The sequence below is a fragment of the Quercus robur genome, chromosome 6 (genome assembly GCF_932294415.1).
Source record: "Quercus robur chromosome 6, dhQueRobu3.1, whole genome shotgun sequence".
Taxonomy (NCBI): domain Eukaryota; kingdom Viridiplantae; phylum Streptophyta; class Magnoliopsida; order Fagales; family Fagaceae; genus Quercus; species Quercus robur.
Window position 1 is genome coordinate 30,808,827 of NC_065539.1, and position 72,089 is coordinate 30,880,915.

At 36.8% G+C, this 72,089-nt stretch overlaps 1 protein-coding gene across 1 annotated transcript; it reads right to left on the reverse strand.

The window, feature by feature from the left end:
- Positions 1-37,564: 37,564 nt before the first annotated feature.
- Positions 37,565-48,097, reverse strand: LOC126688423 (high mobility group B protein 15). Its single transcript, XM_050383107.1, has 7 exons — positions 47,807-48,097; positions 47,245-47,526; positions 43,860-43,938; positions 40,064-40,223; positions 39,848-39,970; positions 38,532-38,911; positions 37,565-38,429 (listed from the first exon to the last, which is right to left on the reverse strand). Exons 2-7 carry the CDS (start codon positions 47,457-47,459, stop codon positions 37,968-37,970), a joined length of 1,419 nt encoding a protein of 472 aa, XP_050239064.1. The 5' UTR covers positions 47,460-47,526; positions 47,807-48,097; the 3' UTR covers positions 37,565-37,967.
- Positions 48,098-72,089: the final 23,992 nt, after the last annotated feature.

A 72,089-nucleotide genomic window follows, 5' to 3' on the forward strand; every position in this document is an offset into this window, starting at 1 on the left:
TCGGGATAGTACACTTCCCTGATGAAGCTTGCTTCCCGTAGCTTTCTGACTTCCTCTGCTATGGCTCGGTCTCACTCCGGGGCAAACACCCTCTTCTTTTGTCTGACGGGTGAAAAGGCGGGCGACACATTCAGCTTATGCACCATGATTGAAGGATCTATTCCTGGCATATCTTCATGACCCCATGCGAATACGTCTTGATTGCGTCTAAGGAATGTTATGAGCTCTTGACGGGTCGTGGGGTTAGCGAGCGTTCCAATTTTGGTCGTTCGGCCAGGATCGGAACTGTCTAGGGGTATTTCTTCTAGCTTCTCAACCGGCTCCGTTACCGTCCGGTGCTCTTCTATACTTAAAGTCTGAACCTGATCCTCCATTTCCACCATGGCTATGTAACATTCGCGCACGGCCATCTGACTCCCGCGCAACTCCCCTACTCCGTAGTCAGTTGGGAACTTAATCATCAGGTGGTAGGTGGAGGTTACTGCCTTCCATGAGTTGAGCGTGGGTCGCCCGAGGATAGCGTTGTAGGCTGATGAGCAATCAACAACCAAGAATGTCACGTCCCTGGCTATCTGTTGGGGGTAATCACCCACAATTACGGATAAGGTGACCGCGCCCAGTGGGAATACTCGGCTCCTGCCGAAGCCGACAAGCGGGGCATTTGTTGGGATCAGTCGCCCCCTGTCGATCCTCATCTGCTGGAACGCGGTGTAGTATAAGATATCTGTTGAACTGCCATTGTCGACGAGCACCCGGTGCATATTGTAATCTCCTACACGCAAGCTGACGACGAGTGCGTCGTCATGTGGATGGTGAAGGCGTCGTGCGTCTTCTTCTGAGAATCCGATTACGGGACCTTCTCTTCTTGTTATCTTCGGCACGGCTCCCGTCAGTTGAACATTCTGTATCATCCGAAGATAGGTCTTACGGGCCTTCTTGGATGACCCGGCGGCGGTCATCCCTCCTACGATCATCCTTATATCCCCAATTGGGGGCCTTGGTCGCTCATTGTCCCGTCGGGGGTGCTGGTCTTGTGCGGGGGGATCCGCTCTCTCCTTACTAACCAATCTCTGCAGCTTTCCTTGTCTAATAAGGGCTTCAATCTGCTGCTTGAGGTCATAGCAATCAGCTGTGTCGTGGCCGTGGTCGCGGTGGAATCGGCAGTACTTATCTCGGGAACGTTTGTTGGGGTCACTCTTCAGCTTTCCTGGGAATGTCAGCGATTCCTCGTCCTTGATCTGCATAAGGACTTGATCTATCGGGGCTGTTAGCGGAGTGAAGCTCGTGAACCTTCCCCCCAGGGGCTTAGGGTGTCTTTCGTCCCTTCGGTCCGCGGTTCTTGCCTTCTTTCGGCTTTGGTCCTGCCGACTGTCTTCCTGCCGTTCTATTTTTCTAGGCCTCTCTTCCCGAGCTAAGAGTGCATCTTCAGCGTTCATATACTTTGTGGCACGATAAAGCACTTCTGACATGGTTTTTGGGTCGTTTTTGTATATGGAAAACAAAAACTTGCCCTTCTTCAAACCATTTGTAAATGCCGCGACAAGTATCTTGTCGTCAGCTTCGTCGATCGAGAGCGCCTCTTTGTTGAAGCGGGAGATGTAGGCTCTTAGAGTTTCGTCTTCTCGCTGCTTCATACTCATCAAGCAAGTCGTAGACTTCTTGTACCGATGGCCTCCAATAAAGTGTGCGATAAACTGAGCGCTGAGTTCTTTGAAGGTGCTGATGGAGTTTGGGGCCAGTCGACTGAACCAAATTCTTGTTGCGCCCTTTAGCGCTGTAGGGAAGGCCCTACACATGATGGCGTCCGCTACTCCTTGAAGGTGCATTAGGGTTTTGAAGGTCTCCAGGTGGTCCAGTGGGTCCTTGACCCCGTCATAACTGTCTATCTGCGGCATGCGGAACTTACTTGGCAAGGGGTAGGAGTTGACGGCAGTGGTGAACGGTGAGTCCGTTCGGTTGACAAGGTCGTCAAGGTCGCTCGATACTCGTCCCTTAAGAGCATTCATCATAACCTCCATTTGTTCCTTCATGGCTTGCATCTCCGCGAGAACGAGGGGCGGAGTGGTTTCCGCGAGGGAGGGGATGCTCGTATTCTGTCGTTCAGGTTTGCTCGGGGCGTTGCTGGCCTGGGGTCCTTCCTGGTTTCTCCTGTCAGCGCTGGTTCCTTCTTGCTCTGCTCCTTAGTTGTTGGGAGTTGCATTCTTCTGTCTCAGTTGCTCTTCTAGGTCGTGATTTTGCTTTGTGAGGCGCTCCACGGCGGCGGCGAGCGTCCTCACCTGTCTTTCAAGTGCAGTTGTAGGAGTTTCTTCTTCTTGAATGTCGTTGTTGGTCGCCATTGAGCGAGTGAGTACCATGTAACTCTCTTGTCTTGAAAGCGAGAACGTGCTAAAGCGTTCCCACAGACGGCGCCAACTGATGATGCCGGAAATTTGCCCACCAGTGAGTCACACGTTCCTCGTACGATCGCGAATGGCACCTGTACAACGAAAAGGAATAACCTAGCGGGGGGTACCGGTGTGGTACCGGCCAAACACCCTCCGAAGGTCAAGTTAGAATTATTCTCACTGCTCTAGAGTACTAGAGAGGGTAAATTATGCGAACCTTGGTTTGTGAGGGTGCTTGGGTTTTTATAGTAGAGAGGGCTGACCCTCTTTTCCTTGGAGTAGAAGTCTTTTCCTTATAGGAGTCTTCTTGGGCGTATTTTACGGGATTCTTTCCATATAGGAGTCCCTAAGTTCCATGAAACGTGGGGAGCAAGTTATTTACTTGTACATGAAAACGTGCAGAATGGACATTTCATAGACTGACGCCGTCAGTTTGTGTTATCCCGTCAGTCTACGCTTATCCCGTAAGCTTCAGGACGTTCGGCCCTATGTGGAGTTCTTTTGCCTTAGGTCACCGTCAGCCTAGAAGGTATGCTGACGGCAAGACCATCTCGTCACCCTTGTTAAGTTTGCATCTTCACCCTTGCCAGGTCTGCACCGTCGCCCTTGTCAGGTATGTGCCGTCACCCTTGCCAGCACAATTTTATCCTCATCAATTGGGACTCTGGGTTCGCCTGCGTGAGGATCTCCTTGGCCCACCTCTAGAGGAGCCGCCTTCAGTATTTCCTTCTTGACTTGTGAAAAATCGAGGATCATACTAACGAATTTCAAGTTCAAGGCTCCTAATGCTATCCTCCAAAGTCATTCTGGTGGAATCACCAACTTTCATTCGATGTGCTTGAAAAGTCAGTAAAATCAAGTGTTGATTTCATCATCAAGAAAATTCTAAGCCAAAGACACTGAGAAAGCATCATTGCATACCCAGCTCGCCTTATTAAGCACATACTGGGAGGACTGAGTACGAGCCAACGATTGCAAACCTCCAATCATCCACATGCTTTCCTCCACAAGATCCACATCAACCTGAAGCACAAATTTACCAGATTAAGAGCCATTCAATAAGCCAAGAAGAAATAAGGACAAAGAAATAAAAATGCAGGAACATACCGGATCGGGCCAAGGAACGGTTAATGTGTGATCTAGCCTATTCAAAGGCATGGAACTATACGTACCATCAGGATTCATCACATCATATTGCCATGCCAGAAAAATGGGGATAAGTCTCCATGAAGGAACTAGAAGAGCTACCAGCATGGTGAGGAGAGGGAATCTCTTCCTCTTCCTCTTCCTCTCCCTCTTCCTCTCCTTCAGAAGGTTGAGGCTGAAAATCCAACATGCAAATTTTGTTACTAAGCAGAAATATGGAAAAAGAATTTACGAGATGAAAATTTGAGTTCAAAAGGGAAGAGAAGTATCGTTATGCCAGCCAAGCAACCTTGCAGATGAACTCGTATGAATTCAAAATAATCCCCTTCTACTCCTGCAACGATATAGCCATCATAGGCCCAAGCAATCTCTTCATCAATCAGAAAGTCAGGCAACCGAACAGAGGGATAAGGAGGAATTGGAATTGTTGTAGAAGGATACACATGTTGAACTTGGGGCAACACCCGATCACTAAGATACCAATACCTTCCATGCCCACATTCAAACAATACCTGACAGCCATTTAGCTCTAAAGCCCGCCCAGACTCTGCATACACCTCACATCTAACCCAAGGATTTAAAGACATCTAAAAAATCATAAAGGAACCCATAATGAGAAAAGACCAAGCCATAACCAAGTACCAAAGATTAAAAACAAAAAATAAATAAATAAATAAAAAAAGAGAGAGGGGGGGGGGGGGGAAGGACTCACATCATCAGCAATCAAATTGTAAATCACCAAGTGCCAAATTTCCAAAGAACACCTGGAGGGCATCGACAAACGGTGCTTGGGCAACCAAAGGAGAAATCTAGGAAAAATACAAGCAACCTCCTCCTGGATTTCATGACCAATTCCAAACTATTCATACATCCAAACTTGAAAATTTTACAACACCATTACCACACATAGCCAAGATAACCTTCCATTACAATCTAGCCAAAATTTTTTTTCCTAAAACCTACACATAGCCAAAAATTTCAAACCTCACCTACCATACAAATGGAGCCCCACCCAAGCTTGAAAGGCTCCGCCTAGAAAGTTGAGTCATGAAATGCAACAAAGTAGCATAAGCCATACCGCCCCAATCATAATTTCGGATTTGCTCAATTTTTCTCAAACTCCACAAGTAACGCAAATTCACTATACTGCCTAAATCTGGACACAAGAAAGTCCCAATAAAGAGAAGCATGAACATGCAAGCACCCTTTGCCACAGTATCACATTGGGAAATATTCTCACATAGCCAAGAAAAAGGAATATTTTTACTCTTCATTCTGGAAGGCACTACACCTAGAAGTTTCTTGACTTTAGTTGAAGTAAGGGAGTCATTAACATGAATGCTTTCACTACCCAATCGTAGACCGGTAATAACAGAAAAGTCGTAAGGTGTCAACATTACCTAACCAATGCCTGGAAAATGGAAGGTACGTGTAGTGTCCCAGAAGCGTCTGCTAAGGCAAGGAGTAATTGAAGATCCTTGTATTCATGTGTCTCTTGATTTAACAGAGTTTCAAAGAAAGTACCAAAGCCCGCTTCATTGATGATGTTTTTGATGTTAGGAGACAATGCTTCCCACGTGTTCTTCAACATTTGGAGACTACCTCGACTCTTGAGGCTTTGCAACACAAAAGTTTAGCTCATCATTCCATGACAAATCACATGCCAAAAAAAAAATAATAATAATCATGCCTAAACTCTCATATAAAAAAAAATTCCCGAGCAGCCACAAAAAAAAAAAACTCACATGTCCAAAAATTTCCCATGCCAACAAAAAACTCACATGTTAAAGAAAAATTCCCAAGTCGCAACCCACGTGTCCAAAAATTCCATACCAGAACAAAAAACCCATATCAAAAAAAATTTCCCACAACCAAAACCCACATGACCAAAAATTGTTCACAACCAAAAATCATGCGCCTAAAAAGGTCAATGCCCCACCAAAAAAAAAAATGCCCCACCAAAAATTTCACCACAATCAAAATTTTTCATACGTCCATACACAACTACCAAATCATTTTTCCATAACCATGCACGAAAATTTCTACATGACCAAAATAGCCAACAAATAATTTCCTACATGTCCATGCACAACAAGTAAATTCTCACATAGCCAAAGTCATAACCACAAAAAGTTTCCCTGAACCAACATCACATACCCAGCAAAATTTTTCCCTAAGTCAAAGTTTCATGCCCACAAAATTTGTCCATACTCACAAATTTATCCATGCACATACCCACAAAATTTTGCCATGTTCATAAAACAAAGTTTACACATGCCAACAAAATTTTCCACATACATCATGAGCATATTCATACAAGCCCACAACACAAATTTTTCACAATGCCAATACTCCCAAAATCCAAGCCAAAATTCATCCAACAACATCACAAACTACCAACATTTTCAAAATTCCATAAGCCACCAAAATTGTCCAAGTTACACCATGATAAAAAATAAACACTTCAAAAATGCTCCAAAGCCAACATTACAACATGATCAATCATACAATACCCCAAATTCCAACAAGAACACACAACAAAATGACAATGTCTCACCATCAAATTTTCAATGAAGCATGAAACAACATTTTTCCAAGCAAAGAAACCCAAAGAAAAACTCACGTTGATGTCCATGTGAGAATATGGAGCATGGGTCTTGGGGTCTTGAAGAAGCCCCTCCTCATCATGCCAATCAAATGTTGGATCATATTTCTTACCATGAAAAGTAAGAAAAGAGGATCCATTGGAAGAAGAAGACATTTTGATGCAAAGAAAAATGGGTTTGAAAATAGCTTCTATTTGTTTTTAGACCCCTTAAAACACAACCAGATTAACTTAATTAATTAGCAAAGTGATTACTTAATCAAATTAAACAGATCTAGGTTAACACAAATATATCATATCATTGTAAAGTGCGGAAAATAAAGAACACAACGATATAATAACCTAGGAAAACCAAACTAGTAAAAAACCTGGGGAGGATTTAACCTAGTTGTCCTCAAGGTAAACCGAATCCACTATGAAAGAATTGAAGTTTACACAATAGCGACTTAGACCACTAACATCCTATTGCTACCTCAAGTAGGAAACTTACTACCACGACCACGTGATAGCTCTGAGTCCACGGATTACTTCTTTCTTGGATTCACAACAAGTACAAGCACTCCCGCTTGTGTATCTTTAAGCTCTTGAACCAGCAACTGAATTGATCACCAAACTCTTGACATCAATCTTGAGATTGGAAACCCTAAGTATATGTGAAGGAAAACACCTCTAGATCTCACAAGAGATTCACACACACAGCATAAAAAGCAACTTTAGAGAGCTTTTGGGTACAAAACCCTAGAACTACAAAGGAGGCAAAAGATGCACTCTAATCTCTCTAAAAAACTCATAAAAATGTTTTAGGGTTTCCTTTATATACAGGAGTGTTTTACTTGAAACCCAATACGTTTAAGTAGATTTTGGGTTGAATTGGAACTCTGCAGAAAAATAAATCTGCACATGGTTCGATTGATCGAGTCTAATTTTTGATCGATTGAGCCTTGTAGATTTAGTCCAATAAATTCTGCAATCAATCGAATCCAATTTTATAAATAAACATACTTTGAGCAAGCCTAAACCTAGACTCTATGTTTTTATCATGGTTTGCCAACATAATACAAATTGAAGTTCTAATACATTAGTTCCTAAAGTCTTAGAACCTAACAGGTTCCACCAAAAATGGGTGTGTGGCAAAAGTGCTCAAAAATACAAGGATCAAAAGAAATATTGATGGAAATGGATGAGGGAAGGTTGAGAAGCTTAGAAAAGTGTTTTTTTTTTTTTTGTTTATTTATTTATTTATTTTCTTTTTATAGAAGAAATGGTGACATGAAGAAGAAAAATCAAGTGGAAGAAGATGGTGAATAGTGTTAATGGAGGAAGAGAAGGTGATGAAGGAAGAAGCAAAAAATGAAAAAAGAGAGATAAGATGAATGGGGGGCCAAAATTCGGCCCCCACATTAAAGTTACAGCTGAGTTGCTGAGTCAACTCCCAAAAAAAAAAAAATTATTTTCCTTTCATTTCCTTTTCGTTTCCATTCCTAGAAAAAAAAATCAAAATCACATCATAGAAAGAGAAAAAAATAAAAATAAAAATCAAATTTTCAAAAAAAGAAAGGGTGAAATTTTTTTGGAATGAATTAAGGATAAAACTTCAAGTTCAAATTTTCAAGTTTTTTTAAAACTCCAAATCCCAAATTTTCAATTCAAAATTTTCATTCCCAAGTTTAAAATTTTCACATTCTAAATGCCCAATTTTTAAATTCAAAATCCCCAAAATTTCAAGTTGCAAAAATTTCAAACCGTAGATTTCATGTTCAAAATTTCAAATCACAGATTTCCAAATTTCCAAGTTTCAAAGCCCAAGCCTTAAGTCTCAAAATTTTAAATCTTAAAATTTTCAAAATCTCAAGTTTAAAATTTCAAATTCTCAAGGTCTCAAATTCCAAATCTTAAGTCTCCATAATTTCAAAATTTCCAGTGTCCAATTCCAAGCTTCAAAAATAAAATCTTTTTCAAAGCAAGAAAAAATATTTTTCAAAGAACCATGAAGAAACAATCAAAGTTTTCTTGATGAAAATGAAAAAAGTTCAAATCAAGAAGAGACAAATGAAAATCACACATTTCAAAAAAGCAAGGGAACAACAAAACACTCATCAGTTAAAGACTAATTCCAAATTTTGACTTTTGCAGGCAACAACTAGGTTTCAAGGATGAGAAGCCCTTGATTTCCTTAGTCAAGATCAAGATCCTTTGGTCGCAGACATTTCCTTAGTGAAGATCAAGATCATGGTCGCAGACATTTCCTTAATCAAGATCAAGATCCTCTTGTATGATCACAAAGGGATAAGTGACCGGGATGCCACACAGTGACTCCCAACCCTTACTGTAGATGACAGTGGGAAGGTCAGTATCGAAAAAGTCTGATATAATGACTTGGCGTTTCAAGTGAATGCCTCGTCATGAGAAGTTCTCTGAAAAGTCCTTACAGGCTTTATCATCACGGAACCGGATGTGAGATGGAGTAGAATTAGAGGGGGAAGAAGAAGAAGATACCCCGGAACGAAAAGGGTTCGGGACGTAGTGGATTTTTGTTTAGGTGCCACAGAGAACCTAAAGAAAGAAAGAGAGAAAGGGACAAATAAAAAAGCACCAAACAGTTCAATATAAGAATATAAAGAAATAAATGTATGTATGCATGAAAAATGCATGAGCATGTCATATGCAACAGTAAAGACATCATGGGCTCAACCCAATCCAAACCTACCAGCACACATCATTTCAACATAATAATCACACATCTAAAATGCATGAATCAAAGTTAAAATGCAAATGTGATGCAATGCATGATGATTTAAAATCATTTAAACAAAAACCCGCCCCAAAAATTTCACAAAAACCTCATTAAACTTGAAAACCCCCAAAAACTTTTCAAAAACCCAAAACTTAGGTTAGAAAATATGAAATGCATGATAGAATGGAGAAAAAGGATCGTACCAGAATAAGAAAACTTGATTTAGGCCGAAGATCAAGTGGGGTAAGTGAAGAGGTTTAGTTTAAGGTGTTTGGGAGAGAGAGGAGAGAGTTTCTATCGAGAGAAATTGGAGAAAATGAGAAAAGAATCGCGCTGACCCTCTTTATAAAAATATTAGTTTCTCGATGGATTGAGAGGTGTCGAGAGCTATCGAGAATTAAAATGGCCAAAACGAGCTATCGAGAGGTGTCCACAGTAAATTGACTTCGATGAATCGAGAAGTTATCGAGTATCTATTGAGCATACCAAAACTTCCTCAATGGATTGTGTAGCTGTCGAGAAGCTATCGAGATTGAATCTCAAGAATATCGATGGATTGAGATTGCGATAACAGCTATCAAGAGGGGAAGCTCAAGAGGCTCGATAGATAGCCTAGCTGTCGAAAGGTATCGAGAAGCTGTCGAGATTGCTTAAAAACAGTTTTTTAAAGAAGAGAAAAACATAGACATAAATGCAATCAATTATGCTACTGAACCAAAGATCCAAACAACATTTTAAGCTCTCAAAAACATCTCTCATCAAGAAAAATGTCAAGCATTTAGATCCAAGACACACACACACACTAAACAAGTATAACCAATTTTATATTTCAAAAACAAATTAAGACAGTTTAGTAAGCATATATTAACACATGTATTCCTTGTGATGGCCAAATCATATTGTACCTGCACATGTATTAAGAGTAGCAAAGAATATTGCATGTTCTGTGTGAAAAACATCGCAAGATTGCATAAGTGTCTACATGTTATAACAATTTAAGATATGAGAAAATCACTTTAACTCACACACAATTGTAACTATTTGATGAGGACTATCACCTTCAAAATACATCCTACAACTCCCACATTTCCTAGAAGACACGCTTGCAATCATATATAAAGCATTTTGATTCTTTTTGCTTTTATTTTTCTTTCCATATTTTCTTTTGTTAAGCATATCATGCATGACATATAAGAGAGAGAAAAGAAATACCCAGTGATGTTAAGTTTTTGACATTGCACTTTTGCTATGCTGAACCATATAGATGTCATTTCATGATTGGTGGACAACAGTGGTGAGATGGTTATTTATGCCTTTCTCTTAGGATTTTCTAGTCCTTCCCATCAAAAAGAGTGTTATGAGTGTTAGGTACAAGAGATTACTTAATCTTACTCATCACAAACACGAGACACAAAGCTCACTTACTTAGTTATGCATAGAGATGCTAATCTAAGTTACAAAAAATACAAAGTTTAGAAAATTTTGTTTCAGTGGTCATCCAAGGTACACAAGTACCAATGTATACAAAACACACACTGTTTTTGTATTTTTCTGATTTTTCAATTTTTTTTCCAAATTTTTTTTTTGAAAGACAAAATAAAGCAAAATTGAAAATAAACAAACAAAAACATGTTAAACAAAGTGATAGGTCACAAACTAAATGACCCCTTGTGATAGAAATTAATTAATTAATTAGCCTAGTTATTAATTAATCAATTTATCATACAAACGCGTGGTAGTACAAACAAATCACCAATAAACTAATTATGTAGCGGAAAATAAATAACACGGTGATTTGTTTACGAATGGGGAAAATCTAACAGCAAAAACCCCATTGGGTGATTTTCAGGTCACCACTCCCGAAATTCCACTATTATCACAACAAACAGTTACAAGTAAAGGAATCCCAAGTACCTTACCAACCTATAGTTGAACCCTTACCCCAATACCCAATTGGACTTGTTCTGTAGTGACAGTTTCCCTTTCTGATGCACGACTCCCAAGTACGTGACTAACCAATTGCACAGATCCCAGTACGTGACTTCAATCACCAACTAAGAAGGTTATTGGCTGCAAAGTTCTTTAGTTCATCCACATGATGAAGATTAAGAAGATGCTTGGTTACAAAACCCTACAGTGCACATACACAGCAACTTTTTCAAGAGAAAGAGATGAACTAGGGCAAGAACTTCGTCTTCAGTCACAATTTGCTTGAACAGAGTTTGCTCAATGCTTGTGCAACTTGTGAACTATTTGACGACCCTTAAAACAATCCTTTTATATGTCTAGGGTTAGGAGAAAAGAAAACCCAAAGACATATTCACAAATCCCAAGAAAATCCTATCAGAATTCTAAAATTCTTAAACCTCGACAGATAGAAGGTGTTGAGCACATGGGGCTTGAACAGCTTTCTTAAGCTCGATAGATGCAGCTGTCGAGCTTTAATGAATTTGCACTATCAACTTGTTTTCTTGGACAGACTTGAAGGTTTCAACACTTGATTTTGAAACATCTTGAAGTATTTAAACACATACTAAATCTACCCAAATAAAAGTAAAATGCGTTTTGTCAAAGGATAAGCCAATTACATAAAATAGTGACATATATTTCTAACAAGTGAAACACAAATGTCCTAACACAAAACAAAGCATAAACTAGACTGACTCAAAACAAGAAAGCCAAGTAACGCAAAATCAAAAACAAGAAAGGGAGAGAGAGAAAAAGTGCCTAAATCACTTGGAGCCTTTTTTCCTTCCACACCTTGGAAGAACATTTCCGTTTTGCAGACCCTTAATCCAGCGGTGAGGGGGAAGCATTGAATCCATTCAAGTTTGAAAGGAACGTGAGGGCTTTGGGTAGATCTCCAAGAGGAGCAAAGAAGGATGGAAACTGATTCTGGTTTCCGGATGAGATCATAATGTTGCTCGGTTGAGTGGCTAACCACTTATAGCAATTAGGTCGAGTATGTCTAACCGCTCCACAATGATGACAGAGATGCTGCTGCTTCTGTTTAGGCTTTTAAGTGTTTCCCTTCTGAGCCATAGGGTTTTTAATCTCTTTCTTATCAAGCTTAGGGGGTGCTCCTAAGATAGATGTACCCTTGTCTATGTTCTCACTAGCTAAAACAATTTTGACATCATTGTTTCTAGATTCAACATTAGTAGCAGGTGAAACAAAAATAGTAGTACTAGTAGAAGCAATATTAGAAGAAGAGAAGTCATACCCTAAATTGGTTCAATTGGAAGCAGATTTTTGAAGGCTGAGCATCTTGTCAAGCTTTACACTTGAAGTCCTCTCCAACTGAGCTCTGACTTGGAACAGCTCTACCTTAAGCTTGTTGGTCTTCTCAGCCAAGAAATTATTTTCAAATCGCAGTGCTCCAATGGTCTGATTAGTTTCATCAAACTTTGTGGAGATTTCTTCTCATTCTAGCTCCACATCATTGAGCTTCCTGGTGGCCAACCTATACAACTTCTTATGCTTATCTAGTTAGAAAATCTAGTTTTGCATCTCATACAAAACACACAGCGGAAGCAACTGTTAGGTTTTGAGTTTGTAATGTTGGCAAACCATAACAAAACATGACAAAAACTAAGTCTCATTGATTTAGAATGGTCTACATTGAAGTCCAAGACAAGAAAACTCAAGTTCGGGATGAAAAAAATGAGTTACAAGCTATTTGGTTCGATTGGTACTCAATCAATCAAAAATCGCGTATCAGCAAAATCAACAAACATAAAAAGGCCATAACTTATCCGTTTGAAGCCCAAATCGTAAGTCGTTTTCTCTAGTATTTAAAGGACATTATAAGCTAACCCTAGGTGGGGTTTTCAGTGTTTTTTAGAGAGATTAGAGTGCATCTTGTGCCTCTTTTATAGATCTAGGGTTTTGTACCCAAAAGCTCTCTCATGTCTTCTACCGGTGTTATTCATTGAAGAATCTCAAGATCCGGTGTTGTAGAAATTACTGCATACAAGATCAACATTTAAGGAGATCCAAAACCTTTGAGTGGAGTCTCAAACTCACAAGTAGGTGAGCTTGTGTTGTTGCAAAGGCCAAGGAAAGAAGTAGTACGTGGACTCGAAGCTATCATGGGGTCGTAGTAGTAAGTTTTCTACTCGAGATAGCAATAAAATGTTAGTGGTCTAAGTTCTATTGTACAAACTTCAATTCTTTCATAGTGGATTTGCTTTTTACCTTAAGGATAGCTAGGTTAAATCTTCCCCAGGTTTAATCTTCCCCAGGTTTTTTACTGGTTTGGTTTTCCTAAGTTATCATATCGTTGTGTTCTTTATTTTCCACACTTTACAATGATATGATATATTTGTGTTAACCTAGATCTGATTAATTTGACTAAGTAATCACTTAGCTAATTAACTAGGTTAATCTGGTTGTGTTTAAAAGGGGTCTAAAAACGTACAACAACAATCATGGATCTACTTCATTGAGGAGAGATAACATGTAACCTTGAATTCTAGAACAAAAATAGAAAGTGAACCTTGATGTAGTGAAATTCAATACCAAGACTTGAGAATATCTTTAATCTTCATCTCAATTCCACATGGTGCCCAAGAAGTATGGTCTCTCAATCAGTTTTATTGTACGTTGATTCTTAAAGAAAGTTCTTCTTCTTCTCCTTGTAGAGAAAAACTGTTTTTTTTTTTTTCATCATACGTACATTCTAACTACCTTGGTAGTTACTTTATTTAATAACTCTTATTAAATAAAAACTGATTATCTAATTGGGTTAGCCTTTTGGGCCTACCCAATTGGGTTTTAGTTTGTAGCTTGAGATGGGACCAAAGGGAACAAATAAGACTCTAGCTCTAATGGGCCTTGGGCTTTTCTGTCAGTTCTTGACAAGTCCAAAGTTACCATTAATTATATTTAATACAACTATATAAATATAATTGCACTCTAGGCCTTATTAATAAATTATATCCCAAGACTCTAATGATATCATTTGACCCCACCATGAAATATTCATGGTGAACAAAGTCATAATAAACTGTCACTTTGTAAACAACTGTTTTATCTTTGAGTACCCAGTTTAATCTTTTAGTTATTCACATTTATTGAAATCCGATTTCAATAAATATAATCTTTAGTAACTCCTTACTAAAGTGGGTGCCCTGAATAACTAGTTCCCATTAAACTTATCTCAAGGAGATATTTCGTGTCTCTATAAAAAGAGATTTTGGATTCCAACTTAAGAATATGTGTTCCCTCAACACTAAATGTGGTTACCTAACATACTAAGGTTTTGATTGTGAATATTAGATCTCACTCCTGATATATCAAAGTAACCTACATTTCATGATCAGGTCTACTACCCTCTCAGAATTAAGAGTCTATGAAATTAGAAGTCATGAGATTAATTATTCAGGTGACAGTTGTTGATTGAATAATTAATCTCACAGCGGTCCAGTTCAATATGTCTTAACTCTTAAGACACTTCAACACATCAAGTAGAAGTCTCCACTTCCACGATCAAAACAAATCCTCTTAGTTGATGTGTTATAGTTTTCGCATAGGAAATGCCCAATTTCATCACCGACTACGAACAATGTTTTGAGTTTACAAGGAACTTGTGATTTATTTCTTCTATGACTTATTCACATAAATCACATACAATGCATCTCAAGGACTAAGATAATGTCCCATTAGTTCGTTAATAAATAGTCTCATATAATTAAACAATTTAATTATTTATGCCATGCCAATAAATTGGATTTTAGGGCATAAGCCCCAACAATCTCCTACTTGCCATAAAAAACAATTTACCATATATCCAACACTTATGTCCTTTTTGGAGTAATTCATAGTCACCCTAAGGCAAGGTTAGGAAACAAGTTTCAGCCAGACTTATTGCATAACTTATCTTTTCTACTACTACATCTCACGTACTCATATCTCTCTAATGAGATAATATGTATGCTTAATGTGTATCTTCACCACCGAGGATGAACACATATCTTGAAGTTCAACTTCATGAATCACAATCAAACTACAAGTCAGTATTTGTACAACCAGTAACCATCAAATCCTCACTTTGGTGGACAAGCATATAATCCCTCATTCTCCTAAGATATTTGAGTATATGCTTTACTCCCACTAAATTAAGTGATCTTAGATTCAATTGTTACCATGCCCACCGCAAAATAGATATTTAGCCTAGTATATAATATAGCATAAAGACTTCCTATTGATATGATATAAGGAACTATCTTAATGTGCTCTTTCTTTTATATATTTAGGAGTATAGTCCTTTATAAAGGAACTTCAAACTTAAAAGGAAAAAATCCTTTCTTGAAGTATTACATGCTATACTTGGCTAGAATCTAATCTATTTAAGCAGTTTGAGATAGACCCAACATCCAAATTTTTGAATTTTAACAAAGTTTAATTTTTAGGATGTGACTAGTCTGTTCCAAGAACTTTATATCAAACTGGACTAGACAACAAAAAACTCCATTGATGACAATAACTCTATACCATTCTAAATGATTAGAATGTCATCAACATACATTAAGAAATTTATTATTCTATATAGCTTTTACACACATAAGGCCTTTTTATACTTGTCAAAATCAAACAACTTGATTGCTTGATCAAAGATGATATTTTATGATTCATATGCTTGCTTTAGTCCATAAATGAACTTTAAGCAACTTGCATACTAAACACTATTGGTTCTTTGTTATGAACAAGTCTAGTTACATCATATAGATGTCTTCCTCAAGATTGCTACTAAAAGAAGCTTTCTTGATACCCATTACCATATTTCATCCAAATGAAATATAATGAATAAGAGAATCTAGATAAAGTCAAACTTGACTATTGGTGAAAAAATATTTTCACAGTCGAACCATTTCTTTCTGAATATATCTTTTCGCCACTAGTCTTGACTTTGAAGGTTTGCACCTTCAAATCTATCAATCTCATTTACTTGTAGACCTATTTGAAAACAATAGGCTTAATTCCATTAGGTACCTCTACAAGTTTTAGACTTTAAATAGAATTTAATTCTATTCACATAACCTTGATCCAGTAATCCATATTCATATCATCTATCGCCTTTACGTAGGATTGAGGATCAAACTCATATCCTTGTGGAATGACTTTAAAAGTTTATTCCAAAAGTATGAATTTATTTGGTAATTGATAATCCTCCCACTACGATATTGTACCGGTGTAATAGTTATCTACAGAATAATGTCTTATGGTGTATCTAATACAACCATCTCATTTTTAAATGTATTTTATAGTTATCCTACAACAAATTCTGACATTTTTCTTCTAAAACAATCTACCTTTAAAATAGCCCTATTCCTCCTTTATGTATGCACTGACTTAAAGAAGTCATTGGAACTTCATTCCTTTATGAAAAGGAGCCCTAGATCTTATTTTCCTCTAAATAGAATTCATAGACTGGGAATATAATAAAATAAAGGTTCTAAAAGCCCATCTTTCACCAATCTTGAACATTATTTAGATTAATAAGATCTAGACATAAGTGCCAAAACATACAATACCAAAGGATAAAAACTTTCTCTTTAAAAAGTAAAACATGTAAATTTCTATCTAGAAAAAAAAATCATGGACAATGCTTAGCTTTACCAAAACAAAAACACTTTCCTTTTGGTCATACTTTTGAGTTTAATTTCCTTTTGGCAACTACTAGGGCAACTAGCTTGTCCAACAGTTTGGTATTATAATTCGTCTTCTTACCACCCTTACCTTTCGATTCAAGCTAAGAATTCGAATTAAATCATATTGATCCTAGCCTTAGCTTTTAGGATGTCTTCCATTGCATAGAACTCACTTATCAACTCAGATAATATAAAAAGAGTTTATTTATTTTCAAAACAATCTGAATTGATCAAATGATTCTAACACGGACTTGTGGATCATATCCATTTGAGATTAACATTTAATCTCTACATCCAAGAACTCCAATTCATTTTAAAATAAAATATTTTCATAAAATGATATAGAATTGGAACTCCTTAAGCCTTTCTTAGCACTCAATATGATTCATACCAAACATCTCATTTAGACTTAATATAAAGTTTAAGTCTATTACTAACACTCTTGCATCTCATGCTGTAGCATAATTGAGATAGAAGCCAATGTAAAAATTTAGCATTTTAATGGAGACTATGATCACATCATAAGCTATCTTCCATAAATGCATCATGTATAGGAAATTGTGACAATGCTGAATTGAAACATATTTATGTACTTCAGCTTCTTTAAGCACCATGTCCAAAATTGTTTCATAGTTAATGTGATTCAATTAAAATAGTAGTTAGAGAACAAAAATTTATGACAACTTTATTTTGAGACTATGATATGGAACCCGAAAACCATACTATACTAGGTGCAACGACAACCTAATCCTACAATTAATATTCCTCAAAATAGAGTGAATACCAACCACTATGATCAGGTGAGAATTATTCTCATTATTAATGCTATGATGATAACTCTTACCAAACAAAAATAATTTGCCACTTTTCCTTTAGCCTCTAAGTAATAATAGCAAGAACTCAGCATAGAGGATACTATCAAACTTAGTCTAGTGTACACCATTGCCTAGAACCATGTGTAGCCACACAAATCTACCCTTGTAAGGTTTAATCTTGTAGTACCATGATGCAAAACACCCTCCGCATGGAACGCAAGGCTCGAGGCCAAGACAAGGTTCTTGCCCACACCACTATAAACAGGGAAGTTCGATCTTGTAGTACCATGAAGTAAACATCCTATGCATGGAATGCAAGGCTCGAGGCCAAGATGAGATGTTTACCCCACACTACTATGAACCGACAATGGAGGCCGTGAGATCCAAACCTTGTATCTCTCTCCCACTAGAAATTTTAAAACAAGTGGATTGTCTTGAAATCATTTTGATCTTATCACAATTTTAACCTTACACATCAAATGTGTTTAATTGTTTAAATTCAATGTGATCTTACTAAGTCACGTCACAATAGTGTAACGAACATTCGTGTAAACCCAAAGAAGTTTAATCATGTAATCATGAATTAAATACCCTTCGTATGAAGTGCAAGACTCGAAGTCAAGACAAGGTATCTATTCACATTACAATAAACTTAACAAAAGAGTTAATTCAACACTCTCACTCATTATTTGGGTTTTAATTAAATAATTGTGATCTCATCACAACTAATAACCTTGCACTTGTTGAAGACTCTAATCTCTTAGAATCACTAACTAAAATGGAAGTCCTAAACTATTTAGGATTCCTTAAACTCTACTGGATCAAAAATTAGTTATAAAGAACTCTATCATTAATTTACTAGGTAAAGTATTCTAATCTCATTAGAAACTATATAACTTTAATTAGAATTTTAATCTCATTAAAAACCTCTAATTAAAATAAATTAAGGACTTTTAATCATAAAATAATTTAGGACTAAGAGTTCTATTTAACTAACATTGATAATGCTTTGAAAATCAGTAGACTGGATGCTTCAGACTTGAATGATTTGAAGGGCCTGAAAAAGGAAAACAAGGAATCAAAGAAGACCAGGGTTAACCGGCCAAAACTCCTCCTCCAATGAAGTTAGTTTCTCTCTTACAAAATCTGGAATTCCAAACTTCTGGGAATTGTGTAAAAGGATCCACTTACTTTAATTTTACATAGAGGAGTTGTTATATAGTATACAAGGCAGTTACTTGTCTGATAACTTCCCCTATCATCAAGGAGGTTGGGAGATTCAGAATTAACTTCCATAACTATCTTGGAAGTTACACTGTTTGATCTTATTTTCTATAACTATCATTGGTAGCAGTTCATAGTAGTGAACTTCAATCATAGCAGTTCATAAGAATGTGGAGGTCATCTAAGACTTGTGTAGAGTTGGGACGTATAAAGGTCGTCCAAACATTTTTATGGACAGACGACCTTGTCATGGACGAGTTCTCCATTCAAAGTCCGTTTTTTATATTCGTGCCCTGGACGACCTTTATGGACGAACTTGGAGTTGGTCTATTTTCTAATACACCATCAAACATCTTTGATCTCATTAGGTCTTTTAGTTAGATAATGATTAATAAATGTCCTTAACTTTTAAGGACTATAAAATTAATCACATAGCTTTGCTTTTTTTTTTATCAAAGTTTTAACACTTAGTCAAAAACAAGTGAAAATTAAATTCAGTGCCTTCAATCGGTCGAACCTTTTCTCGATCGATCGAAAAAATGAAGAAATTCATCACAAAGCTTCTGCCTCATTCGATTGATTCTCGATTCCTATTCAATCGATCAAAATTAACATTCAATCAATCAAAAGGAATTCTCGATTGATCGAGACAATGAAGAATTTTATCATAGAGTTTCTACCTGACTCGATCGGTTCTCGATTCCTCTTCGATCAATCGAAAAGTACATTCGATCGATCGAAAGGAATTCCCGATCAATCGAAACTCGCATAACTAAATTTTTTTCTGAATTTTCCAACAATCGTTTTTGACATCTTCATTGTTATTCCATCAAAAACACATTTTTGATTTTATGAATGAAGATTCACAGATCAAACATTAAGGTTTTCAAGATAATTATCAAGAACCCTAATAATGCTAGAAACCCTTGAAAACATAATCCAAATCTCATTAGGAATAAATTTCATTAAAGGATTTTTAACAGGTAACCAAAATACTTTAATTCTAGCATGTTTATACGGTTTGATCATAAAAATATATATAAAGCAAGATTACCAACAGTACACGTTTACCATTGAAGAATGAAAAACATACAATCATACATGTACGTTCAGCCAAAAAACAAACGCTACTTGCAATATAATAACCAAGCTTTAATTAAAACATATGAACAAAAGCATGTTAACGGCAAAGTTGAATATGCCTATGGGTCCACGATATACATATATGAATTCCAAGAATTCAAACATTCAAAGAAACTTAAACAAAACGGGCCAAAACATTCTATCGTAAAATTGCTCATATGATATCAAAGGGAGGTATTACTACAATCAACAACCATGGCCTTTACGAATCATGTCAGACCCATAATTAAAAACAAATATCAAGCCAATGGTTTCCGAATCAACAACCAATATATCACATATATTAATCACAGCAGTTCCAAAACAAAATTATGCAGAAACTTTACTGCAGAAAATTAAATCACCAAGAAAACTATTTTCTTTGATTCTAAAAACTCAAACACATGTTATACATACATGATATTGAAGACCGCCCTGATACCAATTGTTGAAAAATCAGGTTTTGCATTTCATACAAAATACATAGTGGAAGCAACAATCATGGATCTACTTCATTCATGTGAGATAACATGTAACCTTATTACTTTATTTAATAACTCTTATTAAATAAAAACTGATTATCTAATTAGGTTAGCCTTTTGGGCCTACCCAATTGGGCTTTAGTTTGGGCTTGAGATGAGACCAAAGGGAACAAATAAGACTCTAGCTCCAATGGGCTTCGGGCTTTTCTGTCAACTCTTGACAAGTCTAAAGTTACCATTAATTATATTTAATACCACTATATAAATATAATTGCACTCTAGGCCTTATTAATAAATTATATCCCAAGACTCTAATGATATCATTTGACCCCTCCATGAAATATCCATAGTGAACAAAGTCATAATAAACTGTCACTTTGTAAAAAACTATTTTATCCTTGAGTACCCGATTTAATCTTTTAGTTATTCACATTTATTGAAATCAGATTTCAATAAATATAATTTAGTAACTCCTTACTAAAGTGGGCACCCTGAATAACCAATTCTCATTAAACTTATCTCAAGGGGATATTTCGTGTCTCTATAAAAAGAGATTACGGATTCCATCTTGAGAATATGTGTTCCCTTAACATTACGTTTGGTTACCCTACATACTGAGGTTTTGACCGTATATATTAGATCTCACTCCTAATATATCAATGTAACCTATATTTCATGATCAGGTCCACTACCTTCTCAGGATTAAGAGTCTATGAAATTAGAAGTTGTGAGATTAATTATTCAGATGACAGTTGTTGATTGAATAATTAATCTCACAGTGGTTCAGTTCAATATGGCTTAACTCTTAAGACACATCAACACATCAACTAGAAGTCTCTACTTCCATGATTAAGACAAATCATCTTAGTTGATATGTTAGTCTTTGCAGATGAAATGCCCAATTTCATCATCGACTAAGAACTACGTTTTGAGTTTACAAGGAACTTGTGATTTATATCTTCTATGACTTATTCACATAAATTACATACAATGCATCTCAAGGACTAAGATAATGTCATATTAGTTCATTAATAAATAGTCTCATATAATTAAACAATTTAACTATTTATGCCGTGCCAATAAATTGGATTTTAGGGCATAAACCCCAACATATCTGAGACCTTGTATAATTTCACATAGGCTGTGTGGATGTCATCTTGTTCATTCATCTACTCAAATTCAGACTCCATCAAGTCCTCTTCTTCATCCACATCTTCAACAATCCCCTCAATAGGATTTACAGTGGTAGTGAAGGCATTTAGGATTCCATCATCCTTATTATTAGAATCATCCTCAAGCTCGATGTCACTCAAAGTAGCAGCAAGTGCATTGCTCTTCCCAATGGTCTTGAGATATGTAAGACACTTTTGTTTCATGTGATCGAATTCTTGACACCCAAAACACTTTGGTCCTGAGGGAATAGTGTACTGACCGCCATCCTTAGCATTCTTCTTTCTATTGTCTTGGTTCTTGAACTAAGACGAACTGGACTGCTTGCGGTCTTTATCAAATCCTCTTGTATTGGCATTCTTCATGAACTTTTTGAACTGTCTTGTGGTATAGGATTTCATTTTAGAATCTTCATCATCAGAAGACTCATTAGTATCACTGTTTTTAACCTTCAGTGCCATGCTCTTGCTCTTGCTTGATTTCTCAATCCTTGTCAAACCCAACTCATAGGTCTACAAATTGCCAACCAGTTCTGTCAAAGGAATTTTTTCAATATCTTTTGATTCCTCAATCGTGGTGATCTTGGCATGAAATCTCTCGGGTAGAGATCTGAGCACCTTTCTAACAATCTTGGGTTTGAGAATGGTTTCCCTAAAATTAAAGGCTGAGTTCACTATGTCCTTGAGCTTGGCATAGAACTCATCAAATGACTCATCCTTCTCCATCTTGATCTCTTCAAAGCTCGTAGTAAGCCTCTGAAGCTTCGAATCCTTGATAGCCTTAGTTCCTTCATAGGTTGCTTGGAGGATGGTTCATGCTTCCTTTGCAGTTTCAATAGAGGATATCTTCTTGAACTCCTCATTCGTGACTACACTGAATAATACATTCAATGCCCTGCTGTTGAAATTTGCCGCCTTGATCTTAACATCATCCCAATCAGCCAACGCTTCCTTAGGCTTGGTCCAGCCTATCTCTATAGCTTGCCACACTTTCTTATCTAATGATTGCAAAAAAGCTCTCATGAATATTTTCCAGTATGCATAGTTAGTGCCATCAAATAAAGGAGGTATAATAAGAGATTGTCCTCTATCCACAACAAACAGAGGTCAATGGATTAGACAGCAAAGATTAAAACCTAATCAGAGTGTGCCTGCTCTGATACCACTTGATAGGCCACGAATGTATTAACCTCTTGTGATGAATTAACCAATTAATTAGTCAAGTTAATTAATTAATTCAATTAGCATGCAATAAGCGTGGTAGCACAAACAAATCACCAACTAAGTTAATATGCAGTAGAAAATAAATTGACATGGTGATTGTTTACGAATGGGGAAAATCTACACGGCAAAAGCCCCACCGAGTGATTTTAAGGTCACTACTCCCGATAATCCACTATTATCACAACAAGCAGTTACAAGTGAAGGAATCCCAGTACCTTATACCAACCTACAGTTGAACCCTTACCCCAATACCCAATTGGACTTGTTCTGTAGTGACAATCTCTCCTTTCAATGCACAGCTTCTAGTACGTGACTAACCAATTCGATGCACGGATCCCAGTATGCGGCTTACACACCAACTTGAGAAGGATGTTGGCTGCAAAGTTCTTTAGTTCATCAACACGATGAAGATTACAAAGCTCCTTGGTTACAAAACCCTACGACATACATACGCAACAGCTTCTTCAAGAGAAAGATGAACTAGGGCATATGTCTTTGGTTCACATATGCTTGTGAAAAACTTTTGCATTGAGGTGCATTAGCTCTGACGGCCCTTAAAACAATCCTTATATATGTTTAGGGTTGTGAGAAAAGAAAGCCCAAACATATATACACGGATTGGAGTGAAATCAGATCTGAAAAACTGATTTTCTTAAATCTCGGTAGATACCCTATCTATCGAGCAGCTATCAAGCATCAGGCTTAAACAGCCTTTTAAACCTCGATAGATACTAGCTGTCGAGCTTTAAAATCCAGCACTTCTTCACTTGATTCTTGAACAGACTTGCATGGCTTTAACACTTGAACTTGAAACCTTATTCCTTGAAGCATTAACATATCCTAGATCTACCCAATTACAAGTAAAGTGCATTTTGTCAAAGGATTAGCCAATTCTATATTGACATATGTTCCTAACATGATTCACATATGTCCTAACAGTATTAATTAATTTGAGACCACTTCGGTGGTAGAAGATCATGAATATCCTTTGACCGTTATCTCCTCATCTTACTATTTCTAAACTCACTCCAATTGCTTGTAGATATATGTGTTTGTTTCTCTTACTAACGACTCTTGTTATTTGTATTATTTTCTTTGTTTGAAAATAGGCTTTCTTGCCTATTTCAATTCCGTGTTTTGGAAGATAGGGTTCCTATTAGCAAGGAGAACCCTTTCTTTTTTTGTTGCCATGACGTCGGTAGGCCGAAATTTTAGTCTTTGGGCTTTCATCGGTAGCGAGGCCATGTCCCCTTTTGGGAATATGATGTTGCCTGCAAGGGCTTCTAGCTCCTTGAGCTCAAACCCCTTATGGAATCTTTATCTCAATCTGCATCCATGGGAAGAAGTAGAAGATCCCGCTGAAGAGGCGCCCCAACTCGATATGGATGTGTAAGGGGAAAAGGAACAAGACCAAATTAAGGAAATTTTAGATTTCCAACTTTGAGACAAGATCTCGAAGAAGGAGAATGAAATAGGAGGGCAAGATTATCAAAACGAAATTATCTAGCTCGGATTTTGATTTCCGCAACCTGGACCAGTTTGTGGGGGAGGTCATTGGCAAGCATGCACCAAACTTTGCTTCGAATGATCAACTTCGAAAGAAACATAAATCTATTTCTTGGCTATTAACGTAGCTTAGGAAAGATGATAGCTCTATAAACTTTCAGGTGAAACGTGATATTGAATGCAATCTTCTTGATTTTATTGTCCAAGAATGAAAAAGAAGCTTCTATCAATATTGTGTCGCCTTCGACCCCCTCTCTTTCTAGTTAATTGTGCCTATTTATCAATTTGCCTTTGCTATGATTCTACTTCGGACCCTCATTCTCATTTTTGTTTTCGTATTATGGATCTTGGTTCACGATGGTACTTGTGGATTCAAAGGTACAAGAAAGCCCGGCGGTGTGGGTGGTGCTTAAACAGATAGAACAAACCCAACGAAGGTAAGTTGGTGCTCAAACTTATCAACTTATGAAGCATCTATCCTTACTTTAATGGATGGATCTGTCTATGCCTATGTACTAGAAGTTGGAAGAGCAGCCCTTGATGAGGGGTATGCTTCGAAGTCTCGATCACGAAGGTCCTAATCGTTGGTAACGATCTATAAAGGCGACCACGATCACGAGAAGCATAAGATCGATCAAGATCTATATATGATACTTAGTCAACAGCTTCAACTTATGCTCGACCGCTCCCCATGCTACTTACTTTGCATTGAGGTGCTGTGCCTTCACTAGCTCTGCTACTTGCTCAAATGTTGCTTTGAAGGGAATAATGAAGAATTCATATGTTCCCAGTGCGAAGAATGCATTGTAACATAACAGATATGCATATTTGCCTCCTGGGGAAAAAGAGAATCTCAGTGATCCAACAATGGAGCCCACTAAGTGCTACGACAAGTTGGTGCGGACAACAGGTCAATAGGTTGATGAAGCTTTCAAAAGTATATACCAAAAAAAAAAACCAGCAAGAGGAGTAGCATTAGAGGTTAAGATGGGAATGGAGACGGAGCAAGCAGAGGTAATAAACGCAGGAGCAAGGCTAGGGCCATATCCAATTGACCATGTGTAGGCACTACTGATAGAGGTAGCAAAGGCAGTGCCGGTCCACCACCATAAACAATAGCACCACCTACTTCATAAGCATCAGTAGCAAGGACGGTTGGCTGAGGTCACTCAGCAGCTTATGATCTTGATCTTTCTGACCTTGATTTTGTCAATTCATAAGTAATGAAAGGTGCACGAGTAGTTCCAGGTGCAGGAGCATTAATAGTAGCACCATTAGCAATGGTACCGGTGGTAGAGACAGTGGTATAGGTAGCAACACTTATTTAACTAACTGATCTAGTTGTTTACAACAACCTCGACGATGAACTAGTTCATTCGGTCACCACCTTGAATAGCATTGTTGCTAGCATCGTACAGTAATAGATATGTGTATTTGCCCAGGACTCACCCGTTAGAACCTGGCCTTCGACTCCACTCCTTATTATCTTAAGCCACATTGAACCTCCAAGTAATGGACAAGAAAGCCACATCTAAACACGCCCATCCAAAGTAGCATCCTTAGGCACGTCCTTATCGCGGGAAGGGAAAAGATGAAAGATTCATAGTCTCAAAGACCCCCTCTCCCAACTCAGTCACATGTAATCAAGCTTTCAACCCAGCCAACTCTCCCTTTTGTGCCACCTGACAAAAAAGGTAGTCACATGTAATCAAGCTTTCAACCTAGCCAACTCTCCCTTTTGTGCCACCTGACAAAAAAAGGTATGGTCTTTCTAAGAATAAGACCATATCCACCTTGAAGACCTTCTAGAAAGTCACCTATGAAAAGAGTATACTCGACCAATATGAGCCTGTCCGAGACGTGCCATTCCCATGGAAGAAAGTTTTCCTACGTATTGATTCATTACCAACTGATAAATGGAAAATTCTTGTTTCTATTCCCTCCTTCCAAGTGATGAACCGTGATTGTCTAGCTGTACAAAATCCCTGGGGAATGAAGGGATAAGTGAAACAAGAGGGGGTGGAAATTTCCTCCAATCGGAATACTTGCTTTTCCGTAGAGATTGCATGCCCATTTTAGGGATTAATCACTTTACGAGAGAGAACACGAGGGATGAATGACGATCAACCTACCTAAGTTTTTACTAGTAATCCTCGGTTTACTCACTTTCTGAAACCTCCCTCCATAGCCGATTGAATGGTTGGATGGCCACTCAACTGTTCACTGTAATTCCTGTACCCCACCCCCTTCCCTATCTCTCTCAACCCATTCACTAGAGTAAGTTGGGCTGGAATGCCTCCCTTCCCATCCCATCCTTTATGATCTCTAGGCCTTCCCACTATGAGATATTCCTAGTGTGAAAGCATATTCATGCAGAATACTACTTCTTTCTCCTCTCTTATAGGGGTCGAAATTCCTAAAAGAGGATATAAGGTCATTTTTTGACATCAGTGGAGAAGCATGCGTGATACAGATACTCCTTCATGCGAATGTTCTAGCTTTCAAAGGACGAGTAAGAGACGGGAAGGGGGAGGGGAGTTTCGGGAACAAAGCCCCCGGATTTGAAAGTTCAGCCCTACCCTATAGTATAGTATCTTTTCCCTATCTAAGCTATATCAACATAGCCAACTAGAAAACTCATCTACTTGTCAATAAATTCTTGGTGGAATACTCACTCATAAATGATTGGTGTTAGAATTTTTCACTAATTAGGTGTGTGAGAGACCACCAAACTTAGTGCCTCTCACAAAAGAGATTTGGGTGCTTTTTTAGGGCACCTCTCTTTTTGGGTAAGTGGTGTCGAGTCGTCACTTATTTTTTATACAAAAAATAAGAAAAAAATTAAGTACAACTTTACATGACTAAATTTTTCCTCTCTCATTGATTGAATAAAAAAGAATACATATTTGATAAATTGAGTATTACATTTCTTTGGGTCCTACTTACAAACTACCAAAGATACATGGCTTTTTTTCTTGGTTACAACCTACCCAAAATAAAAGCAAAGATAAAGCCTAGTCTACCTATCCAAAGACACTAAATTCGGAGGCTAGGTTACGAAATGGGAAGGTGTTAGGCACCTATTCCGCCCAGACAGAGTCTGGTCTTCTAGACTCTCATGACCAATGTACCCCTTTATGCATGATATGAATGATATGTTGCACATGAAAAACTAAATCACATAAGTCTATTTATGAATGCATCATTTTCTTTGTTAAAAAAATTCAGATCTGTGTTGTTATAAAAAAAAAATTGATTTGGTTTAGAAAAATCAAATCTGTTTTTGTATGTGTAAAAAAAAAAAGTTTTTGGCATAGAAAAGTCAGATTTGTGTTTATTAAATAAATAAAAAGTCTTTTGGTTTAAAAAAGAATATCAGATCTGTTTTTGAATACTAGAAAAATTGGTTTTTGGTGTGTATTAAAAAAATCAAATCTGTTTTATAAATTTAGATTTGTAGAGAGCTAGAAAAAATCAAATCTGTTCTTTATGTAAAAAAAAAAAAGAAAAAGATTTTTTTTAGAAGAGAACTATATTCATGAAATAAACCTATGCTACATGCATCAGACAAAACAAACAAAACTATTCATGACCTTTTCTTATTTCAAAATCTTTTATGTTAAAAAAAAAAAAAAAACAAATCTATATCTAAAGATGTAGATTATTTTTTTTTTTTTTTTTTTTGGATTTAAAAATTCAGATTTGTATCCAAGGAAGGTGCAAATCAGTTTTTTTATTGAGAAAAATTCAGATCTGCATCTAATGACGATGCAAATAAGTTTTTACTTTGACAAAAATTCAGATCTGCATTTAATGAAGATGCAAATAAGTTTTTTGATTGAAAAAAAAATTCAAATCTACATCTAATGAAGATGCAAATCAGTTTTTTATTTATTTTTTCTTTTTTAATATACAAGCAAATTTTTGGAGGAAAAAAAAAAGATCTTGACAATAAAAACATCAAAAACATATTCAAATAGAGAAAATATCGACAACGCATGATATGAGTATTTAAAAATCAAAACTAAACAAACATTTATTTATGCATTATCAAATTGAAAGAGTTAGAAAGAGAAGAAGTAAAGAAAAACTACGTCTTGCATGGACGTACTTTTTTTCTTGAGAGAATATTTTAGGGTTCAAAGAAATTTATGCAATTATCCTTGAAACCTAAAAATCATTGCTTACAAAAAAAAAAAAAATTCTTAAGGCTAAAGCTTTCAGAACTTCTTTAACGTAAGAGAGAAAATACCAGAAAGGGGAGTCAGAAAGAGGGGAAATCTAAGAGCGTGAAAAAGTGTGCTAAATTTTGAGATCTAGTCTCTATTTATAGGGGCTGGAAGGCTTGAAAAAATAGATTAGTCGATCAAAATATGAACTGGGATGCGTTCTTATCGCTAAAAAATAAAAAAGGATGTGTTTTAACGTCACCCCAATGCCCTCGGGCCAAGGCCCAAATGTGTGTCGTTCAGCACTTTGAAAGTGCCGAACTTGCACTTACACGCGTTTTTAATCTGTGTTCTAAAAATTAAACTCTTTTCTGGATAATTCAGGTATTTTCAGCAACAATTTTCTTGTAGATAAATACTCTAAAAAAATCTTGATAAAGTCTAGGTTATCCACAATTTTATTGTTATCCAATTATCCCCTTTATTCACATGCAAGCAATCCTATTTTTGACACTAACTAACAACCAATCACAAAATTATTTAATTAATTTTAATTGTTTAACAATCAGAATTAATTTAAATTAATTATGCGTGGTTGACTCTACCTAGACACAATGCATGCTAACCATGCAAACTTGATCATGCAATATCTATTGATCCAACAGTCCAATTTGGAAACCAGGCATACTGTCGTGACCGTTAAAACCTCATGATCATTTTTATGATATGCAATGAATAAATTAATGCATGTAATGCAATCATGAATTTTGGGTGCATGAATGGTCATTCTAGTCATCTTCCTTGATTAAATCATGGGTGCAAAATCGAATGTCTACAAGGTGTGATCAGTCTCATCCGTGTAAGAATTAGGAATTCCTCTTCCAACTCATCCCAAAATGGGTGTTATGGAAAAAAACAAGAAGAAAACAAAAGGAGAAATTTGTCCAATAGTAACAAATGGTGCCTCCATAGGTTGACATTCGATCCAACCTAGTAGTAAGCAATCGACCAAAAGCAACCAAAAAATTCCTTGGTGATTAGGGAAAAAATTTGAACTATGCACATACATACTTTTAAAAAAAGGTCAAGCCAACAAACATATAAAAACTGGTGCTATTGCAGCTACACCTCCCAATTTGTTAGGTATACTACGAAGAATGGCATGGGTCAATAGGAAATACCATTCCAGCACAATATGAGGCAGGGTGGATATCGGATTAGCATGCATATAATTGTCGAGATACCCCAAAACATTAGGAGCATAAAAAATCCAAATGGAAAAAAAGATAGCAAAAGCTACCCAACCTCCTAGATCCTTTACATAAAAATAAGGGTAAAAAGAATTTTATCCATCTCTGAATGTACACCCAATGGATTATGTGATCCATATTGATGCAATGCAGCCAGATGAAGAAGATTGGCACCTACTAAAATAAAGGGGAGTAAATGATGACGACCAAAAAAATGATTTAAGGTGGCATTGTCCACAATGAAACCACCCCAAAGCCAAGTCACTATGTTATCTCCTACTATAGGTATGGCGCTAGCTAAGCTTGTAATTACTGTAGCTTCCTAAAAGCTCATCTAACCCCAAGGTAGTACTTATCCTGTAAAAGCTGTCACAATCATTAATAGGAAGATTACAACTCCAAGACACTGAACAAATTCCCTAAGACTGCTATAACTTGCATGATATAGACCACAAAAAATATAAAGCTGAATCACAATGAGAAACATACTTGCCCCATTAGCATGCATATAACGGAGCAACCAGCCCCCTTCAACATCTCTCATAATGTTTTCTACGCTGTTGAAAGCTAGATCCATATGAGGTGTGTGATGTAAAGCTAGAAAAATGCCAGTCACTATCTGAGTGACTAAACAAATACCAGCTAACGGACCAATCCCCCACCAATAACTAAGATTGCATGGGGCTGGATAATCTATCAAATGCTGATTAAGTGTGGAGGATATAGGTTGTTTAAGAGCAAAGAATTGTTGGTTTCTTATAGTCATTTTTCTTTCCTATCGTGACAACTCTTGTTCCCCTACCTTTTTAGCATTCTGGGGCCCTACTTACTTAATATGTATTATTAAGTACCCTTTCTTCCACCTTTGAAGGATGGAGGGGGTATACAGCGAAAGAAGCGTCAAAGGGGTCATCCTATGTTACTAAAGAGTCATCCAACTGCTCAGTGACTGAATCAGAGAGGTTTTTACTGCTTTCTGTTCTCCCCAGCACTCTCGGATCGATCATCTTACTACAACAAAGCAAGCTTAGGAATGAATCTTATGGAAATTTAGGTCTCTGTCCGCTTGTAAGATTCTTCTTTCCTCTTTGGTGAAAAAGGGCAAAGATGTGTGGGAGAAAGAATTCTAAAGGGAGAGAAGATTTCATCCACTAAGTGGTGAGACAGAGTGCTACTCCTAAGCAATTGGAGGTTCTCGCTCATCTCTTAGGGGTCTATATCATCTAAAAACTTTCACTTGTTCCATTAGTATAGCTAAATTTGAATAGGATGACTAAGTGTCAGGAAAAGTAGGCTGCCCCTTGCCTTGATTGAATCTTCATGGACACTTTCTCAGGGTACAATCAGATTAAGATGGACGAAGCAGACCAGGAGAAGACATCCTATGTAATGAGCCAAGGTTTCTTTTGTTACAAAGTAATGCCATTTGGGTTGAAGAATGCAGGGGCTACCTACCAGAAGTTGGTTAACCATATGTTTTGTCCATAGATTAGGTGAAACATAGAAGTATATGTGGATGATATGTTGGTGAAAAGTGTGAGAGAGATGCAGCATTTAGACGATCTTCAAGAAACCTTTTATACACTTAGGCGATATAAGATGAAGTTGAACCTAAGCAAATGTGCTTTTGGAGTTGCATGAGGGAAATTCCTTGGTTTTATGGTTTCACAAAGGGGGGTTGAAGCTAACCCTGATAAGATCCAAGCAATCTTGAACATGAAACCTTCAAAGAATATCAAGGACGTCCAAAGCCTTACTAGACGAGTGGTGGCCCTAAACAGGTTTGTTTCAAAAGCCACTGATAAAAGTTTACCATTTTTCAGAGTATTAAGGAAAGCATTTGAAGACTTGAAGACTTCTCTTGCTTCAACCCCACTACTAAGTCTGTCGAAACCAGGAGAAGAGTTATATCTCTATCTAGGGGTGTCTCCCCATGCAGTGAGTTCAGCCTTGATCAAAGAAGAAGGAAAGATACTAAAGCTCGTCTATTACACTAGCAAAACCTTGAAAGGAGCTGAAGGACAGTATCCACCAATGGAAAAGTTAGCATTTTCATTGGTGACAACAGCGAGGAAGCTTAGACCTTATTTCCAAGCTTATGTAATCAATGTCCTAACAGACCACCCGTTGAAGAAAGCAATGAATAAGCTAGAGGCCATTGGACGGTTGATCTAGTGGGTAGTGGAACTTAGTGAATTTGATGTGCGATATAAGCCAAGGGAATCAATAAAAGCCTAAGTCCTTGCAGATTTCATTGTTGAACTTACTCCTGCTAAAGAAGATGAAGACTAGAAGGCAAAGCAGTAGGTCGTCCATGTAGACGAATCGTCCACACAGCATGCAGGAGGAATTGGGATAGTCTTGCAATCACCAGAAGGGGATCATTTGGAATACGCCGTCCGTCTATAGTTCTAGACAACTAACAATGAAGCTGAGTATGAAGCCTTACTTAAGGGTTTGGAGTTAGTCAAATTACTCGGAGCAGACTCAATCCTCATCTAGGGGGATTCAAAATTGGTGATAGGCCAAGTAAGTGGGACATGTGATGCCAAAGGAGAACGAATGAAGAGATACTTAGAAAAAGTTAAGTAGTGCATCAAAGGCTTTACAACAACCCAATTTCAACAAATACCAAGGGAAGAGAACACAGAAGCTGACGTCTTGGCTAAGACAACGTCTTCAAACGAGATGATAGGAGATGAAGTTAAAGTCCAATATGTTCCAAGTATAGGTATTTTGGAAGTAAAGCAGATAGACGAAGTTACAAACTAGACCACCCCAATTATATCTTATCTCAAAGATGGAATACTCCCTCAAGATACAGAAGAAGCAAGGAGACTAAGGGTAAGAGCTATGAAGTTTTTCCTCATGGACGAGGTGTTGTATAAAAGGGGTTTTTCTCAGCCCTACCTAAGATGTTTGAATCCAGACGAGTCTCTTTATTTCCTAAGAGATGTCCATGAAGGAGCTTGCAAAAATCATTCTGGGGCTAGATCCCTCGTCAACAAGATGATCTATGCAAGGTATTATTGGCCGTCTATGCAAGCAGATGCTAAAACCTATGTTAAAGCATGCGATAAGTGTCAAAGATATAGCAACATACCTAGGCAACCATCAGAGCATCTTACTCCAATGGTGGCCCTTTGGCCCTTTGCCCAGTGGGGACTTGACATTCTTGGTCCCTTTCCCATGAGGACAAGACAGATGAAGTTCTTAATAGTAGGAATTGATTACTTTACAAAATGGGTAGAGCGGAGCCCATGGCAAGGATCACTAAGCAAAATGTCAAAAAATTTGTCTGGAAGAATATAATATGCCACTTTGGGATTCCTAGGGTACTCACCTCGGATAACGGACGCCAATTTGATAATGCGTCCTTCAAAAATCATTATTCCTCCCCCTCACATCCACAAGCCAATGGACAAGTTGAAGTTGCAAACTGTTCTTTTTTGAAAATCATCAAAGCTTGAAGGGACGAAGGGAATATGGCCAGACGAACTACCCAGCGTCCTTTGGGCATATAGGACAACGGTAAGGATCCCAACTGAAGAGACACCTTTTAAGTTGGCATATGGAAGTGACGCGGTCATACTCACGGAAGTCGGCTTAACTAGCCACTGGGTGGCTCACTACAACAACGAAGAGAACGAGAAGCAGCTTTGTCTAAGCCTTGATCTTATGGACGAGGTAAGAATGGATGCAAAACGAAGGGTGGCTCGTTACAAAAATTTGATGTCCAAACATCATAATTCACTGGTGAAGCCAAGACAGTTCAGCATCAGAGATCTCGTCTTAAAGAAGGTATCTCTAGCTACAAAGAATCCCGCTCATGGAAAGTTAAGGCCTAACTGAGAAGGGCTATATAGAGTCATCAACTCTAAAAGGCAAGGTTCATACTACTTGGAGGCCCTAGATGGACAGAAGCTGGAACACCCATGGAACGTGGAGCATTTGAGGAATATTACCAGTGAAGGTGACTTGTCAAGAAGCTTAGCATGGATGAGATTAAGAATTTTTTTTTTTTTTTTAAATATTTTCAATGTTTATGTTTTAAAACAGTGTGTTATGTTTTTAAGTATTTGAATTTGCTAAAAAGCACTAGCTACTGGCATGTGCTATGGACGGTGTCATGAACTAAGTCTCTTTGTACATAAAGTAATTTAAATTCCCTAAAAAGGACTAAGTATTAGCATGGACAAGCTATTTGGACGATGTTATATAATGTCCTTATGTTTATGGATAATGTTGTGTACAAATGTTGTATGTCCACGGACAATGTTGTGTACAGATGTTATATATAAAGCAGTTTGAATTTCCTAATGTAAGTGTTTATAATTCTGTAAAATCAACATCCAAATGAAATGACAGGCATATAAAATCTCTGGATGCAAATGATGTCTCGTCATAAGCTATCCTTGATAAAAAGGAAGCAAATTGTCATAAAAGACAATGAACAAGGGAAAGAACAAATTTTCCAATGAAACTCGTCCAAAAAGGATCAGAAACCCAAAAAAAAAAATGCATGCGACATTTCTCATGGACAACACGTCCTACCAGTCCAAAACATGGATAACATAACCAAGTTAATTTCCAAAGATGAGTCCAAAGACTAGAAGTATAGACGGAAAATACTTGGAAAAAACAACATAGATAAAAACATTCATAAATAAAAATGGTAGATGACTATTGTCCAAAAACCCTTAAGCCTAAAAGGCAATAGTATCAAGACTTTTCTAAAAAGTAAGGACAAGCCAAATGTACTTAAATAAATTCAAATGATCCAAAACAACGGATCACATAAAAATTACAAGAAAACAGAAAAGTTTGAAAATTTTTCACAAACTACTGAGGGGGATTTTCTACGGAGGTAGGGTCATCATGAGCAGGTTGGGTTGTAGCATCGTCTTCAATATTAACATCTTCAGAACTCGTCTAGAGGAGAGAACTTGCAGCACCAATATTAAGCTTAATAGGGGAAAAGTCCACCTCAAGAAAATGCTCCATCGCGTCCACACGGAAATCTTTGAAGCCCGCAGCATAGTTCATGTCCAGAAGATCAATATATGCTTTGGACAACTTGAATTCCTTGATCACTTCGTCTTTGGCTCGCTCATATGACGATCTGAGCTCTTCATTTTGCTTCTGCAGATGATCCAGATGAGTGCCCTTTTCCACTATGTCTACCCTTAACTCCTCTGCCAACTTCTTTAGTTCCACCACCTCAACCTCAAGCTTCATCCTCTCCCCCGTCTTGCGGCTTGACTCCTCCATATCACAGATTTTGGCCCTCAACCTAATCCTTTCCTGGTCCACCTCAGTAGCCTGCCTGGACACTGCTATGAACATTAACATGGCCTATATATGCAATTGGTTAAAAAAGATGATTAGACAAGAAATGTCAAGTATGAAGATGCAAGACAAAAAAAAAAGGAGGGGGGGGGGGGCACAAAAGCAGTATTGATAGACAACACAAGAACAAGGGGGCAATTGATGGGGATCAACACAAGTATTACTCGTCCTTATGTCGTCGTCCAGAGTTTAGCTATGCCTATACCAAGTCATCTGGGAACGAGAAAATACACATCCGTTGAAAACCAAAAAGGGAGCTCTTCATGGACAAGTTGATTTAGACGACCATATGCATGGATGATGAAATTGTACTCAGTGAATTCTACAAGAAATTCTCCAAAGGTTCTACATAAGTAAAACACAACATGTTGCCTTACATGTGGAAGGAATTTCATACACTTCGTTCCACATATTCCATTTTTTTCATTAACCACCAATATCACCCACAATGGTGATATGTCCCAAACAAGTAGACCCACGTCAAAGTCTATAAAAAGGAACAGCCCCCATCTACCAAAGGTAAGTTCTGACCGCTTACTATCTCCCATCCTTGTGTCCTAGAGAGAAAACTGACTTAACCATCGGAGGGTCTTTGGCCAAGTCACACTGGTCACCTTTGATAGTTCTTTCTTTCTTTTCAGGATTAAATGCCATCATCATAATTCGAAGCATTCCAGCCTACTGATTTTTGTGCATCATCAAGGACCATGACCAAACTATGACAACCTCATAGCAACGTATACACACTCAAAACTACCGAATATGATTTTTAATTTGGGGATTTAAGGTTGCAAAGGATTTTGGTTTGGGGAGAGGAGTTGATACACATGAGAGAGAGAACAAAAAAAAAATTGTTTTTAATTGATTGGGAAGAGGGGGGTTTTGGTCTTTTAAGTTTGTGTCACTTAAGCAATATACATGTGCAGATCACGTGCTTTATATTTTCGTCTAACTTAAGAATAAAATTAACGTCAGGGTGCAAAGTGTAACAATAGTCATAGTTTAGGGCGCAAATTGTGCATTTGAATAATTTAGAGTGCAAAGTGTAATCTGGGGCATAGTTCAGGGTGGTAAAATGTAATTTCCCCAAAATATAATTGGGAGCTTTCTGGGCATTTCCACTAGAAAGGAGAAAAAGAAGAGAGCTGCAAAATGCAAGGGAGATGGTTTGATTGAGGAAGCAGTTCCAAGATGTTTCAAGCCATGTAGTCTAGGAGACATTGAGCGGTGACAAAAGGGATGGGTCTTACTCCTCCATGCCTTAGACAAGGAAAGAGAGAATGACCCGTTGTTGTTGAAGCATGGGAGGTGTGGTTTGGCAGAGGAGATGAATACCTTAGTTTTAGTATTCAGTTGTGACCTACCCTTTCAGATATGCCTTTCACTAGGGAAAACATCTCTGTAAAAAGGGTGAAAAACGATGGAAGCCACGAGTTGAATGGCTCTTCTGTTCAGAAATTAAATGTACCAAATGTTCTTAGAAATTCTTGCTCTCATTGGACCATTTGTATCTATATGCATAGATATGCATTAGGATCCCAATTTATGGATCTCTCGGTTCGAAAAATAAAACTACGAAGATCAAACCCTTTCTTCTAGCTCTTTTTCAAATTTGATAAATGTTGGTTGAATGTATATTTCATTATAGTTCTATGATTTAGAGTATCATTTCCTATCTGATCCCTTTGAATTCCAAATTCGAAGTTGTGATGCATGCCTAGGAGAGACCAAATTGAGCTCAAACAAAATGGGATTCATACTTTTCATCAATTATTAGTACTTAGGAAACCCATTAGGCATAGATTACTGTGACTTTAAAAGCCCACCCCAAAATAAAGTGCATCTCCTATTTAGAGGAAAAAGGCCGAAGTTTCTTTCGCCATGATAGATAGTTAGCCAAAAGGAGAAAGAAATAGTCGGTGGAAAAAGGGCAGATCAAGGCTTGCTACTCCAAAAGAAGCTTAGGAAGTCATACAAGGGTAAAGAGCGTGGGAATACCAACCAAGGGAGTCAGTCAATTTCCTACTGTACAGCCAGCATTTACCATATCGGTACAGAAATACTGACATTTCATACTAATTCAAATACCGGCCATATAAAGTCTGTTCACCTCAACGTTGGAATTAAACTTTTGTCTCTCTTTGCCTCTTTCTAGTCGAGATAGCGATTGGTGGTGATTAGAGGCATTGGTGATTCACTTCTGTCCAAGACGATGAATAACACAAATCTTCTGTATTATTTTTTGTGTTCAATCTTATGTTTTACTAATTATAATTTGTCATGTATTGTATTGAGAATTTGTATTCGCATCAGGCCTGCAACAGAAAAATAAAATGAAAATAATAAAATAAATGTTGGGAGTGGAGAGAAAAACGGTGGTGGGATCCTAGAGAAAACTTGAATAGAAAAGTGTTGATCATTTTCCTTTTTTTTTTAAGGCAAAGAATTGGGCTTGGGCTACTACCATGCATGGTATCGAAGAAAAAAAATACACACCAAATTATATTAATTAGTCCTATAACAATTAAAAAGACATTAGAGTTGCAATAGTTTATTTTGTAAAGATGTGTGGTATGTGCGGTTAACATTATTATGACCTATTTTTTATTTATGTTACGTGCTTTATTTCAACATTTGTTTTGAAAAATAATAATAATACTACAAGGAATTTATGCCAACAAGTTTTCCAAGGCTTTTGAGTTACTTCCTATCAACACAGTAAGAACAATCTAATTGGGTTTACCCAAAAATAAAGAGAGAACAATCTAATTGGGACCTATTACACAGAATGTAAGCTCATGATATGAGTCAGAAATTTTCATTTACTACAAAACTGCCTGATGTTGGCCAAAACCTCTTTCTTATCCCAATGAAACATGTAACAATTTGCAACAGCTTGCAGAATTTACAAATCAAAGGAGCGAATACTAACAGATGAAAATAAAAAGTGAGCAATTGTATCTAATTGCCTCTACAAATAAGTAAAAGCGAGAATGGAAAAAAGTTAAACCTACTTATAGAAAACTTCAATTTGCTTCACTAGGTACTAGTATTTAGTCCCAGATAATGATCACCTAAGATTTCTTCTTCGCTCTAATGGATACCAAAAGTGACCCCTACTTCGTGTTGAAAAGTTTTAATGTTCGTCACCAGATACTGGTTCTTTTATAGTCTCAGATTCAGTGTTGCCTAATATTTCTTCACTCTCATCTCCTACCTCAGCCTTGTCATCTCCAGCATCATCTTCCCTCTTCTGCAGCTCAAAACCCTTCTCGGCTGAAGTCTCCATACCCACATTACTAGACTCAGCACCTACTCCCACTTCTAAAGATGCTTCAATATCTGAATCCTTCTCTGCAGTTTTATCATCTTCAAAATCACTTTTACCAGAACTCTCATGATCAGGTGTCAAATGAGAGTCTTCTCCTTCATTTTCTTCAATCTTTGCATCTGCTTCCATATTTACATCTTGTCCGGGAAGCCGCTGTTGAAGTGGTACTGCATCACTGATGACTTGACCTGACCTCAATCTCTCCCTATAATCCTCCATCTCTATTCTGTATCTTTCTTTATCTTTAACAGCTTTCTCCTGATAAACCTGAGTTCACAGATTTCGATGCATGCTTGGTTAAGTACTTAAAAAATGGAATTAAAAAAGAAAATAAGACTCATAAAAGATGAAGTTATAAATTGTCCTTACTGCTTTTTCCGACTCTTTCAACTTGTTCCACAGTTCACCAATCATTCTACTGATCTCTCTGTCCTTCCCTGGATGGAGCGGTTTCAGTCTTGCATGCTGCTCAGCAAAAAAGAAATTATATCCACTTCTGTTAGGTTTTGGATGAGCTGGATCTCTCCGTTTTATCTCATGTTTCTTCCTGCGGCGGCGACGATGGATGCCTGGTACAGTAGGGTTGTTATTTTTGCTGGCAAAGACACTATAGTTGCGTGGTATTTGCTGTAAGTCATTCTGTGGAGCCTGATAAAGTACACCTTTTAGCTTCTCCGAACCTATCATGACAGTAACTAGGTATCCACTTTCAAATTTCCCATCAATGACCCCAGTCACTGGAGACCCTACTGATCATGCACAAGAGATGGAAAAAAAGGCTCATCAACAATAATTTATTTGGCTAATCAAAAAATGTTGAGACTAAGAAATGTTATCAAGAAAAAGATACAAATTTTCTCACAGAATAAATATTTATTGATAGTCAATTCCAACTACCACATACAGATAAATAAATTACAAAGACCATGTATCATTGACCTATTTATTAAGAATGATCACAAAACAAGTGAAAGATACAAAATTATTCTTATAAGACGCTAGAGAGGAACTGCCATAACAATATGAAAATTGTTTCTATCTTACAATATCTAACTGCTAACAGATTATAATATTATCAAAGCAATCATAGACTCCATTGGACAATACCACAGAGGCTTGTCCTGCAGACAAGTTAAAGAGGGGGGGGGGGGGGGGGGGGGGTGGGGGGGGAGAACCTGGAAAAACATATTGAATTCCTAGCTACTTCAAAATTATCTCTGAGACTTCCACCAAAAGTAACTATGCAGTATAAATTATACAATAATAATAGTCACTGGTGAAAGTAAATATGCAGTATAAATTATATAATAGTTCTTCCAGTGACGAGATGTGTAACAGAATAATTTTGGGTTTAAGCAAACTTGAAGAATGAAAGTATTCGTTGAGGATATGCAGCACTCACTGAGAGACGCAGATGCAACCAAAAGAAAACACGTACTTATCCACAACCTTTTCACTCTTATCCAAGCAGTATACAAAACTTTTCCAAAAAGCCAAGACACCAGGTTTTGGAAATTATTTGCCAAAGAAATATAAAGCAAATACTCTCCAAAAAAAAGGGCAAGACAGCAGGTTTTGGAAATGACAAAAATTTCAAAGCTGATACTAGAGGAGTGTAAAGCAATCTATCGTCACTTTTTCCTCACAAATTTTAGGAAATGAAAAGAATATGAGAAGGCAAGGACCTCCAGGAAATTGTGCAGTATTTATCCTTTGTTGCTGGAAAAATGCCTGCATTTCTGGTGTTGGCTGCAGAGTTTCTGTTCTTTGAACTGCAACTGGCGTCGTGGATGGGCTCATCATAGAATCTGATAAAAATTGTTTTATTATAAAACAGCATCAAACAGTAAATTTTTTTTTAAAAAAAATATGAAAAGAGGGTGATTGTTGTATGAACGCACCAGAAGACGGGACCCATCCCCGGGCCTTAAAGAAGTATATTTGTTCATAGTGGTGAAGCAATGAAGCATAGTACTTTCGCAACACAAAAGAAGCATTTGTAGCCGTGGAAGGAAAGTTGAAAACAGCAGTCACTTCTTTCCACCTTCGCTCTCTAATAATCTGCAAACTCCATTTGTCAGATTCTTAGTAACTACATGACTAATTCATCCTCCAAAAACATTAAGAAAAACTATTGTTACTTGTTACAATGTAATTCACCTTTCTATACATGATAAAGTTGCAGGTTTAACTATCTGTATGTGATGTAAAATAACACCAAGGAAAAGGATAAGTCATTTAATTCCAAAAAGAACAGGGAAAACATTAGCAGTAAGACTTGGGTTATATTTTATAGCCACATAGGCAGATTTAATACGTACTTGTTATCAAGCAAAAAATTAGCAGGAAAGCAATTAATCTGCAGATTCAACCAAGCCCAACATAGGAGATGAAAATTCTAAAAAACAGCTTGTGGACTAGTCTACACACTAACGGACAGAGTTTTCTTCCAGAAGCTTATTTTGAAATGGAAAATACCCCAATATCTTTATGTATGACATCATTCACTAGTAATTTATGTTGCAATTTTGGTACAGTTACAGAAACCCTTCAACGTGGTGATGCTAGATGCATTGTTACTCCAGCATAAAGGTAAACATATGTTCTTGATTAAAAAAAAAAAAAACTGCAACTTGCAGAAAGTGAACATGTAAGTCTATTCCCAGGAACCCCACTGCAGATTTGATTGACAGGTTTCGCGAAAGCCTACTCACACTAACAGATTGTCTTCGACCCATGTGCTACCATCTTACCTCTAGTATGTGTTTGGGACTAGCTTATAAGTTGGTTTTTTGCTTTTTAGCTTTTGTGTACAACTTTTTAAAACCTTACTTTTTCTTACTTTTTCAAAATATGAGTATACTTTAGCAAACTTTTAGCAAAAAGCTAAGTAAGTTGTTCTCAAACGGACCAGTCTCTGAGCCTTGCAACTCTAATATAAACTTGCTAGAAAACTCAAGGCTAAGGTGTATCATGACCGCTAGCCAAGTTGAGCCACCAATTTTCGCTATCCACACTCTTGATCCATAACTACCACATTGCCACCAAGATTCTGCTGAAAGCTGCCTTGCTTGCTTAATGCCACCAAAATCCATGCCGTTCAACTCAAAGCGCATCTCTAAGAGTGTGTACTTCAGAGCAAGGTTTTGAAACCCAGACCGTTCATTGAACCGTAAAAGGGAGAGATTCAAGGTCTTTGAGGTTGCACCGAGGTTGAACCAGGGTCGAACCTTGATGACGTCATAATTAATTTAATAATTATTTAAAATATAAATAATTATATTAAATTAGTACAAATATTAAAAAAATTAACTAAAATAGTGCAATTAAATATAGAGATCTATTGTTCCTTTATAGAAACAAAGAGATCTATCTTTCAAATGTATTTTCTATATCATAATTTTAAGAAATATTAAATCCTAATATTATAATAATAAAATAATTATCTTTGTTAGGTTATATTTTAATTTTGAGTTGATTTAAATAGACCAAAAGCTACGCTTAAACCCAAACCCAACTTTTTTTTTTTAGACCAAACCCAAACCCAACTAAAAGTTAAGCTTATGCCCAAATCCAAAACAAAAATTTTCCCTCTTTTTATTTCATCTTGTATTCCTTCCCCCGTACCTGCCAATTGTCACATCAACTTCTCATCAAAGCCAAACAATCTTTATTTTATTTACATTTTCTTCTCTCTCTCTCTCTCCAAACTCCCACCGCACATTCATTCACTCTTTATTTTTACTTCTTCCTTTTGTTTGTTTCCTTCTTCCTTCTGCAGCACCGTAACTCCCACTAGTTGTTATCACCTTCGATTTGTCCTTCTCAGTTCTCAAGCTTGCATTTCTTGTTGCAGATCCAAGTTCATAGTTTCCTTTTTATCAATTTTTCTTTTATTTTTTTTCTCCCATCTCCCTTCTTCCCCAAGATTTCACTCTCAAGGTATGAAAAATTTTCAGTATTCACATTTCGGCCCGGCCAGAACGGAACTATATTCAAAACATTGGTCCACCCACCGGAAAAGCTGAAACAAAAAGAAACCGTCCGAACCTCAAAAATCGGTCACGGTTCTCAGAACCGTATGGTCCGACCACGGTTCGCACGGGTCACTGCTTTTTTTCCTATAGAGCGGTTCTTAAAGCTAAAAAAACCGCAAAACTAAGAGGTTAGCGGTTTTCCCAGTCGGACCGTACAGTTTGGTCCGGATTTCAAAACCTTGCTTTAGAGACTAGACTGCAAGGTTTGGCCTTGTGGTCAAGTGAAATGATGGGTTAAGACCTAAAGGCCTACATCCATAGCGCTTGACTTGACCCAAAAATAAAAATAAAAACAATAGCTCAAATATTCTTTTTTTCTTTTAAAAATCAACAATTGGGAGAGGAAGGATATGATCCCCGAGGTGTCAGTTGAACAACGAGATTCTTGGCAATAACAGCCCAAATATCCTAACACTCAATCCAACCCGTTGATAATAAAAAATAAAAAATAAAATAAAAATAAAAAAAATAAAAAAACCTTCAATTTGGCCTCGACCCAAGAAAAAAATATATATCTTCCCCGAACCAAGCCAAACACACACAACTAATTTTGATTATTTTATCATCAAGCAAAAACTGGCAACTCTTATGAAAGCCATCCAAGGCCTAACTCAAGAAACTGCAAGAAAAAATGCCCAATTAGACATTATAATGGATTTTATCGAAAAACTCCCTAAAAGTTTCAAAGTTAAAGCTTTGCCAATGAGAGGCGATAATATTGAGGCACCGAAACTTTATGCTAAAACGGAAGTGACAAATGCCACCATACCGATTACTACTCAATACATGATTTTTCAAATTCATTAAAACTTCATGTCCTAATGATCTTGCTACAATGCTAGAATAGCTAAAAGAACAAAAATGCAGTCTGATAAGCAAGTTCAAATACTTAAATGAAGTATGGTAAACTTAATACAACCTATTGAGGTCACACAAGATATAAAAATTGAGTCTCTGCCTATGCTAGTGATCAACCCTCCATGGTGGACAAAGTGGAAAACCTAGATACATTGTTTTCCGCAAGTCAAGAAAAGACTATATCATTTGCCACACTGACTCCACCAATTTGAATTTGTGATTCCAGGTGAATTTAATACGTGGGACCAAAAACCATTTTTGTTATTAGTAGAGCCTAAACTGCGTCAAGAGTTGGTGCAAGTGTCAAGTGCCAAAGTTCTAATTCTAAAACACTTCAAACCTTTGACGTTGAGTTTTCCCAAACAAGGGAGAATAATGCTAGGAGCAAAATCAAAATTATTTCAGATTTCATTTCTAAATTTTGAAATAAATTTCTTCTTGAATTTTGAATTTAGTCTTCAACATTCACGATTTTAGAGATGATTCATGGAACACAGGCTTGATGTAATCCTTTAAGCCTATAAAAAAGAGGCTATTAGGAATGGTTTGAGGCAGTGCATTTTGAATAAAAATTCTGATTAGAGATACTTCGCTAAGCTTGGAGGTGATTCCAAGTAACTTTTGGTCAAGCCTAGGGTTTTCTTTCAATTTTCCTTTTCTTCCTTATTTTTTGCAAACCCATTCTTCATTACATAAATGACGGTATTGAACCTTCAGAAAATTGATTCACTCATGGAATGGTTCAAATCGAATTAATTACAAAACAAACTCAGCTATTGGTTGTAAACTGTTTCATCTTTACCTTTTCAATACCCCCACGTGAAGTTACCTCCACAAAAAGTCGATGCAGGTCTAGCTCTTTACCTCCAATGATGGGGATCCTATACATTTAAAAATTTGCAAAAAGAAAAAAATAGAATATCAATGATGGAACAGAAAATGTTTTGGATTAATAGGGTAATTTTATTGAAACAAAGAACCAGTTAAATTACAAAATATGTGCACCAACTAGTTCAAAAACCTCATAAAAGATAAGCCAGGTTCAAGGAGAACAAATTCACATTATTGGCAGTATGAAGCATTTAATACCATAGGCAACTCTTAGCTTGTTGACATGCCACAAGCATGCCAACACCTACAAACAAAGATACTAGTTTATAAGGACACACAAGATAGTGTGTACATTCAATATATCCCTCAAAGAAGTGTTGTTCTAAGTGCCCAAAGCAAATGCAGCTCCAAGCATTTTTACATGACAACACCTACATGAACAGAAATGAGAGAGGCACGCATAAAGCATAGGAAGAGTTGAAGACAAAGGCTTCAACCTAATGAAGTATACTTCAGATGCATTTTAGAGCATGTTTCCTAAATATTTCAACTTTTTGAGTAATTAGTCACTATAGAACCGACCAACTATTTTGGGGTGACAGACCATGGAAGATTGCTTGAATCTCCCTAAACCCAAACCATTATGAAACCATTTTCTCAGTGATCCTCACTTAGAATTCAAAAACAATGACAAAACTCCAAATTAGTTACAACATTAATGAGATAACTGCCTACACATTGACATGGAAAGATGGATTACTTACCAATCGCCGTAGGTTAAGTGGAGGAAATGATCCAACTGTGGATCACTTAATGCAAAAAGAACTGTGAGACATCTAAATGAAGCTTACTGCAGTTAGACAGCCCTTAAGATAATATTTGTATAACAAGAAGTAATGTGATCAACTGAGATGTTACCAATTTCAAAAACCTGGATTGTTCATATTAGGTAGGTCATAATCATATAGTCAACATAACTTTTTGATCAATACAGAATGCTTGGTGACTAAATACCAATACATATTTCTCAGGTGGGACCTATCAACTCTCAAAAAAAAATTTTTTTTTTTTTTTTTGAAGATAAACGACAGAATTTAATGATCTATCAACCCTATCAACTCTCAATTTAATGATGAATTATGTCTATTACAACGCATATAAGGAAGATTTTATGAGCGTAAATACTTAGTCCCACATAACAGCCATTAGAACCTCACTGTCCTCTTGTCTTCATAGTTTACCAATGAATACAATCGGTCTTTAAACTGTGAATCGAGTTTTATGATATGCATGCTACACCTAAAAACCAACCCACAAAAAATAGAGAATAACAATTTAGCAGCATACAGAGGTTTGAGTTAATTTAGGTACAATAAGAAGTTGTTATTAACTATGCTACTCTAAAACCAATTCACAGAGAAGAGCAATACACAAATAGACGTGCCCGTGTGTGATTGATAATATTCTTTAACAAAATCTTAAAAGAACAATTGTCTTACACTTCGCATTTAGAAGCATGGATGCACGATACACACTACAGAAAAATGTCCACTTAGAGGAAGTAATGCAGATAACAAGATAGGAAACCAAAGGTACTCATTCCCTGTTAAACCCAAATCAACTGCAAAACTATTCCATATAAAAGGCAACTAACAGAATGAAAAGGAAGAACCATCACTATATTGAGATAATTAACTACAATTAAGGTATAATGCTGTTTAAGTCAATGTAAACTAACTTCAGAAAAAAAAAAAAAAAAAAAAAAAAAAAAAAAAAAAAAAAAAAAAAAAAAAAGAACTTAGAACTTAAAAAAAATAATTAGAAAAAAAAAAAAAAACACACAAGGTAAATTCAAACAGTTTGTTGTCTTGTGATAGTCAATTTTAGGACAGTTTCTATCTCCAATAGGGCCTTCAACTATGTTCTGATAAGGTAACATGAAAAAACAAACTTCTAACCCATGATCTGCAGGATTTGCTTGTAGTCCTATCACCAATTTATTGCAATTAATATATCACAACATTAATGCAATGATTCTGGTTGTTGTCTCTAAAGCAGCAACGCTAAGTTCATGATCAGAAAATCATTCTACAGCATTTCTGCTTAACATAGTCAGGGCCTGAACCTAAATATATTTTTTTTTTGATAAGTAATAAGATATATTGAAATCAAAAAGGAAACACCCTAGTACACAGGGAGTGAACAAGGGGACAACAAATCAAAAACAAAAATTGCAAGAATCTAGGAAAACAAAAAAAGAAGGGAAAGAATTGTTTTGCAAAGCAAACAACCAATCAAACAAAGTTCTAAAAAAGAAAAGCTTGAGGTCCGGAATAGATCTCTCAATATCTTCAAAACAATGACTATTTATCTCCCTCCAAAGACACCACATTAAGCCATGAGGAATGATGGACCATATATAACCATTTCGATGACGACCAAAGCTGCCTTGTCAACACCCTAACAGCCCCAAAACAGTATGTGGCATAACCCAAGATACTCCAAATAAACCCAAAACCATAGACCATAGATCCATAGAAACGGGACAATGAAGGAAGAGATGGTCAACCGATTCACCATTACTCTTGCACATGTAGCACCAATCCAAAATCAACACCTTCCTTTTTCACAAATTATAATCGTCAAGCATTTCCCTAAGGCAGCAGACCATACAAAGAAAGCTACTCTAGTGGGAATCTTCTGCTTCCAAATACTTCTCCAAGGAAAACCGAAGATAGTAGGACCAGCTAAAATTCTATAATAATCTTTCACCACGAACCCCTTAGCTTTGCTAGGAATCCAACACATCTTATCTTCACCAAACCCCCCCTTATAGAAGAACCATATATGGTTTCCATGAAGCTTGACAAAGCCTCTAAGCCCCATAGGAAATTCCACTGAAGCTTCTCAATTCGGTTAGCCACACTAGCAGGTATAGGAAATAGAGAAAGGAAGTAAGTGGGTAAATTAGAAAGGGTGCTTTTGATTAGAATGACTTCACCCTGAACCTAAATATTGAAAACTAGACCCAAAAAAATGTCAATTACGGTTGAGCAAGACACATAAAGAACTAGCTACGACAAATCCTGGAATTAGAGATGATCACAGCATACTAGTAGCTTACTCAAAGAATTGAAAATACCGGGCTAATGGAATTTATTTTTAAGAAAAATGGCAAATTTTTTAGGCAATAAACACAACTATATTACAATATAAAGGTAATAGAGAGTTAAAAAAAAAAAAAAAAAAAAAAAACCATGAATCACTACGTTGGTTCATTATACTTCTGCTTCTACAAGAAATAATTTGATAATTCTGTTTTTATGTCAAGACAAAAAGATAGAGAGATTTCTTACATGAACTTTGTCCCCATAGAAGCATGGAGCTTCTCCAAAGTAGACATGAAGAGACTAGGATTGATTGCAACATCGTCATATTTTGCAAGAGATGCAGGGTAAGGATGGTAGTTAGGGGATGTTTCTTTCATAGGTGATGACCTCTTACTCGGGTAATAAGGGGATGTTTCTTTCATAGGTGATGGCCTCTTACTGCCACAAGAAGCTGATGCCATTCTCAACTCCTTCACACCACCTTTGCCTATTCAACCATAAATCACAGTACTATTTACTTTTCCTCCACTGCATAACAAACATTAATATAAGTGAGTGAAAAAAATATAAACAGAAAAAGAAGGAAAGACTTTGAATCAAGTAACAGCCAGAACGTGCAGGTAGAACTAACAACATGCAAAAGAGAAAATATGAAATCAGAGAAACCCATAAAGGATATTGCCAAAAACTCTAGTTCATGCAGAATCCGAAAAGACAGAAAAGCCAAGAGAGTGAGTTGAAACAGACAACCACAGAGAGATAAGGGAGTGGGATAATTTAATAAATAAATAAAAACCATTAAAGTCACCATGCAGATTGCAGCTGAGGAGTGAAACAAGGAAGCAGGCAGAGACCACCCCACCTTTGATGAGAAACACAACAACCTCAGCTGATGAAATAACTCCCAGTACCAAGGGAGAGATTCAAAGCCCAAGAAAAGGCAATTGTACAGCATAGCTGTCATAGCCATGAATTCCATCAGAGTACCAAGGATGTTACAGGAAAAACCCATCAAAGCTCAGGCCTTTTCAAGCCAGAGGCTAAAAAGGAGACACCCTTTTAAGCTATGGCAATAAAGACCCAAATACAAAAGTCCTCTCTTAATCTGTCTCTCTTTCTGCCAGCGTCTACAGGCCTATATAAGCTACCACCTTGTCTGACATTCCAAAGATATTATGATATCTAATAGGTAGTACTTAACAATTGTACACATATGATTTAAAAAAGATTTCTCAACTCTCATTTCATATTCTCATGTCAAAAAGTCCAACACCGCTAGACTCCCTTTTCTTTCTTCTTTCCCTATTACCTGACACTGTTTCAGGGGTAAAAAGATTTAATAGAAGATACCAATGCCATGACAATGAGTTGGGGTTTGTGGAGGATAGTCATAGTAGTGTTCCTATCAATCAAGAAAATATTACCCCCACGTAAGGTACAATACCAACATCTGCCTTTCCCTATAGGACACCCCACCAGTCCTACAAACCTTGAATTTTCAACGAATCACTTTCTTTCATGAAATATTGTTCTCAATAATAATAATAATAATAATAATAATAATAATAAAAAGTGAAGATTGCCCACAATAGAAATCATGGAATACAGCACTGTTCTTTATTTTATTTCTTCTTTCAATGTATTTATGCAAGAGATTATTAAGAAAATACAATAAATAATAGGTATGCCAATATAACAAAGCAAACCCAGATGCAGAAAATGACAGGCGAGTATTTAAAATAAGCCAAACAAATAAATAAAATATATATAAAAAAATAAAAAATAAAAAAACTTACCAACAATGATAGAGATTTGATTATGCTTGTAAAATGAAATGAAATTAAGGAAGAAGCTTAAGACTAAAACTCTCTATTATATATAACAACAAACAAAAGGTAGGGTTATTTTTATATATTTCTCTCTTTTTATTTTTTAGATGGTGGCAGTGATATTTTGTTGGAGAAGAAAAAGTAACCTAAATATAAAGATTTAATTTGCACAAGACAATTTTGAGCCCACTAAGTTGGGGTAAAGTTGTAAATGGATAGGGATATTTCCGGAATTTCATACACTTAATTAATAGGGAGTGCCCTAATAAGCAAAAAGATCGGGTGGGGCATAAGAAGAAATAATAAATTTTATTTATTTTTTGAAGGGAAAATGAAACCGTATTTAATACAAGTGTGTATATATATAAAAGTATGAAATTAGAGGTGCAGTAATGGAGCTGGGTGAAAAAGGTATAGTAGGGATTAGCACAAAAGTGACATATTGACTTCCCGTGTTTTTTTTGCGAAAGACTTCCCGTTTGAAACGGCACAATCTCTAATAATAATAATAATAAGTCTTAAGGAGTTAGGAGCAACCAAAGCACAAATGTGATAAGAACCAAAAATATGATGTGGGAATGAGATATGGGTGCCGTAACTGCAGCTCCTTGGTAATTTAATACATCCCAATTTAATAATTTCTTTAATATAAAAGAAATTAATAATTTCTTTATTCACTATATTTTAGAATTTGCTTCATTGTGTCAAGAGCCTTATAAATTAGCTGGAACTTCCTAATATATATATATATAACCGAAAACAATTTTCTTGTATTTTTTAAATAAAAAAACATGTTTGGTTAGTTGAAATTAAAAAAAAATAGTTTTTTGAAGAAAAAAAATAGAAAATATTAAAATATATTGTTACTATGATTTAAACTCTAATGCAAGTGAACAAACCACTTTAAAAAATGTTGATAATGAAAATTTACTCTCCTCTAGGGTAGGAGCGCTTCCTCTCGTTCCCGTACGAGGTTCTTCCTCCCTTAGTTCCTCCAAGGGTTTGATTTTTTCTTTATTTCTTTTTTCGATGCCATCTACTTTTGAATCATGGAGGACGATGTGAGTAGTATTCTGGAAAACATGAAACTACTGACGAGGAGGTTATCCCTATATCGGATGAAGGACGGATAGCGGAGATTGAAAGTTGCTCTTAGAGTTTGCTGGGGAAGTTCCTCACGTGTAGGTCTTTTAATAAAAGGGCTGCTCAAGGAACTATTAAACGGGCATGGGGTTTGGAGAATCGGGTACAGGTGGTAGAGGTTGGGGCAAATCTCTTCCAGTTCAAGTTTAATTCAGAGTTTGACATGAATAGGGTCCTAAAAGGAGGGCCATGGACCTTTGATAACCAAGTGTTATTAATGGTTCAGTGGAAACAAGGGATGACTGCTGCCAACGTGAGGTTTGAGACGGCCTCCCTTTGGGTGCAAATATGGGGGGCGCCATTTGACATGGCTTCTCCGTCAGTGGCCGAGGCAGTGGGTGGACGGCCAGGTGTTGTGGAGGATGTGGAAAAGCGACGGCAGCAGGACATCCCAAACTTTTTCATGCGCATAAAGGGTGCTCCTCCGTTATCGAAACCTCTTCGAAGAGGGGCCTTTTTAGCAGATTCGAATGGGCAGAAGTATTGGGTTACTTTCAAATATGAGCGTCTTGCTCTGTTTTGCCATTACTGCGGATTGCTTGGGCATGACCTTCAACATTGTGCCCAACATTTTGGTGCAACTAAGAATGGCGTGGAGGCAGATTGTCAATATGGGGACTGGATGAAGGCTACTGGGAGCAGAGCACGATCACCAAATAGTCGAGGACGGTATCGGGACGAAACTGAACGTGCGACGGAGAGTGAACCGGTCAGTTCACAGCAGGGGAGTGGTAAGGCACGGGATGAGGATGATGGCGACGGCGGCGGCGCTGGTGGTAGGGTTCGCATGACACAACTAGATGCTGGTTTAGCCGGGAAACATAGGATTCTTCCAGAACGTTCGCTGCCAAATCCCGTGATTCATGGAGAGAAGCTTACGGAGATCATGGAGCTGGATGAGATGGTTGGGCCTACGTATGGGGGTGATGAGCAAAGCCCAAGTACGGAGGGGCTTGGGGATTTCTTTGGGCCTACGAATAAGCTTGATATTAAGGGGCTTATGGACCAAGTTGATGCTCAAGGAAATAGGCAGCAGATTACAGCTAGTGGGCCTCAAAGAATGGAGAAACAAAGCAGGTGGACAAGGCTTACACGTATGGAGTTGGGCCCTGTGGATTTATTCAAAGAAGGGGCAAAGACTATCTTGGGGAAGAGAGGCAGTCAGGGAATGCAGCTGGATATGCATGACAAAAGTGATGAGTGTGCGGAGAAGAAAGTAAAGGGTAGGGATGATTCTGAAATTGTTGAAGCGGCGGGGGTGTTGCAACACCCTTGCCGAGAGCAATGAGGATTTTAAGCTGGAACTGCCAAGGGCTTGAGAACCTTTGGATAGTTCAAAGCCTTCACAAATTAGTGAGGGAATAAGCTCCTGATATTTGTTTCTTAATGGAAACAAGGTTAGATCGAAGTGGTTTTGAGCAACATTGTGGTGACGTGCCTTTTAAAAATAAGTTGATAGTGAAAAAGCCAAATTTGGGTGGCGGTTTGGCCTTGATGTGGAAGGAGGAAGTGAATTTGGATGTGGTTAATTTTACTGACAATCATATTTTGGCTAAAGTGGTGGAATCTGATGGTTTTGTGTGGCATTTGACTAGATTTTATTGGTGGCCTGAAGCGAATGAAAAGAGGAAGTCATGGGCACTTTTATCTCATTTAAAGACTTTTGTTGAGGGTCCTTGGTGTTGCATTGGGGATTTCAATGCAATACTTCATGCTTCGGAGAAACAGAGTGTTAATGCGCCTTACTTTAATTAGATGGAGGATTTTCGAGTTGCGTTGGACAATTGTGAGTTGAAAGACTTGGGTTTCACTGGGCATAAGTTCACATGGACAAACAGACGGCCAGGTTCAACTCATACAAAGCAAAGGTTGGATAGAGCTACGGCTAATGAAAGCTGGTTTGAAAAGTTCCCTGCAAGTTTGGTTTCCCATTTATTTAGCCATGCTTCTGATCACATTCCTATTCTATTAGCAACCATGAATGATAGGCGGGTAAGGGGTAGGGGGGCTAGTGGTTTCAAGTTTGAGGAGTGCTGGTTAATGTGGGATGATTGTGAGGAGGCCGTTTTGGAGGCATGGACAAAAGGAGGGCATGGTAGCTTGGGGTTGAGTGGTTTGAGGGACCAAATCCAAAGTTGTGGGGCTGAGTTGCATGCATGGGGTTCTTCTAAAACTAAACCTGAAATAGAGGAGATTAAAAGATTACAGAAGAAGCTGGAGCTTTTGAATGCTAGCGAAATGACTGAAGAAAGCAGGAATGAATTTCTTTTACTGAGTAAACATTTGGATGATTTATTATTAAAGCAAGAGGTTTTTTGGCGTCAAAGATCCAGGGTGTCATGGTTAAAGTATGGAGATAGGAATACTAAATTTTTTCACTCCAAGGCTTCTCAACGAAGGCGTAGGAATTTTATTGAGGGAATAAAGAATGCTGATGGGGATTGGGTGGAAGAGGTGGATGAGGTAGCAGAGGTAGCTTCTAACTATTTCATGAATATTTTTAATGCAGGTACTTGTGACAAAATGGAGGAATTCCTTGATGCGGTTCACTGGAGGATGTCTGCTGATATGTTGGAGGTGCTATCTAGGCCGTACAGCAGTGAGGAAGTTAGAACAGCGTTGTTTCAGATGGGACCAACAAAGGCTCCTAGACCCGATGCTATGAATGCCCTTTTCTATCAAAAATTTTGGCATATTGTTGGTCCTGAGGTGACTGAGGCTGTGTTAGATTTTTTTGCATACTGGTCATATGGTACCTGATATTAACTATACTCATATAGTTTTAATTCCTAAAGTTAAGAAACCGGAGAAAATGGCAGATTTCAGACCTATTAGCCTTTGCAACGTGATTTATAAAATTATTTCTAAGGTTTTGGCGAACAGGTTGAAACTGATTTTGCCACAGTTAATTTCCCCTACTCAGAGTGCTTTTGTACCTGGACGCCTTATCACTGATAATGTGCTGGTTGCCTATGAGACATTGCATGCCATGCATAGTAGAAAGAAGGGGAAGAAGGGGGCATTAGCTCTTAAACTGGATGTAAGTAAGGCCTATGATAGTGTGGAGTGGGGTTTCCTTAAAGGCATGATGCTTAAATTGGGGTTTCTGGAGATTTGGGTTGATAGGGTCATGAGTTGTGTCACTACACCCTCATTTTCTGTCCGAATAAATGGGAAAGCTTATGGGAATGTCACTCCTTCTAGGGGTATTCGTCAAGGAGATCCGCTATCCCCTTATCTGTTTCTGTTATGTGCTTCAGGCTTTACTTCACTTCTTGCTAGAAAAGAGCTTGAAGGCCGACTACATGGAGTGGCTTTATGTCGAAATGCGCCGTCTATCTCTAATTTGCTCTTTGCTAATGATTCTTTGATTTTTTGTCAAGCTAATAACGATGAAGTGCAGGTGGTGTCTGATACCCTACAGTTGTATGCTGAAGCCTCGGGCCAATGTATAAATCTTGAGAAGTCCTCTGCTTATTTCAGTAGTAATGTGTCTGTGGAGCAGAAAACATGGATCATTGACAAATTAAAGGTTAAGGAAGTGGCGAGGTTTGATAGTTATCTGGGGCTGCCTACTTTGATAGGGTGAAGAAAATATGAGACTTTTGCTTTCCTGAAGGAGAGGGTTTGGAGGAAATTGCAGGATGGGAAGGGGAAAATGCTTTCTAAGGCTGGCAAGGAAGTTCTTATAAAAGCAGTGGCTCAATCCATTCCCACGTATACCATGGGGGTGTTTCAGTTGCCGGGGAAATTATGTGATGAGTTGGACTCTATGTGTGCTAGATTTTGGTGGGGTCAGGTTGGGGAGGAAAGGAAAATTCACTGGAAAAGTTGGAGTTTTTTAACGCAGCCAAAGAAAGAGGGCGGAATGGGCTTCAGAGATTTAAAATCATTTAATTTAGCTATGCTAGCAAAACAGGGGTGGAGGTTGTTACAGGATAAAGGCTCTTTGTTGTACAGGTGTTTTAAAGCCAAATATTTTCCGCGGTGTGATTTTCTTGATGCTACGGATTGCCAAAATAGCTCTTATGTTTGGAAAAGTTTGTTAGTGGCTCAACCAATATTGAAGAAAGGGTGTTATTGGAGAGTAGGAAATGGGGTTTCAATTCGTGTGCTTAAAGATTGCTGGTTACCAAACCATCCAACAAAAAAAATATTGTTTCCACCAGAGGAGGAAATTTGGGAATGGAGAGTATCTAATTTAGTTGATTGGCAGACTTATCGGTGGGATAGAGAAAGAATAATGGCCATGTTTCACCAGTTTGATGCGGAAGCGATACTTCAAGTTCCTTTAAGTAGGCGGGTTGCTCAGGATGGGTTGGTTTGGTCTTTTACAAAAAGAGGCAGATATACTGTCCGGTCTGGGTATTTTGTGGCAAAACAATTAAGGAATGATGAGTTAAATGCTGGGGAGTCTTCAGAGCACAGAGCACTTGGGTTCCTTTGGTCACGTCTGTGGAAAGTAGCTGTTCCAAGCAAGATAAAGATTTTTTCATGGAGGGCTTGTCTTAATATTCTGCCCACACAAGATAATCTTATTCGAAGAAGGGTGATGGAGAATGCATGTTGTTGTTTCTGTCATCAAGAGATTGAAACGGTTCTGCATGTTCTTTGGAGTTGTGGAGCGGCGCAAGATGTTTGGGCTGGGAGCTTGGGTAGACTTTAGAAATCTGGTACAGCACAGAATGATTTTTTGCAGTTGGTCACAGGTCTTCTGGTGAAGCTTTCCGAGGAGGAATGAAATCTGTTTTGGATTACTTGTTGGCTGATATGGCACCAGAGGAATACGGTTATTCATGGAGGGGTTTTCCAGCATCCCTCAAGATTAGCCCAACGTGCAGTTCACTATTTGAAGGAGTATACGGTTGCACAAGACTCTTTGCATGTGCCTATCCCGAATCCTGGTCCAGTACAGCAGACATGGCAACCTCCTCCAGAAATGTTTTTCAAGGTGAACTTCGATGGTGCTTGTTTTGATGAGGGTGCTGCATCAGGTTATGGGGCAGTGATTAGGAATGAAAAGGGTGACGTCATGGCTGCTTTAGCGGTACGAGGAGGAGTTGTGCGTGACAGTGAGGAGGTGGAAGTGATGGCATGCCGTAAAGCACTTGAGTTTGCCATTGATGCGGGTTTCACAGAGATAGTACTGGTAGGCGATAATGCTTTGGTGATGAAGATGATTACTCAAGCCCAACCAGACCTATCACGACTTGGCTTAATCTACGAAGACATTTGGTGTTTGGCTGCAGGTTTCAGGTCCATCTCTTATAATTGTATTAGGCGTAGTGCTAATGGTGTTGCTCATTCTTTGGCTAGGTTTGCTAGATTACTTGACACTGAAATTGTTTGGCTGGAGGAGGATCCTCCACATGCTGTGGATGCTTTGTATTTGGATTCTTCTTTTCTAAATTAATGATATTGGTTCCGGTTTCAAAAAAAAAAAAAAAAAACTCTAATGCAAACTCATTAAATGAGACATATTCATTAAATTAAATGCATGTTTTCATTGACTTTTGAAAATTAGAAACTGAAAATAGTTTTTTGTATGTTTTCAGTTTCCTTCACAAATTGAGTTATGAAAACAGTTTTTGTTTTCTGTCTATTTTGGGTTGTCAAACAAATTTTTTAGGGCCTGTTTGGTTTAGAGGAGTTTTGACTGATATGATCCAAAACTCATAATTGAGTTATCAAAAAACGTGAGACCCACACATTTTTTTTTTTTGTTTGGCTTGATTTCCTAATCTTGTTTTCATCACTCAAACTCAAAAATTTTGAGTGAGAGTGATAAAAACTGAAAACACCAATTTGGTGTTTTCAGAAGTTGAAAACTGAGTTTCAATGGCATAATGTTAAAAAAACCAATCTGGTGGGACCTATTCTCTTGAGTTGTCTCTATCAAGTCAGACCCACTCCACCAATGGCCTTTTTTCTCTCTCTCTCTCTCTTCTTCTTCTTCTTTCTTCTTCTTCTTCTTTCTTTCTTCACATCTCCTTCTCTGAACTGGTGCTTCTTTCTTTTTCCGTGAACTTGAACATAACACACTTAACTCAAATCTAAAGCCAATTGCACATATAGTATACAAAATCTACATGGGTACTGATGTCTCAAACCCATAAACACATGGGTACCGATCAAACACAGAAACGCAGACCCATAACCATGTTCATCATAAATCTACCCAAAAACACAAAACCCATAACCATGTTCATCATAAATCTACCCAGAAACACATCGGTACCGATCAAACACAGAAACATAGACCCATAAACACAAACCCACAACTTAAACACAAACCCACAACCATGTTCATCATAAATCTACCTAGAAACACATTGGTACTGATCAAACACAGACCCATAAACATAAACCCACAAATTAAACACAAACACAAACGCATAAGTCTCCAAAAATTTTCCCCCAACACAAACAAAACCCAGAAATAAGAAATCTACCAAACCCTTAAACGAGAGAAAGTGTGAGGCCGTTGGTCTAGGGAGAGAGAAAGACTGAAAACAAATCTTCAATTCTTGTGGGTTGTTGTGGGTTTGTTTGCTATTTGTAGCCTATGGTTTTGATTGCTGTGGCGCGGAGAACTTAAGGAAAAATCAAGCTTCTTTCTCATTTCTTTGTTCCTTTTGATTTGAGGAATGTGGGAGAGAGAAGTGGTGGATTCAGTGAGTGAAAGAGAGGAGAGGGGCAGAGAAGAGGGGCAAAATTTTTAGGTTTTAGGGGAGAGTAGGCAGAGAAGTGAAGAGAGGAAAAAAGAAAAAGAAGAGGAGAGAGAACTTACGCGGGTAGGCAACCATCTGTCTAACCTAGTACAGTAAATGGGTCCCACCATTATTGCAAAATTTTGAGTTACATAGAACAAGAAATGAAACCAAACTTGTTTTAATTTGAGTGAGTGAAAAAATAGAGTTAGAGAGATGAGTTATGAGAATTGAGTTTGAGTAATGAGATTCGAGTTATGAGTTATGAGTTATGGATGAGCCTCAATCCAAACGGGCCCTTAGTCTCAAAAATAGAAAATTGTTTTTGAAAACAGAAAATAAAAGTAAAAAACAGTTACCAAACATACCCTAAAGCTCTCACAATTTTTCAAACTTAAATAAAATTACCATTTTAAATAAAATTATCATTTTATTTAAATAAATTTATTTTTGTTTAGTTCAAACTTAACAAGGAGTAAAACTCTATCTTTCTAACAAGTCCAACTTAAACTCAAACTCATCGTTATCATTTTTTTAAAATAAAATTATTTTTGTTTAATCCAAACTTAACAATGAGTGAAACTCTATTTTTCTAACAAGTCCAACTTAAACTTAAACTCAAATATAATTTATTTCCAAATTTGCAAGGGTAATCATGAACACTATTGTAGGGATATCGAGTTTAGGAGCTCATTATCCATGTATGTATTGGGCCTAAAGCCCAAGCCGAGGACTAGAGATCATCCGAAAAGGGGTAAACGTTATTAAAGGAGTCCGTGTTAGTGGATGACGAGGTCGGTTTTGGTCATAATGACACAAGAGGGGAGGCCGAGGACAAATGTCACCTTTGATAAGCAAAGCCGAGGTCCGACTAGGTGGTCTGCAGTCCAGAGGGACATTCCCGAAAATTCTGCAGGCACAGATAAGCATTGCAAAAACAAAGTACAAAGGGGAGTCCTAGAATATCTAAGGAGAATGCTACTACTATCGCATTAAAGGCTCTGCAGCTAACTTTCTAGCTGCATTAATGTGGAGAAGACCTCTGAATAGGGCTATATTGGCCGCCTCAACGCACAAAGGAGCCTGAGGGAGTGTCCGATGGGACAAGCACTCAAGTAAAGGGTTGGATGGTCGACAAGTGGAAGGTCAAGATCATTTATAGGAAACTATATAATAGATGAAGCCCACCGTGGAGAGTAGATCGGAAAAATCAAGAAAGAAACAATGTAGCAATCAAGAACCAAATCTGTAATCAAACTTGTGTGAAATATATAAGAACTCATCTCCTCGAATTGTGCCGATGGCGATTTTTCCTAGAAAAATCAATCTATCTTCCTGTTCTTGTCATTTTATCTTATAGTCCAACTCATTTTAACCCAGTTTTCCAACCTACTCTCTACAAATTCATTGTTTTGGGCTTTTTGGACCTAAGTCCATTTATCCCGAGCTGAGCCCCAAATCTGGTCCTTACAACTATAAAAGCAAAGCAAACTCCAATATATTTTTTTGAAAGCCAAGTAAAGGTATGAACTCTTCTTATGTTATTTTCTTGTCCTTTACTTTGTTTTAAAAAAAAATATTTTATGGTTTTCATGTATTTTTTAAAAAGTAATTTTCGTACATAAGCCACCTTTTTTACAAGATAAAAAAGCTTGCAGTATTTGGAATTATTCTTTTGAATGTAACCCAAAGCTCTTATATTTCTCTATTGTTTAGTCATATATATTTTGTTTTGTTTCAATAATTTTTAAGCAGTGAATTATCTGATTCTTTAATATTTTTTAGTCTTTTAGAAGTTTTAATATCTGAATTTTTGAGTTATTTTTTTGCAGTATCTAAAACTGTCTGACAAATCTTTTGTAAGTCGTTGTAACACAAATTGAAGTCATACAAGAGCAAATCATGCAATGGTTTAGTTTCTTAATTTTTTTATAAAATTATTTTAGTCTACCTCACAAATAGGTAGGTTCACACACACACACACACACACACACACACACACACACACACACACATATATATATATATAATATTTTTTTAGATGAATATATATTATATATTTAAAGCTAAAATTGAGATAAAATCCAATTAGATTTATATTGTATGCTAATTTTTGTTTCTTGTGTCTATTTAAGCATTTTAATTTTTATATCAAGAGAGTTAATGAATGCAAAATACTAAAAGTCCAATATTAATGAACTAAAAAAATTAAAAAAAAAAAAACCAATCATATTTCTACTCAACAAAAATCACAACACGTTCTATCTTATTAAATTTTTTTTTTTAAAATTATCATAAATAAAATTAAACTTAAGCAGGAATTTTAACATGCATCTAATTATGTTTAGATTTAGGTCGTTTTTATGTGAGGTTTCTTTGTCACTAAGAAAGTAGGTTTTCCCATCCTCTCTTAGAGCAACTGCATCAATTGATGCAAAAATTTTGCAAAAAAAAACCTACTTTTTCTATTTTACACATCTATTTTTACAAAACGCTTGCATTAGTTTATCTATTCTACACATTTATTCAATAAAATAATCATTCTTTTACAATTTTTTATTATTTCCTTCACCCTTCAAACTTCTCTCTTCTCTTGAAATCCTCTCCCACACAACCTAAGCCACGATCAACGATCAATCCACCATCATCAAGCACAGCCACTGTAGACCGTGCACCATCATCAAGTTCTCCCTTCACCGACTGAACAAACAAAGAATAAAAACCATTAAAACCCCAAAAATCATCAAAGCCTTCAAAAATCATTAACACCATCAAAAGAATAAAAAATCATCAACAACCGAGATCAAGAACTTGAACTTTTAAGGTTTCTCTAATTGAGATCAACAACCGCGCATGACTTTTTAGTCTTTTACCCTGTGCTCACTCTAAAGTGGTCAAGTAGGCTATGGTGTTTTTCTGGTTTGGTAAAGTGTACAGTGTACCTATACTCACTCAAATTGTCTCTCTAGCTTTGTCATTGGTCATCACGTCGTCGTTGAGTACGTGGCCCGCTTCAATGAAACATGGTCTGTGATTGTTTATGCTGTTTGGGTTTTGATTTGGGAATTGGGGGATGGAATTGAAAGAAAAAAAAATACCAAACCCCAAGTCTTTAAAATCCTAGGTTAAGAGGGAAAGAGGGGGAGACAATGAAGTAAAAGTGTGAAAGAGAAAGACCTGCCACAACTGATCTCGGTCAGATCTCTTCCTCTTTATGTCTCTCTTGTGTGTCTGTGTATGGGTTATTTGATTTTCCATTGAGTTTGTGGTTGGTTTATTATGTATTGCAATCTTGTAGTGGTGGTGGTGGTGATAGGTTGCTAGATTGGGTGGTGGTGGGTTGCTGAATTGGGTGGTCGGTGGTCGATCAGTTTTGTTCGGTTCAGAGGAAGAGGGAGAGGGAGAGGGAGAGAGAGAAGTCATATGGAGAAAGAAGAGAGATGATAGGAAAAAATATAAAATAATGATATGCACAATTTTACACCTACTGATATGGGTATTTTTTTTGCTCAAAAGGTGTAAAATGAATAATTTTTTCTATTTTGCAAGACTTCGCATTAACTGATGCAGTTGCTTTTAGGCTGTAGAATTTTTGTCTCTCCTTGTAGGTGAGTTTGTCCTCTCAAGTACCGAGGGTGCTTGTAGAGCTTGTGGTATATTTTTTCAGGGTTATAAGGAAACAGTTTTTTTGCAGATTTCTTGCAACCGTGGTTATAGGATGGAGGATTTATCTAGATCATGGGGAAAACTATCTCTTCAAAGAAGGAAGATTCGGGTTTTGTACTCCCAAAGGCCCAGAAGAAAAATAAGTTTATAATTGCAGCAAAATTCTTAACTACTCGAGCTTTAAATATGGAGGCTGTTGGTAGGACTTTCAAACAGTTGTGGCAGTGTAGCGACAGTTTTAAGATTTGAAACCTGAACAACCATAAAGCTTTGTTTGTGTTTGATGATGAACGAGATGTAAATTGAATTTTGGCTAGTCAACCATGGAATTTCGACAAACATCTAGTGGTGGTAAAGAGATATGATAAGGATATTCCTCTAAGCTCCTTAACTTTTGAGACAGTGATGTTTTGGGTTTAGGTTCATGGCATCCCTATACGTTTAATGACTACTGAGGTCGCGGATAACATTTGTGATACTATTGGAAGGGTGGTTCGATCTATTGGAGCTGAAACTGAGGAAGTAGGTAGCGTTATCCAGGTGAGAATCAAGATTGACATCTCACTGCCTTTGTGCAGAGGCAGAGTTATTACTATTGAGAGCGGGGAGAAATCTTGAATGTCTTTTAAATACGAGCGCTTGCCAAACCTCTGTTTCTAGTGTAGTAGGCTAACCCTTGATGACAACGATTGTCCATTGTGGATTTAAAGCAGGGGAACTCTCAAGGCAGAGCAAAGGCAATTCAATTCATCTTTAAAAGCGTCGCCCTATATGCCATCAAACCAAAAGGTGATTTTCATTCCTGGGTATTTTGATAAGTTTGGGTTATAGGATGAAGAGAAGGACGAGTGGGCACAGTTCAGACACATTGGCCGAAAGTAATGGAGTCCAAATCTTCAATTTCACTTTTTTTATTCTACTCTATACTCCACTAATAAAAACTTGCCACATGTTCAGCTTTCTTAATTAATTAATAATTTTATGTTTTTCTTATTTTATTAACTAAAAAAATAAATAAATATAACCTAACACATCCCCCACCACCCGACCACAACCACCGACCTTCATCGGCGTCATCAATGCCGCTAGTTACAGCCATCCACCGCCACCTTTGTTTTCAAATCTATAACTTTATTAGTTTTGTGACCTCTTGCTAGTGGGTACCTTGAATCCATGACCGCCTCTTTGTCTTCAAATCTATGCTTGGGGTACCCACCATCTTATTTTAGGTAATAGAATTAGAAAATCATAAAATTAGAATTTAATTAAGAAGATTGGACATGTGGCAAGTTTTAATTAGTGGAGTATAGAATGGAATAGAAAAAATGAGACAGAAGATTTGAATTCAAAGTAATGACACGGTGTCTCCGATGGAGGATAATGCAAACATGGAAACTGAGGAGTTTAGCGAGGAGTTTAATGCAGAATTCAATACTGAAGGTGTGGCAGTTACAAATTCAAAAATGACATCCACTATAAAACTGGCAGCAAATATCGTCGAGGAAAATATTCAAGGTATTAACTCTATTTCCTATAATAAGGAGTTGAAGCGTGATTTAGGGAAGACAATTATCGGGTGCAGCTGGAAAATGAATGAAAACATGGCATGTGCTCAACCTCAGGAGTTGCCTTGTGGTTTAAAAACATCACATGAAGTTGGGCTGGACCCAAATATTAACATGCCACGTGCATGCCCACATGAGCTCTTTCGACGCCGTATTAAGGAGATTGGCATTGAGTTAAAAAAGTTCGATGATCATGTGCGTGAAATTTCAAGTGTTGGTCCCCAGGTCACCACGGTTTCTCAACCCACAAACTTGGCAAAGGCAGAACATGAACAAACATCCACTAAGGTGGCATCTCAAACTAATAATCCCCATCAGTTACTCAATAAGAAGTTGAACCCTACTTGGAGTCAAAAGGGTGTCACAAATCTAGTGGAGCCCCAATCCCTCTAAGTTTTGAGTAAAGGGACTAGAGTGCAAAAAGACAGAACAAACTCAATTTCTTCTCTGGATGTTGTGTAGGGGCAGAAATGGGGTCTCCCCTTGGAAGAAGATCCCTCAGAGTTACCTACCAAAAAACAGATGGTTTCAAAGAGTAGTGGAGACAAAAAAAAATTGAATTGGTGGAGGCTGGTTCCCAACCCCGCCAGACACAATGAGTATTTTATGTCGGAACTATCGGGGCTTGGGAACTGATAGACAGTTCAAGAGCTCGGGGATTTGGTCTGAGCACAAGATCCTACAATAGTGTTTTTAGCTAAGACATAGGTGTTTGAAGCAAGGTTAGGTGAAATTAGGGACAGAAGATGGGTAATTATTTTAGAGTTTCAAAGGTAACACTGGGTGGTGGCTTAGCCCTTTTTTGGGAAAAAAGGGGTTGAGTTAGATGTTGAATCTTCTTCCTTAAAACCACATTGATGCATTAATAATCAAAGGGAAGGATGATGTTTAGAGGTTTACGGGTTTTTATAGTGTCCCAAAGACATAAAGGAAGATGGAATCTTAGAACCTTATGAGGAATTTACATGGTAGGTTCTCGGTACCATGGTTGTGTGTTGGTGACTTTAATGAGATTACCAAGACCCACGGAAAAAAAAGGTGGGAGGGTAAGACCTTATAATCAGATGAAAAATTTTCGCGATGCATTGGATGAATGTGGACTCATGGACTTGGGTTATGTGGGAAGTAAATTTACATGGTTCAAAAATTTTTCTAATGGAATTTCAGTGTGGGAATGGTTGGATAGGGTGGTGGGAACTATGGATTGGTTTGATAACTATCCTGCTACCAAGGTGATGATTTTGGAGTGTGGCTCGTCGGATTATAAGCCTTTATTAATTAATCTGTGTTTTGTACCTATGAGGCATAACAAACCTTGGCGATTTGAACAAATGTGGTTGGAGGATGAGGGATGTCAAGACACTGTGGCATCGGCTTGGAGAGACATTGAAGGGGTTTCACCGATGAGCATGGTTGTGGATAAAGTGGGTAAGTGCCAGGAAAAATTAAAATGGTGGAGTAGAAGATGTTTTGGTAATATTACTTGGGAAATAGCAGAGAAGAAAAGGAAGATGAGGGAAGTAGAAGTTGTAGACTTGAATGGAAACAATGTGGATTTGATGGTGAAACTAAAAAATGAATTGTCGGGTTTGTTGGTGAAGGAAGAAAAAATGTGGCATCAACGATCAAAAACTCGTTGGATGAAGTTAGGTGACAAAAATTCAAGTTATTTCCACAACAAAGCTTCACAAAGGTTTAGAAGAAATCGAATTCTAGGCTTAAAGGACTCAAGGGGTGTCATATGCATGGGGGATGATTACGTGGCTGGTTTACTAGAAAATTATTATCAGCACCTTTTTACTTCCTCAAACTTGCGTGACTTGGAGGAAGTTACACAACACACAGGTCGGGTAGTAACAGAGGACATGAACAAGTTGGTAGGGGACTTTACACACGTTGAAGTTGAGTTGGCTCTAAATCATATGGCACCATTCAAAGCATCGGAACCAGATGTAATGCCGCCAATCTTTCATCAACAACATTGGCAAAGTATTGGAGATGAAGTCACAGATACAGTGTTGTTTTGTTTAAATATCGGAAAAATCTTTATAGGTTTAAACCATACCTATCTTACACTTATTCCTAAAGTAAAAAGCTCGGAGAAATTTTCTAATTTTTGACCTATAGCTCTCTATAATATTTTGTATAAAATTATTTCAAAAGTTCTAGCAAATAGGTTAAAAAATTCTGCCACTAATTATTTATGAGTTTCAAAGCGCTTTTCAAGCCGACAAAGCCATCTCATATAATATATTAGTTGCCTTTGAAACTTTACATCATATGAAAATGAAGAAGACATGAAAAACTGGTTTTATGGCTATGAAGTTTGATATGAGTAAGGCTTATGATAGGGTGGAATGGTAGTTTCTTGTGAAAATTATGGAGAGGTTAGGTTTTCATGCAAAATGGATTAGGTGGATCTATGAGTGTGTTAGCTTTGTGTCTTTCTCTATTATGGTTAATGGGGAACTGAGAGGCTATATTGTACCAACTAGGGGTATGAAACATGGGGATCCTTTATGTCCCTACCTTTTTCTTCTATGCTCTAAAGGTCTAAATGGGTTGATTCAACATGTTGTTAATGATGGGAAAATTTAGGGCTACTCTCTTTGTAGGGGTGGACCAAAAATCTCTCACTTATTTTTTTGTAGATGATAGCCTCCTATTTTGTCATGCAAAATTGGAAGAGGTAAACACCATCCAAAGCATCTTGAAGGTCTATGTAAAAGCTTTTGGCCACCAAATAAAAAATGATAAGACCGTTCTTTTCTTTGGTAAATCAGTTAGTGAGTCAACATAAAATTTCATTAAAGATTTTCTTGGTGTTCTGGAGATAAAACAATATGAGAAATACTTAAGGCTTCCAGCGGTGGTTGGGAAAAATAGGAGAGCAAGTTTGAATTATATAAAAGATAGAGTTTGGGGCAAATTATAAGGGTGGAAGGAAAAACTCTTATCTCAAGTAGGGAAAGAAGTGCTTTTGAAGGCTGTAGTTCAAGCCATACCTACCTTCACAATGGGATGTTTCAAACTCCCATTGGATATTTGTAGGGACATTAAGATGCTAATTAGGAAATTTTGGTGGGAACAACATGAAGAGAGGAGGAAGATTCACTGGAAAAATTGGAAAACACTTTGTAAACCTAAGAGTGAGGGGGGTTTGGGTTTTAAGGAATTTGCAAAGTTCAATGATGTTATGTTGGCAAAACAAGTACAGAGACTTATTCATGATACCAATTCATTGTTTTATCGTTTTTAAGTCAAAATACTTTCCCAATGGTACTATCTTTGATGCAGAAAAATCTTTGGGTTCTTTTGCTTGGAAAAGTATATTAAAGGAGGGAAGTGTAATTGCTATGGGTGCAAAATTGAGAGTGGGTGATGGAAGGTCCATTCGTGTCTTCAAAGATAGCTGGTTACCATGAAACTCAAGTGGGAGAATCACTTCTTCTTCCTCGTTCTTGGGCAGTGATGTTTGTGTAGCAGACCTGATGGATCATGGCTTGAGTTGGTGGAATACTTAAGTGATTGATGAATTTTTTCTCCCCTTCGAAGCTTAATAGATTAAGGCTATTCCATTATGTGCAACTCCTTAATCAAATTTTCTTTACTAGTCATTGGAACAAAATGGTGTTTATTCGGTGAAGTCGTGTTATAAATGTATATGCGAAGATTCAAGGAGGGAAGAGGCTTCAGGCTCAAACATAATAGTAGCAATAGGTTTATATTCGAGTATTTGGAAACTTAAAGTACCAGGAAAGGTAAAACATTTTCTTTGGAAGGCATGTACAAATAGTTTGCCAACCAAAGTAAATTTGATGAAGAGGAAAATCCTATCGGACCTTCTATGTTATCTCTATAGTAGATATCCTGAGGGTACTAAGCATGCTTTGTGGGATTGTGAAGCGGTGAAACATGTTTGGTGCACTGATTTCAGTTGGCTTAATCAATTCGAAGCTACTCATGGTACTTTCCTAGACTTAGTTGGTCGATTTATATCCAAGCCACAGGTGACTGAGGTGTTCGCCACCACTGTGGACACAAGAGGGGGGGGGGTTTAAGGAGTCGCCACCTAGTTTTGGCAATGGCTTAGGAACCATATATATAGCATCCTTTTGAGAAAGGACCTTTTAATTTTACTACCAAAGATATGAGTTTGGAGTTAAGGTACGGTCTTTGGAAGGTGTTAGGCACCCAAAACCGCTCAACCCTAAGATTGGCTTCCCATCATTGTGTCTTATGTCTTAACCCTATTAAAGGCACACTCAATACTTGTATGTAACTCACACACACACTAGCATATATCTAACAATCAACATGGCATCCAACATCCCTAATCATACACCTATCATGCTTGCAAACAAAGCCTACCATACATCTAATCATGGCATAACACATCATCATAGACCCTAGCATCATACATCTAAACATGCTTCATCACAAATCATATTACATCATAGCATACCCTAACATACATCTCATCACATCATCCTAGCATTCATCTAGCATGGCATTATATCATATTCAAGGCAACAACATGTAACATTAGACCAAGGAAAAAGCATAAGCATAAGAAAAGATCCAAGCAAACATGTGATTAAGCATAACTCATCCAAGCAAGCATATTCATCTCTACAAGCAAAATCATATCACAAAATGCATGAACATTACAAATGCATGACTTACTGATAATATCTTAATTTTGCACATTTATATCATTATTAGAAAGTATTATCATACTTATTTTGAGTTATTTCATGCATTTTATAGTTGATTTTGGAATAATGTTGAATAATCAATTTTGTGCTTAATTGTATTTTAATGCGTGAATTTGTCTTTTGTAGGATAATGAAATTAAATAAGTGGATTTGTGCAAAGAAGAAAGCTAATGGACTTAATTTTACAAGGGCCATGATGAAGTCAAAGAAGACCAACCCAATTAAATTCAAGTCCAATTGGAGCAAAGAATCAAAGGAAATTTGCACCTAATCCAAGTCCAATTCGGATTAGGATTCCAGCCTGTGCACCAGTTAGTATTTGGAGCATAACTTTCGGCACAGATGTCCAATCGAGATGATTCAAGTTGGGATGGAAAGCTAACTTAAAGGGTTACAACTTTTTAGTTTACAAAAAGTCCTAATTCTGAAGTTGAATGGGCCAAAAACGTTGGTTAAGTGAAGCCTAAAAACCTGGGATTTTCTCCAAACGGGAATTCAACTTGTAATAGGATTCCTTGACCTATTTAAAGGCTCTTTAGGGAAAAATTCAGAGAGGAGCTGCTGTAGAACATAATTTAGGTTTTCTTAAAGTTTATTTACAGTTTTTAGAGTTTTATTTGTGTTATGGCTTGCTAGAAGCCTTGCTAAGGCAAGGGGTGAAACCCAACCGATTATTGGTATGTTCTTAACAATTATTTATTGGTTTTAATGCTTATTTTTTTTATGTTCTTGATTGTTTTACTCATCTAGAAAAGTGTTTAGTTCTGTATAATTCTTTGATTTATCATAGAATCCGGGCACGTTAAATGCTTAGTATTCCCTGCAAACTAATTCACTAGTTTTGCTTTGCCTAAAATCAATCAATTGCATGAAACTACCTTAGACAATTAATTCTCGAGTTTTTATTGTTAAATCATCCGACTAAAATCATCTTTTGTAAGAATTTTAGTTGAGTTATAAAATAAATATTTTTAAGACTATCAATAGATGTGTTGCGTGTGGATCCCTAAACCTTAGCACCTTAATATATTGTTATTTTCACTCAATTTAAATTACCTTTACCAAACTACCAAAAATCTCTTTAGTTAAACTTTATCATTTTAGTTTTATTCTCTTGTGGTTTGCTAATCAATTCCCTTTTCCCTGTGGATTCGACCTCGGACTTTTCGAGTTATTACTTCGCTACAATCCTGCACTTGGGAGCATTATTTAAGTCGTAGCACTTACCTTTTACTTACCTTGCAACAACTCAGCACCTATGGCATTATGCATGAGCATGTGAATGCATGTTCATAGCATTAAAGCAATAAAACACAAGATAAACTCTAATTCTAATATATGATAGCAAACAAGCAAACAAACATGTGAAATAGAAGCATTGAAAGCATAAAAACATGGGAAAAGAAGCTAAACAAAACAAACATGTGAAGCAGAAACAAAACAAACAAAATAAAATTAAGGTTTCTAGGCAAGTTCATGCGCACGCATGAACAAAACTGCGTGTGCATAATCAAGCCTGCGTGTGCAGGTAAGATTATGCATTGCAAGTCTTGCCTAGAAAACTCTAAAAACACAACAAATGCAATAAAACTTCAAGACGAGAAATCTAACATCCTAACATGCTTTTAAAACATACAATTACATAAACCTAACCTAGATAAACATATAAAAACATATTATAACAAACAAACAAAGCAAACAGAAAGATTTAAAGCATAAAAAGAAAAGAAAAGGAAAAAGAAAAGTTTAGACTAATATCTCAAGCAAAAAGCTCTTCAAGCTTGATTTTTGACCGTTTCCCTCAGTCAAATCTATTCACAAACCAATAAGAAAGTGATTAGCAATATTAAACTCAAAGATCAAGGTCAGAAAAGGCCCTAATCAAAAGAAAATTAACTTAAGAATGTTTTGTAAAAAACTCCCTTTTTGATTCACTATTTTTAGTGAATCTTAGTGTTTTCCTGTGGGATTTTGTGTGTTTTGAAAATATATCATGTAAGGCTTTTTATAGTGTGAAAAAGGGGTTTGGAATGATCCCCAAACGATGTGGGATTTGTTCCAAACCTCAACATAAATGCAAAAAACTTGCCTTGTATAGTTTTTGGAAATCGCTATGCGTGCGCAAGATCGGGCCTACGTACACATGCAGAAAGTTGCGTGCATAGGTTGATTCTTGTATGCGCATAGCGAGGGTTTCCTTTGGTCTTATTTTTCAAAAATTGATTTATTTGTTCACTAAAAGTTATATTTTTCATTTTAACACTTCTCAAGTTAATTTAACTTTTGATTAGGCCCTAAACCAACCTTGGGTCTTAGAATTCAGCATCATTGGGGAACGGGGGCCCAAGTTGTAGGGGGTACAGAATGCAGTGTCTACAACCACTGCATGATTCATCTGGGCTCATAGGAACAAAACTAGGTTACTAGAGCAAACGTTACCACTAGGAAGCATTAGGGAAGCGGCCAAAAATTATTTGCAGCTCCTCAGCTCATGTTGTGATAAACCTCGCAATGTAAAACAGATACGAAGACATAAGTGGTTACCTCCAAAACTAGGTGAAAACAAATCAAATTTCGACAGCACGATGTTCAATGAGAGCGAAGAAACAAGGATTGGCATTGTGGTTCAAGACTCATCAAGTCAAGTTGTGGCAATAATGGTAGAAAAAAATCCAAAAGCCCCATTCCTTGGAGAGTTTGGAGTTGCTAGCAGCGAGACGTGCTATGATTTTTGTTTTAGAAATTGGTCTACAATAGTTCCAATTTAAAGGCAACTCAAAGACTGGTATCAAGGCTCTACAGATGGGTGATATGCTTTCCTCATCCTTTGGTCATCTAGTTAGAGATACTTTAATTCATGTTAGCTCCCTAAGGAGTTTCTCTTTCTCATACTGTTAGGCAAGGTAATACTGTTGCACATGCTTTAACCCAGAGAGTAAGACTTTCTTTTTCTTTGTTAGTTTGGATGGAGTCTATTCCACCAAATTTTGATACTTTTATTTTTGCTGATTTTCCAGCTTCTTAATTAAATTGCAAGCATGATATTTTTCCTCAAAAAAAAAAAAAAAATATGTTTATGTTTTCTAATAATTCAATTAATTATGTATATTTTTATAATTAAAAACGTATATTTATTTTTAAATGCATCTATGCGTACGCATGGGTATAAGCCAGTTTAAGATTTATATCCTATATACCATTGTAATTTTTTTTTTTTAAATTAAATAAAAACATCTTATGGGTTCTTGTTAATTTAATTGCTAAAATCATATATCCTTGACTTATATTCAAATCTTGTATACATTTCATTTATAAATTTAAAAAAAAAAAAAGAAAAAAAAACTTTTTTTTTGAGAAAGTTTAACCTATGTCGTTTGCTTTTGATGATGTCTCTTTATCATCAGACCAAGACACCAATCAGTTTTTAGTATAGGCAATGATTAAACCCTAGATCTTTTATTTAACCATTAAAAACTTTACCAATTGAACTAACTAGAACTCAAAAAAAAAAAAAAAAAAAAAAACCCTTAAATCTTCCTACCACTAGAAAATTAATTGATATCTAAACCTATAATAAGGATTAAATATTACAAAGCAGACATCATTGATTTCAATCACAAATATATACCCTTCACCTTTCTTTCTCCCTTTCTAACTCCTTATTTTTAGTACGAGTACTTAATTTTCACATTTTACTATCACCACCAAACACTATAATTGTGAAAAATACGTACACTAACAAAGTGGTCCTATTTTAAAGTGTATTGATAGACCAAGAAATAGGATTCTATTTGTGGTAATGGTCTAATACTGGTATACAGATCCATCAATTGACTAGATTTTTGTTTGGGAATGGAAATAATCAGTCATTTATATTTTTGGACATGAATGAGTTTATAAGGTGACCTACGTTCAAGGTTATTCGGGTCAATTAACATTCTATTTTTACATTGATTTAAAAGATGGTTGTTATTAGGTGAAAGGAAAAAAAGAGGCTTAACGTTTATAAGACACTAATCCGTAACTCATGTAATGCAAAAGAAAATTTAACATATGATTGTTATCCTTCTTTTAAATTTTAACCAATGAAATTTGATCGTTATGATTATTATTAGTAGACAATTATTATAATTAAGTTTGTATATAGAACTATATATTTTTGTATTAGATATTTATTATTATTTATTTTTTAAGAAGAAATATCTCAAACTTTCGTTAAAAAAATTAGCCACAATCGACTATAAGAACATCATGAAAGTGTGGAGGAACATCCTCTATCCAATATATACAACATAATATATTCTACTATTTTAAGAAAATATAATGTATCAAGATTCTAATGGATAATTTAAATTTATAATATAATATAAATTTAATTCAAAATATATAATAGAATAATTGTGTAAAATTGCACTACAAGAAACGAGCCTATTTGTTTCTCAAAAATATAAATAAGCTTTTTGCAACAGCCAAAGTTCGTCACTAAAGAACAAAAAGTTGTCACAAAAACATACCAACGACACAAAAACCATCAATGGTTGTTGGCAAAAGCTTCCTCGCAAAAACTATATTACTGATAAGGTCATCCTAAAACACATTTTTCGACCGCAAAGTGTCATCGTAAGTATTTGATATTTTCCATCGAGAATACAACTTCATATAAGGAAATTGGATGACAAAATACATTTTGAGATGAGCTAAGGCCATTATTAATATATTTTTTCAATGACTAAATATCGTCGTAAAAACTAGGTTTGTCATCGAAAATAAAACTTCGTATGAGGAAGTTGGACAACCATTTTGCGATGAATGAAGGTTGTTGTTAATTTATTTTTTCAATGACTAAAAATCATCGTAAATACTTAGTTCGTTGTTGAAAAATACAACACTATGTTTGTCGTTAATGAATTTTTTGACAAATAAAAGTCATCATCAATACTTAGTTTTCTGTCAAAAATATAATATCAATGAGACCATTTACTTTTCGACAAACTTTGACTGTTATTGAAAACCATTTACCATGCTAGTAATACATTATTTGCAACAAAATAACTCCAAAAAAAAAAAAAAAATTCTAATACTTTAATTGCAACGAAACAATTTTGTAATAATAATAAAAAAAAACACACCAATCAATTAGTTATAATTTACGATGAAAATTTTTATCGGAAAAAATATTGCATCATTTTTATTTTATTTGATAAATATAAATACTCTCATATATAGAATAATTAATATATAAACTACAAAAATAAATCTCATAAAAGTTTCTCTATTCAAATAACAAGCACAAATTCATAATTGTTCAAACCTAATAAGTACATAACGCAATAAAAATAAAAATATTAAAAGGTCTACAAAATAGCATCACATGTTCATTAATACATGAAAGTTATATTATCCTTCACCAAACTTGAAAACATTGAATGATTTGTTTGCCAAAGGCTTTGTAGCTGAATT

Coding starts and splice junctions, on each gene's coding strand:
- LOC126688423 (XM_050383107.1), bottom strand. CDS start 47,459: ATGGCATCAGCTTCTTGTGGCAGTAAGAGGCCATCACCTATGAAAGAA. Junction 43,939..47,244: donor TCTATGGGGACAAAGTTCAT/GTAAGAAATCTC, acceptor TTAAATGTATAG/GATCCCCATCATTGGAGGTA. Junction 39,971..40,063: donor GGGATGGGTCCCGTCTTCTG/GTGCGTTCATAC, acceptor AATTTTTATCAG/ATTCTATGATGAGCCCATCC.